This window comes from Podarcis cretensis (assembly GCF_951804945.1).
Source record: "Podarcis cretensis genome assembly, chromosome: 7".
Taxonomy (NCBI): Eukaryota; Metazoa; Chordata; class Lepidosauria; order Squamata; family Lacertidae; genus Podarcis; species Podarcis cretensis.
The window spans coordinates 39,033,138-39,105,226 of NC_137176.1; positions in this window are offsets into that span (position 1 = coordinate 39,033,138).

Consider the following 72,089-nt stretch of genomic DNA (forward strand, 5'->3'; position numbering starts at 1 on the left):
ATTGTAGGTTGCTGTTGTTGTTTTAAAATTAAATCTCACACAAAGACTTACACCTTAGGTGGAATCCAGTGTAGCACTAAGGAAAATGCTCCTTCGGGGCAAGGATTTCTGCTTGTGAAATAGAACATTCTCTCTGTGACTCCTCATAAATCTGTTCTAGAGGTTCCCCCAACTTCCTGGAGCAGATCGGAGGTGGGCACGGTATGCAAACAGGAGGAAGAGAATGGGGAAAGTCCCATTATTCTGATAGATGTGTTAGTAGAATATCCATTGGTAATAATTGACCCTCTTTCATTGGTTGAATCTACGTTCAGCACCACTGGCCAGGTAACAGTATACTGTATCTTTCTTCTGATTCTGCTAATCTAATTTTCGATTTATCCTTTGCCATGAGCCTCAGCAGTGTGGCAGGACAATGCGGTGAAGAGATGAGATGGTACTACTGTTCCTCCACTTTCAATTCTGAGTGAGTGAGGAAGGTGCAGAATCACACCTGGGTTTTATTTGATTTCTTGGAGGAAATAGCAACCAAGACATGATATCCAAGCAGCCCTTTTGCAATCTAAGGAATGGTTCAGCTCTGTGTTTCTGGCTTGAAGGTGTCTTTCACTGCATTTTTAGAGGATAGCCTAGTTTACTTTGACAACCCTTTCTATTTTGTCTCTCTTTGCACAGGAGTTTGAGGCACTCGCTGTGAAAAGTGACTTATTCCCTGCCTCAAAAAAAGAACAATCCCATTTCCTGGCCTTTAGTCAATCATCTTCCATTCAAGGGAGTAACAGCTATTAAGTACCACTCTGATGCCTTGCGATTTGTCTTCAGATGATGGTTATTTTCTTCTCTGATTTGTTATCCTTGAACTTACTTTTGATACCATGCTTTAGCATCAGTGCTAAAAAAAAAGGAGCTCAACACAGTATAAAGTATTCACAGCAGGATTTGAAACTTACCATCAAAATATGCCATCATCAGTGGCAGCTAATACCCCTCCAAATATGGAGGTTCTCAAAGCTCCACCCAAGCACCATCTGCTCCAACTCTTCTTCAGCTTTCACCAATATCATCCCACTCCATCAAGATTGTGGGGAAAATTAATAGTCTGAGAGCAGATAGTAGCTCATTATGAGAAAACCCGATGTCTATTTTGAAGTACGTGAGTCCTATTGAGTTAAGTGAAACTCGCTTCCAAGTAAGTTAAATTGGACTGCAGCCTCCATCAGTTTCTGGCTTACTTTTCATTCCTACTCTGAACCTAGCAAATAAATAGTAAGTGAAAAGTATTTAGGAGGGACCCAGCAACATGTCGATTCCATTGCAGCCCAGTGCAGAGCCTCAAAGGGCTGTGCATCATAATTATGTAGAAGGGTGCATTTTGGCATTATATTGCCTGAGGCTCCATTCTGAAATTCAGCAATGAATGTCTCTGGGTATGTACATAGGGGAGACTCACAGTGATTCAGAGCTTCCTGCCATGCCACTACCCCCCTCCCCTTTATGTCTAAGGACATTTAACCTCCATTGTGATAGAAGCCTCCATAGCTTGTCAGGCAATTCAGTTTAAAAAGAAGAAGGGGTGGGGAGTCATCCCATTCAAACCCTTGATCCAGAACCCACATTAAAGTTCCCTAGGCATCCCTCTTTCTATTTTTGTTTCCCAGCCTGCAGGAGTCAGCAGCTGCATCAGTCGTTTGCAGAGAATCATTATAGCTGTAATACCATTCCACAATCTCATGGGCATATTTTGCTTAGAACATTTACTTGTAACTGCATGTGCAGAAGCAGAACAATAAAGTCTCATTGGGCATATGAAAAAAAGATTCCAGAGATACAATTGTTGCTTTCAGTATAAGGTAGCATCACTAAAAAATGTGAAGAGGTATAATATGATGCTTTTCTGCCTTCTCTCAACTTTATTTCAGAATATATTAGCTTTCTGAATTGCTCTTAGGGTAATGCAGCACCATTGCAAAGTTCAAAGGGGTGGAGTGCTCATGTTTTCATATTAGGAGAATCTGATCTGATCTATGGTGTGATGGGCAGCTTGGCTAAGGGGCAAGGTATAAATTTGAAAACAACAACCCTGACTATATTAGAAATAGGATGTTTGGGGGCTAGACCATAGATTGAGCCTACAATACTGTATCTTTGCAGACCAAAAAACAACAATGAATGCCAATAATATTCACTGGATTGACTTCTCTTTCAGATAGTAGATATATAAGCAAACACCATAAATTTCCATTTCCATTTCCATCAGAATTTGTCAGTATCCCTAAAAAAGCAAGTGAAAATATGTATGTTTTGGTTGATTGTTGCTTTTGCCCCCCCCCCCCCCGAATTGTGAGTGTGTTTTATTGGATTGGTGCCTGTTAATGCTCTTGTCTTGAAAGCTGTTTGTCATTCAGCAGGAAAATAGCCTATGCAGATCAGTTTCACATGGGAAACGGCATATACTTTCCATTATTAAATTGTACAAATGTTTTCTACAGTCCCATGGACTTTATAATCATTTCAGCATGCTAACCCAATTCATCATGATTCATTTAGTCAGGCAATTGTCTCCATAATAAGTCCATGTTTATGCATTTTCAGTAAACATATGAGCCATCATCTCATCATATTTATGTAAAGTGTTTCAAAAACCCAGAAACTCTAACAGTTTAGTGATTTGGGTCACTTTGTTTTACTGGACTACAGTGCATCAAATTATTGTGCAGAAAAACTACATATATAGCAGTTTCCAACTGATGGTTTAGGATTTGCTAGGGGGCTACAAGATTTTTGTAGGATGGGCATCAAACAGCCAACATTGGAGAGAAAATGTCCAAGTCTATAAGGATCTGAGGCTGGGAAATATTTGGATCTCTCTAATTAATATTAAACAAAGCAATAGTTCTCTTGAAATTTTGCTTTGGGGGGAAAAGCACAAATGCAGCACAACTGACTTGTTCACAGCTGCTTCTTAAAAAAAAAAAAATCAGAATAAAACCAAGTGTAAATAGAGACAGTTAGGTAAGCATTTCAGTGGCTCCAGGTTTTCCTGGCTACGTCCCTAACTCAGTAACTTGTTCCGCACCCAACAGATTTGCTTCTACTCTATGATGACAGCAGCAAATTCAGTATATGCTTCTGTGGATTAGGAAGCCTCACTGCATTATGAACCAGTTCCAGACCTAACAAAGTTTTGCCATGATCCACCCACCTGTGGGCCTGCCAGGGTAGGTGGAGATAGGGATCTGTCTGATCCCACCTCTGAGCTCTAGCAATGCTGGCTGCAATTTTCATAACATTCCCACTTGCCATTTTTGGCATCCTATCTATCCTAAGGCCCCAATTGTTGCATGCAGTAAGCATGTACATCTTTGTACATCTTCCACTGAATAGATTGTTCCACTGAATAGATTGAATGACACTTCTGCTGGTTCAAAGTGCACAGTTATTTCTCTTCAGCAAATATAGTTTTGGTTCATGACCTATTTCAGTGCGTGGATAGTGTTTGCTGGTTCAGGGCATATAATTTTATTTCCTTGCCACAAATAGCTGTCACATTACATGCTCCATATGGCCTTTTTATTTCTTATTTATACATTAGATTTCTCACTTTCAACTATTTTCTCTGGTTTATTTTATTCATTTTAGAATTCCAACAAGATTTAACATCATTTGGTTCTAAGGTTTTATTCCGCAGCTTTTAATAATATACTATTTCCAGTTTATTGCCAGATACTTAAAATCTAAAGCTAATTCTACTTCACACGCACACAGAATAACTTCAAAAAGTGGACCAGGCTTCTTCAAACCAAAAGAGAGACAACATCAACTTGAGGGAGATGGGAACTGTAGCAGGGTAAAAAGTGACATGATGTTCATTGGATAGAGACAGCCAAATATAGCTGCCATTTATAATACAGAATTCTAAGTAAATAATAACATTTCCCTTCCCCCTTCCATTCCATTAGACCCGGCAGGAATAATACAATGTTGGCAAAGCAGTGACCTCTAGTCATACCAAGGATGATGCAACTTCAAGGTTTGTATTTCTTATCTGACATTTTCATGTCTTTCTTTGGGGCACAGACAAAACACATTAGAGATGAAGACAGATAAGAAAAGACTGAGATTTGCTTATGCTCTCGGAGGTTAGAAAGAAAATATAGACAGAAGATAGATTCCCTGACTTAGTAAACATTTAGAAAATGGGGAAAAGAGAATAAGTGATATCAAATTTAGGTTAGGTTAGGTTTGTTGAATTTAAAAATCACTTCCCACAACAAAAAGTCCCAAAGTGATTTATAAGAAGGATAAAGTACGGTTAGAAAAAAGGTATAGAAATATTAAAAACTAAGGGCTACTACCCCTCCTCACATTGCTTGCCCACCCTTCCTACCCTCCACCCCCCTCCAGCCCTCACACCCTTGCCAACACATTTCCCTTTACAACTCACCCAAACTTCCCAACCACTCATAGCTCCTTCAGTCCCCATCCCTTCCCATTGTGAATCCTCATCCCCTTACAGTTCACCCCAAACACAATATGCCCTTGTCGCTGTCACCACTTGTAGGGGAAATGGAATTGAAGAGGAACAAATGCTTTTATTCCCTTCATGAACTGCTGCTGCTACTGATAAAGGTGGCAACTACAGATGGATCATGAGAAGGTCTGCATGGGCCACCCATCTTACTCAGTTGAGCCTTCCAAAAGAGTGTGGGAAGCCTGAGCCAAAGGCCTTCCTGCAATCCCTGCTACTACTGTTGCCACTATCATTGCTGTGGGTTGGAGTCTTGTTTCCCTTCATCCTCTGCCACCATGCCACTGTCAACAGAAGGAAGCTTCCTGGCTGTTCCTCTGCAGCTCATCTGGGCCACCTGCAGCCAACATCACTTGCCTTCCTGTGCAACCTTCTCACCCTGAGAATGGGCTAGCTGCCTGTTGATGGCCATATGAACTGCAGCATGATTTTGTTTTTCTTATAGTATTTTCTTATACTTAGACATAGAGAAAAAATATCCAATTGTTGCTGCTGCCCCAAGGCTCAGGAAAACAAAAATGGCTTTGCCTGGTACCAAAATGAAGGCAAAGTTGGCAACTGGCAGGCCTCCCCGCAGAGAGCATTTGTAACTTATAAGAGATCTATAGGGCATAAAAAGGGAGTGATATATACCAGTTTGCTAATTCAAAGGGATGCACAGCCAATTCACAGGACTGTAATAATAATCATGTGATTCTTTCATGACTGGAGATCCTTTGTATGCTTTATTCCTGGAGATGTAAGACTAAATACATAAATAGGGATGGCAACATAAAAGTTTCCCTCTTATGCTGAGATAGACATAAAGCAAAAATGCACTGTCTAGACTACTTATTTATTTATTTTGTTTTGACTATGGCAGACCAACATGCCTACCTACGTGTAACTCAAATACAGAAACAGATGAAATTAAAGAATAATAAGGAAAATGAAAGTTGGGAAATCGCCAGGTCTGGATGGGATTTTGATAAAATATTATTAAAAAATAGAAGAAATAGTTATCCCTAAGCTTAAATAAATCATGAATGATATATTTAAGAAAGGGAAAACCCCAGAATCCTGGCATGAAGCACTAATAACACTCTTACCAAAACAAGGTATGGATCTGAAACTTATCAAGAACTATAGACCAATTTCACTACTAAACACGGATTATAAAATATTTGCAGGTATTCTGGCTAACAGGCTTAAAAATTTCTTAAATAGGGCAATAGGAAATGATCAAGCCAGCTTTTTGCCGGGGAGCAAATAAGAAATAATACAAAGATAATTCTTGACTTACTGGAATATACAGAAATGAAACCAAGCAAAAAGGTAGCAATGCTATTGGTAGATGCGGAGAAGGCTTTTGACAGCATGTCGTGGAACTTCTTAATTTAAACTTTTGAGAGCTTGAGACTAGGAAACAACATCATGAATGGAATTAAGGCAATTTATGACAACCAGAAAGCCAAAATAATTATAAATAATGAAATCACTGAAGATTTAATATAGAAAGAGGGACTAGACAAGGTTGTCCATCGTCCCCACTCTTATTTATTACAACGTTGGAGACTCTGTTAATAGCAATAAGGAAAGACCAGGAAATAAGGGACATTAATTTAGGTAGCCGATATTACAAGGTGAAGGCATTCGCTGATGATGTAATTATTACCACCAAAAACCCAATTGAAGGCACTCAAAAAGCACTAGCAAAAATTAATGAATTTGGCAAGGTCTCAGGATTTAAACGGAATAAAGATAAATCTAAATTACAGTGGTACCTCGGGTTACAGACGCTTCAGGTTACAGACTCCGCTAACCCAGAAATAGTACCTCAGGTTAAGAACTTTGCTTCAGGATGAGACCAGAAATCATGTGGCAGTGGCATGGCAGCAGCGGGAGGCCCCATTAGCTAAAGTGGTACCTCAGGTTAAGAACAGTTTCAGGTTAAGAACGGACCTCCAGAATGAATTAAGTTCTTAACCCAAGGTAAGGTAAAGGTAAAGGGACCCCTGATCATTAGGTCCACTCATGACCAACTCTGGGGTTGCGGCGCTCATCTCACTTTATTGGCCGAGGGAGCCGGCGTACAGCTTCCGGGTCATGTGGACAGCATGACTAAGCCACTTCTGGCGAACCAGAGCAGCACATGTAAACGCCGTTTACCTTCCCGCCAGAGTGGTACCTATCTACTTGCACTTTGACGTGCTTTTGAACTGCTAGGTTGGCAGGAGCAAGGACCGAGGAACAGGAGCTCACCCCGTCACAGGGATTCGAACCGCCGACCTTCTGATCGGAAAGTCCTAGGCTCTGTGGTTTAACCCACAGCGCCACCCGCATCCCCTCGACCCAAGGTACCACTGTATTAACAAAAAATATGGGAGAGAAGGAACAAGAAGACCTAGAAAAAATAACGGGTCTAAAGACCACAAACAAACTAAACTATCTGGGGGTCAGGATTACAAACAAGAACACCAATTATTTAAAGATAATTACATCAAAAATGGAAAGAAATTAAAGGAAATTTTAAAAATTGGGGTAAATTGAAGCTGTCATTATGGGGCAGAATATCAATGATTAAAATGACAGTACTTCCCCAAATCCTCTTTATCTTTCAGCCAATTTCAATAATTATTGGGACAGAATGTTTTAAAGATTGGCAAAGGGACCTGGCCAATTTTATTTGGCAGGGCAAAAAAGCAAGAATGAAATTTAAATTGTTGATGGAACCCAGAGAAAGAGTAGGGTTCGCGGTCCTGAACCTCAGAGTGTATTTTGAGGCCGCATGCTGGACTGTGGGGGCCAATTCTGGACCCACACGTCCTTCCACAGTGGGGACATTGGTTCCCGGGCGGGAGTTGATCACGGTGTGTATTTTCCAAGCGTGCCTTCCTCAGCACGTTTCTCCCTTGTGTTCTGAGTTCGAGTGTCTTCAAAGTCCATGACACCTTTGGTAAAGGCTGTTCTCCAACTGGAGTGCTCGCAGGCCAGTGTTCCCCAGTTGTTGGTGTTTATGCTACTTTTTTTTAGATTTGCCTTGAGACAGTCTTTAAACCTCTTTTGTTGATCACCAGCATTACACTTTCCATTTTAAAGTTCGGAATAGAATAGTTGCTTTGGAAGACGATAATCAGGCATCCGCACAACATGACCAGTCCAGCAAAGTTGATGTTGAAGAATCATTGCTTCAACACTAGAGATCTTTGCTTCATCCAGTACATTAATATTAGTTTGCCTGTCTTCCCAAGTGATGTGCAAGATTTTTCGGAGACACTGTTGATGGAATCTTTCGAGAAGTTGGAGATGGTGGTTGTAACATACCTTTTGTTATCATCCGCCTGTTCTGCTGTTGAGGACTTCTTGGATCATTCTTTGTCTAGCTCCTTCCCTTTGACCTTCCCAGCAGGGTCACCCAAGGCAGTAAGGTCGAAGGGAAGGAGCTAGAAAAAGAAAGATCCAAGAAGTCCGCAAAAGCAGAACAGGCGGATGATAACAAGCAGTATGTTACAATGGCTGTGGAGACCTAGAGGGCTGGGACAAGGTTTTTGGGTGGCATGGCTACTTATGCCACGATAAAATAAAAGCACATAAAGGCTTCACAAATCTTCTAGTGAGGAAGGCCTTATTCAAAGTTTGGGAAAGGAATAAATCCAAAGTTATAACAAATACCCCTTGGTGGATATCACCTATAGAGTCAATTGCCATTCATAGGAATAACATGAACAATAACTGGCCAACTTACAGAGACTTGGTGGATGAGATAAACCACTGTCCCAAACTGAAAAGGTTTGAAGAACTCAAACAGCTAGGGATAAGTTGGCTAGAATACTACCAGCTTAGGGCGACCTTTGAAAAAGCTAAGACGTTAAAAGGGTTTGATAATAAAGCACCGACTTTAGAGAAGGAGGTTTTACAGAACAACCAAAAGACTCTCTCCAAAATGTACAAGCTGTTACAGAATGCTCAAATAGAAAAAGAGGGAAAGGGAAAGGCCATAATAAGATAGGAGCAGGACTCAGGTTATGTAATTGAATATAAAGAGCGGAAAAAAACTGTCAACAGTGTGTTATTTAATAAGAGAAAACTACCTGAAAATGCATCATAGGTGGTATTTAACACCAGAGAGATTGGCTAAAATGAACAAGTGGGTTAGTAATAAGTGTTGGAGATGCACAAAGCAGATTGGAAACTTTTACCATATGTGGTGGACATGTCCAGAGATGAGAAAGTTCTGGGACATGATCCATGAAGAAATAAAAAAAGTTACTAAGAACTTCACATAGCAAAAGACCAGAAACATATCTTTAGGGAATATTTAATAGTGATATTTCAAAAGAAAATGCTAATTTTTTTCGGTACGCAAGATCAGCGGCAAGGATCTTGGTGGCTAAGTACTGGAAGGGTAACCAGGTACCGACCAAAGAGGAATGGTTATGTAAATTATGTCAATATTTGGAACTGGCCAAATTGACGGATATAATAAGACTAAAGCCAATGGATACAGTCAAGAAGGAATGGAATTGCTTGAATGACTATTTAGAAAGACAAGGTTCTAATGTAAAAATTTGGCTGTCTAGAATGACCTCGTGAATGGAAAAGGGAAAATATACATACAGTATATATTAAGATGAAAATAATACTGAAATACAAATAAAATGTAAAATGTGAAAGGAAATGTTATGAGAGTGATGGAAGTCTATTATTATTATTATTATTATTATTATTATTATTATTATTATTATTATGTAAAATAGTGTTTATTGTATTGAAATATTATACCTTTCTTTATTCTTTTACTGTCTACTTTTTGCATTTTTTCTTTTTCTTCTTCACTTTTTCTTTCTTTATATTATTCTTTATGTATGGTCTTGTATTGATGCATTTACTTTGCAATAAATAAAATATAAATAAATAATAATCTAGTTTGGTTGGCTACCTTGTGAATACTGGAGACAAGGAGAAAAGTCTGCAAGCTTAAACTGGATCATTCTCTGCGAACAAGACTGATTTTATCACTGGCCAAAAGATTAAAGTGCAAGCATTGACTCCCAAGTTTCCCAGCATGCATCTTGGCTAAATGTTCTCCTTCGGCATGGTTATTTGACATCTTTAAGAGATCAATTGATTTTAAGATCGTAAACCATTTAGTTGCTTCATTGGGCCCCATGACATTACAGGAGCACATTTCAATATGGGTTATGATATTAACTCAGTATATCAATACGTGCTGCTGCTGCATTAGGAAAGGAGGGCCTTGGAGAATGTCATGAATCAGATTAAGAGGAAAGAAAAATGGGAGATGAGCATCCCTAAACCAAATACATAAATAGGGATGGCAACATAAAAGTTTCCCTCTTATGCTGAGGGAGACATAAAGCAAAAATGCACTGTCTAGACATTATTCAGCTTCTGTATATTGATACGACAAATTAAAACTGCTTTTTTGGCTAGAATTTGAAAATAGAAACAAATTATACGCCTGCAGGAAACATTATAAGAATGACCACTGAGATGTCATAGAACAAGCCTGCACAACAGTGACCCACCAGTTGACCACTAGTCAAGAATTGTAAGTTACCTGAGTTTTAACAAAATAAAAAAATATCCCACCTGTCTCAATGTTTTGGGCCTAAGTAGGCTTAAGTCCAGAATGCCTATGTCTCCCTGAAGAGCAGGCGGCTAGGTAAATATTGGTTGTTGATATTCTCTCTCTGGCCATGCCCAGCTTGTCCTACGCAGAGCTGACCAATTGAAAATAATTAACCCAAGTCAGTCATGTTCATCAACTACAATGGTTCTACTCTGAGTAGGACTATTGTTGACTACAACTCATCAGCGGGCAACCAAAATGGCACCAAGAAGTAGTCTAACTTGCTATGTTCCTTAGGTCCTTAAATTCCTTAGATTTACAGTGGTACCTCGGGTTACATACACTTCAGGTTACAGACTCCGCTAACCCATAAATATTGCTTCAGGTTAAGAACTTAGCTTCAGGATGAGAACACAAATTGTGCTCCTGTGCCGCAGCAGCAGCAGGAGGCCCCATTAGCTAAAGTGGTGCTTCAGGTTAAGAACAGTTTCAGGTTAAGTACGGGCCTCCGGAACAAATTAAGTACTTAACCTGAGGTACCACTTTATATGGGAACTAAATATGTGGGTTGTGCCCTTCAGTTCCTGAACCACTGCAGTGTATTATAATTCTGATGCTTAATTTCAACCAGGATTCAGCCATGTTCTGCCTGCCAACCAGTTTAAGATAACAAGGGCTCAGATAAGTGAAACGAAGCCATGATAACAAGGACAGTGTCTCACAGCATGTGCATAATGAATTTCTATCACTGTGGAGTATGTTTTACTATTAACTTCAACTGCCTGTTTCTGAGTCCTAATACTTGAGAGTAGGGAGCATAACAACTATGTCAGAAATCATACTTTATAAATTAAGCACAGTTCTGTTCCAGTGTCCATTCTCAACATTTATTGAAGCCAAGGTAATAAATCTGTACCCACATGGAGGGGATAATTTTAAAACGCTTTATAGATAATCCAAAAGCAAGTGAAAAAATATATATTCTATTTACATAGAGTATATTGAGATAAAAAGTTATTCTGCATAAAATGAGAAGAGGCCAGCTCTCAGGCTGTGGTGGCCTCAAGCTTGATCATTGTCCTCTTCTTAATTAGCCCAGATTATTTCTTCTACTTCCATCTCCCCTCTGCCACACAATCCACACCTTCTGTAAAATATATCCCATGTCTCCATAGAGTCACTCTACATCCTGTTAAGTGTGCTCCTATTTTTCTTACTATTTCACTAGGCCTATTTATTTCCTTTCACAGACATCTTACTCATGCTCCTTATTCCACATAACTAAAATACTGAAAGGGAGGGTTGTGGGAGAGCACCTGTTTTGCATACAAAGGCCCCAGGTTCAATCCCAGTTAAAAGGATAATATAATAGATCCTGTTAATGATCACTGGGACTCCAGAAAGTCACTTCCAGTCAAAATAGGCAACACTGAACTATGGAGAAGTAGTCTGACTTGGTAGAAGACAATTTCCTATGATATCTTGCTGTGACATCTGAAATATGAGGCAGGGGGTGTGGGGCCTGTGGCTTGACCAGGGCTCCTTCAGCTGAGGCAAGGGGTCCAGCTTCTGCAAAGCAGAACAAAGAGGAGCTACGTGGAGAGGTGGTTCATTGTGGTGGCCTCTGCTGTCACCTGTGTCTATGTGGGTATGACTCTCCCACCTGGATCACATTCACTTGCCTGGATTTGCTGCCCTTATATATGGAGAAGGGTGGGTAGGTGGGAATTATAACTGATTGTGGGCTTTGAAATCATCATTGTTTCTTTTTTTTTTATCATTCTTTTTATTAATTGATTCCATAAAAGAAAGTGAAAACTAACACATGTATAGAAAAGTCAGAATACAGAAAATAAAGAAAAAGAAGAATTACAGAAAAAAGTAAATAAGAAATACATAAACTTATGATTTACCCATTGACATTATTACATATCCATCCCTTTCAAGACTTCCTTCAGCTTGTCCATAAATCATTCGAAGCAGTAATCAAATTCACACGTTTCTCTGCTTATATTGTCGTTGAACCTATCTCTGTCTCCTATTTACTTTAAACAATAACTCATAGTCTTTCACAGTGCGTCTCTGAATCCCTTTAGCTTTGTTTGTCCCTCACTAATACATTCCAGATAATCCACGTACTTTCCCCAATCCTTGATGAACACTTGGTCTCTTACATACCTAATTTTTCCTGTTAATTTATCCAGCTCTGCGTAGTCCAACAGCTTAGATCTCCACTCCTCCACCGTTGGTATTTCCTGCTGTTTCCACTTTTGGGCTAGTACCACCCTTGCTGCTGCCACTGCATAGTATACTATTCTACGGTCTTCTTTTTTAATCTCTTGCCCTAATATCCCTAGCAGGAAAATTTCTGATTTCTTTCTGAACGTATATTTTAAAATCTTCTTTAATTCAATGTATATTTTCTCCCAGAACTGTTTCACTCTTCCACACTCCCACCACATGTGGTAGAAGGAGCCCTCCTCGTCTTTACACTTCCAACACTTCTTATCCGTCTTATACATTTTTGATAATTTTATCGGTGTTAGATACCACCTATAAAACATCTTCATGACATTTTCCTTTATCGTTATACACGCTGTAAAATTTAGCCCCTCCTTCCAAAGCTCTTCCCAGTCTTCAAATTGTATGCTATGACCTACATCCCTTGCCCAGCGGATCATCACTGCTTTGACTTCCTCATCACCTAAGTTCCAGTCTAGCAGCATCCTATACATCTTAGATATAATTTTCACTTCATTATTTATTATCTCCGTTTGGAATTTGGAATCTTTTTCTGCATAGCCTCTTTCTTTAATATCTTTACTGCACATCTGATTTACCTGGATATGATGTAGCCAGTCATAGACATACTCCTTTACTTGTTCATACGGCTTTATCTTCCATTTCCCATCAACCTTGGTTAGCAACTGGCTATATGTTGCCCAGTTGCTTCTCATATTAATAGCCTTTATACTCATTACTTCAAGAGGTGATAGCCAATGTGGTGTTTTCGGCTCTAACAGATTTTTGTGTTTTTCCCATACTTCAATTAACGGGCCTCTAAAAATATGATTTTCAAATCCCTTATGTACTTTCCTTTTGTTCTTCCATAAATAGGCATGCCAGCCGAACCTATTGTCGAAGCCCTCCAAATCGAGTAGCTCCGTGTTCACCAACTTTACCCAGTCCTTTATCCAGCAAAGGCATGAAGCCTCGTAGTACAGCTTCAAATCTGGCAGGGCAAAGCCCCCCCTTTCCTTTATGTCTGTCAATAATTTGAACTGAATTCTAGGTTTTTTGCCCTGCCATATGTATCTTGAGAGTATTCTTTGCCAGTCTCTAAAGATTCGGCTCCCCTTAATTATAGGGATGGTTTGGAATAAGAACATGAGTCTTGGTAAGACAGGATGCATATTTCAGATTTGAAAGTGTCTTACCAAGAAATCATCATTGTTTCTGACACTTTCAAATCTGAAATATGCATCCTGCTCCAGAGTCCTGACTATTTGATGGTGGCTTAGTAGAGTTATTAGCTGCCAGTATTAGATGGTGGGGAGCTATTCTTTCTATTGCAATGGGGGTGGGTGGGTAAATACATACAGCAGAAATGGGATGATAAGGGTAGAGGGAGAGGGATGGTTATGTACCCAAACTTTCCTATGTGATATTAAAATGAGCCAGTGCAGTATAGTGAGGCTAGGATCAATGTGAGCCTTTTCATATCCAGGAAACACATTGGGCCAGACACAACTTCTTCAGTCTAACTATCTTGTGAAGATGAAACAGGGGATCTTGTATCCTGCTCTGAGCTCCTTGGGGGAAACATGACATAAAAACATCATGAGTAAGTGCTGAAGCTGTGCATGGGATGGATCTACCTTCTGGAAACAGAAAGAATCCTTCCCCTTGAGACAATGCTCTTGAATCAGTGATGGGATCCCAGTGGTGTTTGGAAGAAATAAAAAATTGCCCTCTGCCAGGAGGAGTGTCCTCTGAACTCCATTCAGAGGATGCTCCCACTGGCAGGAACAAAGTCTCGAGCCAGCTCTACAAGTTCCCTTTCAATGGTATCTTCATATGATGCCGTATATCTATAGAATTGTCTCTCTTTTTAGTATTCTCTACCTATGTGACTCTCCCCAAGATCCCCAAAAAATGAGATTTAAAAAGCTGCTTTAAAAGACGACTCAGCTCATTTTACTGTTTCATGGTACAAGGGCTAAATCATGGCTATTGTGCTGGCAAGTCAGGTTGAAGACAGAGATTGCTCATCTGCAGACTGTGATGATACAGAACAGAATATAGAAGGACTGCAATCCTTAAAAAGAAAAAGAAAAAGAAAAAGATGAATGCTGGATTCTCCAGCTTGTCCTCATTGGCAGGGCTAGATGGTTTGGTCTCCTTTCCCACTTAGTTGGTGCATATTTTTAGTTTATTAATATTTACTATCACCTCTTATTGCATCTATGTTCGCTTAATTGTTTTAATATGGAAAGCAATGGTATTTGTTCACTTAATCACCTTTACATTTTTCCTTTTTCCACAGTATTAGCAGTAGCCACTTCAGAGATTATGGACTGACGTTCCTTCCCCCTAAAACACTGCATGAAATTACCTGAGTCCTTAATAGCATTTAATCAACACATGTAATATTACGGGTGCTATTGTGCTCTGCCCAATAATGTATTCTCTTTCTTTTAGAAACACTGTCTAATACAACCCCTGCCCCAAGTTTTGTCACTGCTGAGGTCTCAGTAACCAGTAGGCCTTGTAAATTATTTCAGATGCTGAATGTTTTCTAAGAACAGTTCCCAAAAACCAAAGGAGTATAAAACTGCATAACTAGCTCCATCTCTATTTCATTGTGGTTAATTTGTGAGGTGGAATTATTCAAGCATGTACTGTGGGATTCACAGTAGCTATGACAAGAAGGGTCTTGAAGTGCTACATTTAATCCTATACTTGGCAGTTAGGGAAGAACATCCAGCTATGACCTGTGTGGAAACAACTTCTTCTTCTTCTTCAACAACTATTCCTGGAACCATCAGCAACCCAGCTTGCTTCCTATCCCAGTATTATGCAAGTTTCTTTGCCTCACCCATGACTGACCTGGGGCCATAGTAAAATGGATGTTGGGGAAGATGGAGGGCACAAGCAGAAGGTGACAACAGAGGATGAGATGGTTGGACAGTGTTTTCAAAGCTACCAACATGAGTTTGATGAAATTGCGGGAGGCAGTGGAAGACAGGAGTGCCTGGCATGCTCTGGTCCATGGGGTTACAAAGAGTCGGACACGACTAAACGACTAAACAACAACAACAAATGTGCAGTGTTTGGTGTCAGAGTCAGGTGGATTGTTTTTGTTTGCAGTGTGAGAGGTTGGAGAGCACAGAGTACGGTTGGTTGTATTCAGTTGATTGCAGTGACTTTGTTTGTGTGTGAGAGGGGGAGGGAGTTGTCGGGTCAAATTAGCCATATCAATTCATGTGTTGTCAGGAGTGGGGCTTAGGGTGTTGTCTTCTTGGGCTATATATGTAATAAAGGGGAGCCACATCGGGCTGAAGTCATCCTGTTTTGTTTGTCCCCATGCTAGTTTCAGTTTGTTGTTTACCTTTTCTAGTAGGGCTGTTTCCCATACAGTTTGCTAACCGTGGTCCATGTTCACTCCCCATTTATGGAATTTAACCTTGTAGCTGCTCTACTATGTTGAGATTTAAATTATCACTCGAAAAGTTGTTCAGGACCCTGGACAGCTTCAGCTATGCACCTGTACCATCACAAAACCATCTCTACAGGAATGCTAATAAAAGTAATAAAAGAAATGAAGCAATAAAATATATGTTTGTGTTCTTTAAATAATCAGCATAGAATTAGTTTCAGGAGCTCCCCAGTGTTTTTTGATTTTTAAAAAACAGTGTGTAGCTCCTAAATGAGATGATAAATAACATGATCTCTTACGGCATACAAGAAATCCCTAGATTCATGTTTTCAGTGCAGTGGCAGTGTATGAAATGGTGTTACCTAAATGATCAAAAGTTGTTGGGGGATTTTGCCTTCTGAGGGTTTATCAATATGGTGCTCTAGAGTGAATTGCAGGCGCTTAGTGCTCTATTATTTAATGCAATATTTATAGCTGATAATAGCTTGTGTCATTAGCATTACTGTCCTCAGATATTTGCTTCTAATGGACTTTTTTTATAATTGCAAGGCATATTGGAATTCACAAGATGGAGATGAGTATTATGACATTCCCCCAAAGTTGGGCTCTTCCCTGTCATTTTACATTGTAAAGTGAGAAGATTTTGCTGACTTTCTGGAGAATTTCCTTCTTTGCTAATTGCCCCCTCAGGAGCAATGTGTCAGCAGCATTCCCCACCAAATCTTGTGTAATGATTAAAAATGGGGAAACCGAGATAGCTGAAGAAAAGGTCACTGTATAATTTCCACTTATTGTAACAAATAGAGCTAATGGAAGTGCTCCATCTTTTGTACATATCTTAGAAACTTTTTTTTTTTTTTGCACAGACCTAAATATATATATATATTTAAAAACCTCTCTTGGAGACTTTCTATTATGGTTGCATTGTGCTTAATGTTCTGTTTATGAGCTATCAGCCACTGATGGTAATGAGGTGTGAGTCTCTGGCTTATGCCCTTTTCTGCCAAGAAATTAACTTTTAAGCAAAGTTTAATTATCCTTTTATTTATAAATGACAGGGGGATATTATTCACTGCCAGTGGGAAAGTGTCTGAAGAGTTCATTGTTACTCTAATGTAAGGCTTATGAAATTTAGCATGTCACACTGTTTGCATTTTCCTGCAAGAGCGAAACACATTTGTATCCATCTAGTTAAAACTAAAATGTACAATTTGCCACCTCCCCATTTCATAATGCAGCCTTATGCAAGAACACGACCCAGGCACTATCTGTTTCAGCAGAGCTACTTGGGAAGAACAACAACATATTGCCATTTTACAATTTCTTTATTATAGCTTGTGTAATTAAGTCGTGTTAAATGCATACATTCCCAGTGTTGTAGAAAATGCACAGCTGCTTGTCAAGATAAATCAATAAATCATTTACAGAAAACAACAGCATCCGATAATATTGTAATGCCACAGAACAGGTGTCTCTGGCACCCCAGCAGCAATTAATCTTGGCTTGGGGGACACTTGATAAAGACATGGAGAATTTTAGCTTCTCTCTTTGAACAAGAAATTCAAACTTTTTTTTTTTTTTTTGCAGCCGCCATTGAAGCCTATCAGCAGCTCCAGCCTTGAGTTTCATTTCATGCTATAGAATAGCTTGCACAAACTGATGTTTACTCAAAGGCACTGCTTATAACAAGTACAGGACATTTAGGGCGGTGTTCTTCAATTTGCAAATGCATATAGTAATAAGAGAGTCTGGATTCCTGACTAGATCAGAGATGGAAATACTCACTGGAGTCATGGAGACATGGTTTAAATTTCTATTTAAAGCATAGCCCCTGCAGATTTGTCCCTGAATGGTAATTGCTCGGAAACTCCACACAGTTAGGCTTGAAAGTAAACAGACTAGCAGCTGGTTTGTAAATCTGGATACAGGGAAAGTCCGCATGAACATGCATATAAATTGTGAATGAACACCTTCCCTGTGTTGTCCTGATTTCCAAATTTTGGCCAACTTGACACTAGTGGATTTTAGCTTATAAAGGACCAAACTGCTTTTTGTTTGGTTCAAATATCTTCAGATCAGTGGTAGTGACTGGTGTAGTGGACTCACAAAACCACCTTTCTGACACCAGTAAAACAATTAAAAATGTAATGGGAGATTAAGTACAAGACAAACTGCCATACAAACAGAGACATTAACTTTTTTCAAATGTGGGGAGAACTGATGCCACCTTTCCAGTCTTGCTTGCATCTTACTTTCCTAGGACACACAATATGAACTCTGTTGCCCAATGGCTAAGGAAAGGAGAGGAGGTGACTGGATTTACTCCTTCAATGATATCCCATCCAAATAATCATCAATGCCACCAAAAAGAATATTGTAAACCACCTTAGTACATTCCTAATGCCTGCTTGGTGGTGGTGGGATTTGGAAATTAATATAGGAGATAAAGTGCAATTGTGAGATTCCCTTTACTGACATCATTGTTGGGTTATCCAAGGGGTATTAATCTTTTCCTTAAAAATGGGTGTTGTTGCAGTAAGTAAGATGACTAATACTTTATTCTCCACAGCTTTGATCCACTGAGTGTAAAGACTTGGATGCTTGTGATCTATAATGAAATTAAGAAGGTCCTTAAGTGGACTTTTCCTAAGAAACCAGAGGCTTTCCTCTTGGGCATGGTGGGCCAAATGGTGCCAAGGAAGGATAGGATTTTCTTTATGTATGCCACCACAGCAGCAAGAATTCTACTGGCAAAGTATTGGAAGACGCAAGAACTACCTACTCTGGAAGAATGGCAAACAAAGGTGATCGACTTTATGGGACTGGCCGAGATGACGGGCAGAATCCGGGACCAGGGGAAAGAGACAATGGAAGAGGACTGGAAGAAATTCAAAATATATCTTAAAAATAATTGTAAAATTGAGGAATGTTAAGATGTCAGGGGGTAAGAAGTAAAGAATTGCAGCAGTAAATAAAAAACTTAAGAAATTTTTGATGAAAGGGAATTAAGACAATGGACCTAAGGGTTGCTAAAGAATTATTAAATAAGGATGCAGGGTTGGGGAGGTATGGGGAAGTCAAAGAAAAAAGGGCAAGAACCGATGAGCTTGAAGTTATACTGTTTTATATTGTTCTTTTTTATTTGTGTGGAAAATTAATAAAAATTATTATAAAAAAAAAAAAGACTTGGATGCTTGAGGGTTTTGTTCTTTGAAAATATGCACTGACCTAATATATGTATCCTGACATCGTGTGGGGATCATAATGTACATATCCATCATGTCTTGAAATGCTACAGTGCCATTTTCACCTCAAAATATACATTGAAATACATTTTAAAATGGTCTATTTTGAGATTAAAATGTGTTTAGAAATGTATGTCTTGAGATAAATGATGTTTAGAAATGCACATTTAAAAAGACATGATGTAAAGTATTTAAATGCAGAGTTTCATGCAGATTTATTATTATTATTCCACACATTAAGGCAAAAATGGTAAGGAGTAGACTTGTGTGTCAATGCATGAAAAAGTGACAGAAAAGTTTTGTATGGGCGTTGCTGCCTGAGAATAGTATCTAGAGAAGGACATCTGCTAGCTGAAGAACTTGCACAAGAGAACTTCGTCTCCCTGCATGCTTTCACCTCCTCCCAATATTCTAAGGAGGATCAGAACAGGTTTAGAAGGACATGGTAGGCAAGCAGGGAGAGGAAAAATAGGGAAAGTTCCATTGCCAAGTCAAAAGCCTTATGCCAGCAGAAAGACTCTCCTCCCTGCAAGAGAGAGGAGTGGTTGTGGCTGGGAGCCGGACTCCGCCTCAAGCAGGGGGGCATTTGCCCCTGCCTCCCACTCACCTGGCTGGCGCCCTCGCCCTCGGCCAGGCACCCAACCAGGTGCCTTCAAGGGGGCATGTACAGCAGCCTGAATTGCTGCGGCACCAGCCTCCAGCCCTCACTTTTTGTCGTCCCGTCGCGAGTCACCCACCCTCTACTCCCTTAGAGCAGGGTTTCCAGTTTTCTTTTGGCCTTGCTATGGACCTTAGGTTGGTCACCCTGGTTGTCCAGGGGGCCTGGTAGGAATTTTTCCATTTGGCATTAGGCTTTTTGGGTTTTTTGCCTACCTCGTAGCAATCGTCACAACTTTCGTGGTATTGGTGGGTAGGTTAGGCATTGGAATAATGTGTTGTGGTGTCGAAGGGCTAGGTGTGGCCATCGCCTGCGCCTTCAATTTTTGGGTATTCCGTTAAAGGAATCCGGCGGTCGTGTATTCTGTCCGATGCCTGCTTGGCGGGAGGCCATGGCACGACCCTCGGTGACATCAGGAGAGAGCCTATAGTTGGATTAGCATCAACAGGCTCCACCTACTGGTGAATAAACCCCCCTTTGTTTTTTAGACTCACCCCTCTCCAAGTGGGTGGAGTCAGCTGACGTAATCCAGTGCCTAAGCCAATACCTTTTCACTTGCTGTAATCAATAAAGTTGTGGCCTTTTCTTGCCCATTAACCTTATATCACGTGTCCTTGTGTTTCATTCCACTGCGCGGGGTTCGGGTCCTCGAACCACAACGACTTTGTTGGATACCACCCTAAATATTTTCTTCCTTTTAACTTCTTGGTAAGAGCTTGAATAAGGGAAGAGCCATGGCTCAGTGGTATAGCAGCTGCTTTTCATGCAGAAGGTTCTAAATTTAATCCCTAGCATCTCCAGGTAGGGGTGACAAGGACTTCTGCCTAAAACCCTGGAAAGTCATTGAAGACATCACAGAGCTACATGGACCAACATTCTGATACAGAATAAAGCCACCTTCTATGTTCTTTCCTAGTAATGAATATCTTGGAATGTTAAGTTCCTTATGGCAATGCTTTAAGTCCAGCTTAAAGTCCAGATATTATATGTCCAGATATTATATGTGTGAAAAATAAAGTTATTTTCTGATCACAGAGAAAGTTTCTTAGAAATGCTTGTGAGTGGCAACTCCACCCCCCCCCCCCATAAAACAACCTCTGGCTTTTAAAAAAATGTATTAAGGAACTATGAAAGAAGACAGTAACAAATATAGACAACATCTTTCTTTTCTTTTTTATTATACCTGTAGCAAAACAGAAAGACATATTTTGGTATGGAGGTGACTGGCGTGGGTCCTTTTCCAATTCATTGTGACTTTAAAAAATATTCTGTACTCTGTGTGTCTAAGAACTGCATTACTTTCAGAAATAAGATATCGTTCAACTGTGATTGACTTCCTTTTATTATTTGAAATGATTTTCTTTTTATATAGAGAGCTTTTATAATGCCATTTAATACACACTAAAATGTTGGATTATATAAGGGAGCACCAGCAGGTTAAAACTAATGCAGTGCTAAAATCCACCTTTCCTCCTTTAAAATTATTTGCAATGAACTGTTTTCAACAACAGCAACACTGATTTCTCCACCCAAATGTGACCCTTTATGTGATTAGAGGCCTTCTGGGTATTGTGTGGTGTGACAAAAGGCTCAAATTAGCATTGGTCTCACACGTGAGAATTTCTGGATCAAAGCCACTGTAGTCTTCGGTTTCAGGTCTCCACAACCCAAAGATATGTCAAACAAAGTTGGATTGGATCTTGTATTCTTTGTTCATAGCTTAGCGTCTGTCAGCTAATCTCTTGCTGCTGAAGTCATGGAGGCAATTGGATCATGTTAGCTAATGAAACCTTTCAGTTTCCCATGGTGTTACTCTTTGAACCATAACAGTGACAAGCAACTGTTTAGAAAGTGCTCTGATACAACACCTATGGCAGCTGATAGAACACATTGTGATGGTGTTGCAACATGGATGTGCAATAGTCTGCAGCAGCAAACTTGTCAGCTAAGTGCCTCTTTGAAATTGAAACACACATCTACCTTCAAATTACAATGATGTGAATGTAACACTTCTCCAGGAAGATCTTCAAAATGCATACATAGAAAACATAGAATGTGAAGTGCCTCAAATACTACCATTTAAAATATATTGAGAACCTAGCCTTCCTTCAGAAAGAGCAAGTGACATGCATGATTTTATTTCTTTCTCACATGCTCAGCTTAATGTATTGTCTGATGTGGACAAACACCAGCTCCCTCGGCCTGAAAGCGAGATGAGCACTGCAACCCCATAGTCAACTTTGACTGGACCTAATCAGCCAGGGGTCCTTTACCTTACCTCTACCTATTGTCTGACCACAAATCCCAAAGAGAATGAGGCAAAGCTGGTTAGCCAGTTCCACATGAACAACATGCTCCAGCAAAGGTTAGGAGGAGACTGAGGCCTTTGAAGCCTCTGTCACAAGGCTAACTCTTCCAGGCTAAACCCCCTTGTGGAAAATTTCAGAGCCCAAAAGTTCCAAATCTCTAAAAGGAAGATGGACACTACTTTGTTCCATAGCCTTCTCTTGGCACTCTCCCTGCACCAGTGATGCGTGGTGGAAGACATCTAGCTTCTGAGGCTCTGAGTGACTATTTGGAAGGCTCCAGTCTGACATCCTCAGGTGCATGTGTCACCTGATCCCCAGCAGTCAATTCAGAGTCCTGAACCTGATCTAGCTCCTTAGGTGGTGCCTTCGGAACCTCTGATTCTATGTCTCAATTTCTTCTGGATTCAGGGACCACAAGAACTACCACTGTTGACCCAAGCCTACCAATAAATTTCATTGATAAGCGCCGATTTGTTCCAGGATCTGCTGTAGTCTAGCAGAGCCTAAAACTCTAGTCTAGCTGCAATACCACTCTGAATCATTTAAAAAACAAAGAAAGATGTTGCCACAAATTGTAATTACTTGGTTCAGACTATCAATTTGGTTAACAGATTCCAAAGCACCTACAAAAGAAGTTTTTCTGTTGTCTCAGGAAAAAATAAATAAAAAGTTAAGAGAAACATAGGCTGCAGGGGGATAGCTTGCAGATCCTGTAATAAAAAGCTTCTTCTGAATTGTTTTGGTTGCAAAGACTGTCAAGAGCTTGGATAGACAAGTTCAGGGGCTATGAAGCTTCTATTTCCCAAGGGGGTAATAATCACTGGGCTTGTCCACTAGTCCCTAGAGGCCCAGTTGGGGGATGTTTGAGCTATCTTTGAACTTGGTTCCCTGGCCTTAGAAGCACAAACTGGGTGATCTTAAAACCATTTCTAACAGTGCAATCAAGATTGCAAGTCAATTTAGAATTCTAAGGGCAAAAGTGGCTGTTTCTGGAGTCCTCGGAAAATATTTGCAATTAAGAACATAAGAGGAGTTCTATCTAATCTGGCATTCTGTTTTTTGCAAAGAGCCAAGCAGTAGCACGAATGCAATAAGCTTCTTTGAATGTTAAATCCTCGTTCTTAACATGACTATCAGCCCTTGATAGAATAATCAACTATGAATTTTTCTAGCCCTTTTTAAAGCCAAATAATGACCAAGTTCCAAACTGAACTGAGTAGACTTCACCTATCAGCAATTTGATAGGTCAAAATTTTAACTAACTACCAATTCTTTGGTCTTGTTTCAGTAAACTGACTCTATTTTTGTGTTTGTATCAGTAGCAGTTTCAAGGACCAGCAATATCCATGAATTTCATGGTTTCCATTCCCTTTAAAGCTCAAGCAGGTTATAAAGATTGGCAATCTGGCTCCATAATTTGCTGCACTAGAACACGACAGGTGTCAGAAATGCTGAATATTTATGTGTGGTTTAATTGAAGAAGAATCTATGATTCCTATTTAATGCAGTCCTTAGCATTCCATTCACCTAAGTAATCCAAGCTGTTCTGCATACGTTTCTTTTTTTGGTGAATAATCAAGCAATGCAGAAAGTTTGAGGCATCACAGCTGCAAAGCACACACACGTTTTGCTATGTTTTTGTGTGCAAATACAAATGTAAAACTGAATGTTAGCCATTAATTATACTCAGTCAGTTATCAGAACTCATTTAGCTAATGCCTCTATTGAAAAAGTTGGCATCTTTGACTGAAATAATTGATTATAATTCTCTGGTAATTAGCTTATTGCCTGATAATGTGTGCACAATGCAAATGGCTTCCTATTCATGCTCATTCCACCAAAGACGCTAAATATTTATAAATACAAGCTGTCTCTCTTAGAGAAATATTGATAAACAATTTCCAAGTCATGCCTTTGTTCGCTCTGTCAGTTAATCATACAAGAAAAGCAAAATATTTTTAGATACAAGCTGTCTCTGTCAGAGAAATGACTTTCATCTGGTGTTCTGACTGTTGCATTCATCAGGGAATCAGAGAAGTGGAGAAGACTCTGAAGAGGCTTTAACAGTCAACACAAGCCCAGAATTCCCCTCACAGAATTTGATTTTTGTAGCTAGGCAACCAGGTGCCTGCTCCACCACACCTTAAAGCATCTTTTGAGTTCAAAGGAAAGAGAGGCATCCTGAAGAGAACAATGGTTGCTCCCTGGCCTGTAGCGGCTCTCTAATTCCTCTGTTTTGTTCAATTTGAGCTGGCATAAGTTCGGAATGCTTCCATGAGGCTTTAGGACCAGATTTAATTGACATCATATTTGTTTGTTTGTTTTGTAATTTGAAATAACTGCTCAGATGGCTACTCAGTCAGCTGATAATGTCATACCATTGTTATTTTAACAGAGTGTTCATTTCCTCCAACCCCAGATTCCTGAACAATATCCTGGAATGCATTCTGCTTTCTGAGGGTGGAAAGGGAAAGAAGTAGAAGCAGTAACACATTGTAGGAATTCCATCTTGTGTGAGGAGACTGAGAATAAACAGAGAAGACACAAAATGTATTTTTAAACTAAGGCCACTTTTTAATTACAGCTTATGAAGTGCATATGGGGGAAAATCAATGTGAGGAAAATATTCAAAAATGCTATTAGATTCCTAAGTCTGTCATAATTGGGTGTAATTATCCTTCAGGGAGGAATGGTGGTCTTAATTCCACCTCTCCCCCACATGCCACACCCCTTCAGTGCAGAGGGCAGCTTCCTAACTCCCATCCCCAGAAAGGCCCACAACTCTGAGTGACCCAAGTTAGCCTCAGAAGTCAACCACACATTGCCCCATGAGTCCCACAGGCCTGTGTACAAGTGTCCGGAATCATTGTTGACCTGAAAAGTGCTTTATGGTAATCCCATTCCCTTTCCCACACATATCTGCCAAGTGACCACAGCAAGTAACCTATTTATTACAGTTCAATCACAGTTGATCAGAAAAATATCCTGCTCAGCCCTGTAATGGTGTCTGGCTAGTGCTACACGATATACCATTGCGACAATGCAGGCAGCATGCTCTGCATGAGCCCTTGTAGAGATGACAGAGTGCTGGGCTTCAGGCCCTTTTAAGCTCTGTACTCATCAGCAATGGGGTGGATTCTGAGAAGTGCAGTCAGGTTCAGGGAGCATAAAATGTTTGAACAAGAGCTCTTTGAACAAGAGTAGCTTCCTGATCCCTGTCCAGGGTTCTGAAATACCTACTATTGACCATGCATGTCATTCTGAAATCTCGTCTGTCTACTTCCTGCCTGTCCTTTCCTTCTGCTGCACCCAGTTTGCTGGATTAGTGTTTTCCTGATCTGCATTTGTTTGTTTGTTTGTTTGTTTGTTTCTATACTGCCCTATACCCGAAGGTCTCTGGGTGTTCACATAAAGGATCACATACATAAAATCAAAATACAAACAACAACCCAATAAAAAAAAACCTAAAAAGACCCAGCATTTTAAAAATCAGGTCAGGCAAAGGCCTGGTTATTAAGAAGGTGGAGTTCAAATGAAAAATGGCAGTACACAGGGCTTTAGGAAACACTTTTTTCCCTCTTGTCATAATGAAAATATTCAGTTGATCAGTTAGTTTCTATACTGCTTAATATATTTTTAAAATACCTCAAAACATGTACAAGCAACAGCAGACAACTTAAGCAAAATGTTACAAAAACACGCAGTTACATATAAAAATGCTCCATTAATACAAAGTTATTAATATATAAAATCAATATCAATAAATTTTCCTTCAGCCACACCCTCCCTCTCAGCCTCTGGGGAGCAACCAGGGTCCAATCAAACTCAGCTTGCCCACAAAAAAGTTTCACAATGAGAAGAGTTTTGAGTCTTTCACTCTAGATTTGCTTTTTATAGGATGGTATTTCCTCAGGCTGCCCACAGTTGTGTCCCATGCAGCTTCACTCTCCACACCCAGTTCCAGGTACAGCTTATTTGTTGAGCTTCCCGGGGGATTCAGAGGATGGGAAAATGTCTCCCCTCCACTCAACCTAAGTGTTGTCAATCATCCTTTTTCTGTTTTTCATGCTGAAACACTTATCACATATAATTCACATTAGAACTGAGAGCTCATCTTATATACTTAACCCTTGGAGTCACCCCGTGGCTAGCGGGTAAGTGGGATAGAAAGAGCATACCTGGCCTTATAAAGTCACCTGAGTGGGCCTTGACCAGCAAGCAGGGCAGAGAGTCCATGGGTTATCCAGCTCAGAAAGAACTGTTAAGCTCTCCGCCTTTTTTGCTGGGCAAGACTATGTGCTGCACCAGCTCTGGAAGGCTATAGATGCTTGTGTGAGATCTCATGGGAACTTGGATTGTCCCTTGAGATGTCACAAGAAGCTTCCAGAGCTGGAATGCTAAGTAGGCCTTCCCCAGAAACCAAGGTGGAGAGCTTCAAAGCTCTTTTTGTGCCAGGTAACCCCAAGCTGACCCAGTGCAAAATGAGCTTTTAAGCTTTCTGCCTTGCTTGGGACTTGACTGGCACAATTTCAATCATAAATTGTTGGAAATGCATGCAGGATTAAGGATTACAATACTGTATGTGCTGCTTAGCACTGCAGTCTCCAAGGGGTGTACATGTCAAAAATATATAATATAGATAAAATAATTAAAATTAACCATAAAATTACTTAAAATGCCTCTAAATAAAAATAAAAAATGTGTTCATCAGGTGCTGGAAGTTAGCAGGGAAGAGGCCTGTCTGATCTCAGCTGAGAGGCAGTCCTACAGAACTGAGCCTACAATATTTTTATAAACAAAAGAGGCCTTCAATTTGGTGATCATTGCAGAGGGTGCAAGAAATGTTTTGAGTCCTGGAGTGACTTCTGATTAGTTGGATCAATTTTGTGGCAAGGGGAGATTAAAATTATTGTGTTACTTAATATTCTTTATTTTCCGCTAGGGATACCCACATTTCATTTATTTATTTTAGTAAGTTATAAACCACTTCACGTCCTATAGACATTAAAGACGAAAGACGCATACAAGAAGATAAAAAACAAAATGAAATAAAAGGTTCTACAAACAATTAAAACCATTTCTACAAACTTTCAAAACATAACCATTCCAACAAGTTCTAAAATCAATAAAACTGTTTCTACACTGTTTCTTAAATGACTGGGCCACAGCTCAGGGAAAGCCTTCTTAAACAGAAATGTCTTCAGTGGGTACCTAAGCACTGTGATTCTAAATGCCTGTCTAATTTCAGCTAGTAATTGATTTGAGAAGGCTGGAGCAGCAGTACTAAAAGCCTGGTTTCTTGTACAAATGAAGCACATCTCTGGGACATCTGGTACTCTCAGCAGTGAGAGCACTGTTGAGCACAGTTGACAGGCAGGGATATATAAGGCAAGGTGTTCGCTTCAGTAACCTGGTCCAAAGTTGTTTGGGGATCTGTCTAAATCTGATTGGCTACATAGCATTGTTTTCCCTCCTTGGGTGACATCATTCTGGAAGAGAAGAAACACTGGCGAAGGGGGAGGACCTGAAGCAGAAAGGAGAATGTGAGCGAACAGTGGCTGTGAACAGTCAATGAATGTGAGTTAAGGGCTTCAGAGTGGGTGGGAGGGGAGATAATTTCCACCACAATCACTACTTTTGAGGTGGTTAATATTCAGTGTATTACCACCAACATTGCTTCCTTCAGGGGATGCTAACCTGAGTGACTAATTCATTTTATTATTCATTGGAGTGATGTTCTATTTATTCTTCCTATTCTTTTATTTTTTGGGGTGGGGAGCCTACTACATCCACAGGTGCAGGTGTTTGAATTCTTATTGCTTTTTTTGAATACCATTTGTTTCATTTTGGAATCTAATTCCATGCAGTAATAATATAAGACTGGGTGGGTGGTTCCCCTCCCCCATTCCTCTGTTTTATTGCACTTAAACAAATGATCGCAGAAATCATTTCTAATGGATTCAAAAGCAGCAGTGCCATTTTAATATTAGTCGCTTGAAGAAAAGCAATGAAAAGAAAGCCAGCTCGATAACATGAAATAGGGTTATAGAAAATTGCTCAAATTGTTGTATGAAATATTCAGCACATTTCCAAAATTTGCAGTGGCAAAGTGTTTAGTATCAATTCTTCAGTTGTTAACTTATTTTTGTCATCTTTGGCAGATTTCAATTTATAAAATGTTAGGATTAGAATCTGGTTGATTGCTAGCTGCTAAACATTGGCTCCTAAAACTTGGATGTATGATTTGTGTATCAAATTTAATGAGTTTAGGACTATCAATAAGTTTGATTTGCTCATGTCTGCATAATAAACCTAAGTAACAGGGTTAATTTGCCCTTTGAGGGAAAAGGTATATTCATTATATTTATTCATTTGATATCTCACCCTTCTTTCCAACGAAGCTCAGAATGTATGATCCTCTGTATTGTATTGGAATGCAAAGATCCATGCAAAAGCACAAGAGGTGCTGATACAGAATATCTCTGGTTGACTTCTTTAATGTCCATTCTGCAGCGATTTCCATGTCTCAGTGACCCAATTTCCTATAGCACATTCTAAACTTTTCTATAACTTAGTAAGCTTTATTTCCAGTTCATTTTTTCACCTGCGGGCAGAATTGGTCATGATTGTAGTGCTACTTGGGGCTGAATATTCAAGCCAGGACCTACTATATTTTTCTGTGTATAACATGCCCCCGTGTACAAGATGCTCCCTATTTTGGGGGACTCAAAATTAAGAAAATTCACTATGCACTATCTGTGTACAAGATGACCCCTTATTTTAAACTTCAGAAATTTAGGAAAAAATATAGTCTTATACATGGAAAAATATGGTAGTTTTGTTGCCTGTTTGTGATGTGTTACAAAATACAAGCACTTCCCTCCATCTGTCAGGCACTATATCAGTTTTCCATGTGGTTTTACCCCGAGTGCTTATTTTGAGGTATTTGCTCAAGAAGGTAAGAGGAGGTACTATAGGATGATTAATCCCATGACAGCTGAATATAGTTGCACACATAGTTGTAAACTACTTTGGGGTTTTTTATTTTAAAAACTCTCAAGCAGAGTAAAAAATTATGAAATAAAAAAATGAATAAACATGCAGGACAATGACCACAGAAATATTATTGGTTACATCTAATGTTGGTCTTGCTCAGAGCACTCCCATTAAAAATAATGAACACATCTACCTTAGGTCCAGCATTTTTAATGGAACTACCCTGCATGTAACTCAGTTGAATAAAACTCTTTCATGCCTAATTGGTCCAAACAGATGAACAATGAAGAAACAGGTGGCAATCCACATTGATACACACACACACTGCTAGAGGGATTCCAAATTATAGTCAAAAAGCTTTCCCCCCTGTTTTTGTATCACATTTAAATAAAAAAAATCATCAAAAGTTTTTTTTAATTAAAATGGCAATGTAAACAAACAAACAAAAAATGAACAAAGCATGCCACATATAGTGGAATCCAACAAATCAACAGTTAAATTAAATTACACTGTATACCTGCATAGTCAGAATAGAATACCAGATTAGGTTCCTGATTTTCATATTGAAAATTATTTGTTCTGCATCTTAACTGTCCCCTATTTTAGAGCAGCTTGCACATGGATACGCATGATGTTTCATCAAAGGAGTGAGTCAACTGAGCACTTTTGTATTAAAAGTCTGCTTTAGATGAGAGCTATCAATACATAAAGTAATTGCAGGCTCCAGAGAAAATCAAAATGCAAAGTAATGAGCTTAGTTAAGAAGGAGAACTGAAAAGATGAAGAACAGATCACAGGCACAGCAGTCTTCGGTCAGCTCAGTTTGGGTCCCTTGTCCTGATGTTATCTATCAAATCAGCAGTAATGGGACATAAATTGTCCTGACCTGAAAAAACACATGCCTACATTGTTACTACAGAGATGAACTCACCAGTCCCATCTATTTTCTTTTGAAAGTGGTGTGCATAACTGTTGCCACCTGGAGAAAATATTGCCCTATTTTGGTGTATAAAGAAAACTAAAACTGTTACTGAAATGCAAAGTAATGCTAAGTAACCAAAGTGGCCTTCCAAGTGTTTTACTTGACATTTCCTTTGTATTGCAGAATAACACATTTCCCATGCCAGCTCAGTCTTTCCTTGCCCCTGAAATGCCCTGTTTTGGGACTTTTTTTGGGAGGGGGTACCATTGGTGGAGGTTCCCATGGATGGTACTTCAGCTTGCTCACCCATTCAGCAGGTGGAACTGGGAACTCCTCTCTAGCAAAGTAATGAAGGTGGCACCAGAGGAAGACTTGGGTTTTTCAAATTTCAGCAGTGCCCTATACAAGGCCAAAAATTGGTGCCTGTCCATCCCCCGTCCCTCCACCTCATCTTGCCTTCCATCCTGCTCAATTCACTACATCATAGTTGCAATATCCTGCAGTGTCCCTTAGGCTCAGTGCCCAGTGTGGCAGAACCAGTCTCACTGCCCCAAATGTTCTGGTGTCACGCCATAGGCAGAGGTCAACTGGGTGGAAGAACACCTCTACACACAATACTCTCCAAGTGCAAAGGGGATTTGGAATGCAACCTAAAATAACTTATCACTATCAAAGTTTGTTTCTTCCGTGGTACCCGAAAGATTCTTTGCTGTATTGTAGCATGATGATGATGATGATGATGATAGAAAACAGATATGAGTTTGTTAAGTAACCTAGCAGGGATAGTAGGCTAGTAAGAGTGGCTGCTGGCTAACACAATAACGTATATTCAGCTACTAAATCCCTCAGGCTGCAAAGGAAGAAACTGGTGGCTTAGGCAGGCATAGGCAAACTCGGCCCTCCAGATGTTTTGGGACTACAACTCCCATCATCCCTGACCACTGGTCCTTTTAGCTAGGGATGATGGGAGTTGTAGTCCCAAAACATCTGGAGGGCCAAGTTTTCCTATGCCTGGCTTAGAACTTTGGAAAAGAGCACTTAGCTGCTTATTTTTTTCAGAATACCTTCAAGGTAGGTCATGTCATAGGTAATCAGAACTTGGAAGCTCAGCAGTAGTACACCCAAAGATTCCCAGCCATATTTATAATTTATATTTACAAATTTATATGCCACTTAGATCTATTCTATTTCAATTTGTAATAGATCTTTGAACCAGAAATGGTATATCCACCAAACAAAGCACATAAAGCTCACATTAAAATCACAAACATCAAAACAATAGGTTTATTATGGTCACAGCCAGGCTAATAAAAGAATGATCCACACAGAGCAATTCATGTAAGAAGAAAACTTAAGATTCGCTAATAATAATAATAATAATAATAATAATAATAATAATAATTTATTATTTATTATTTATACCCCGCCCATCTGGCTGGGCCTCCCCAGCCACTCTGGGCGGCTTCCATAGAAACCAAAAATACAGTAAAATATCACACGTTAAAAACTTCCTGGAACAAGGCTGCCTTAAGATGTCTTCTGAATGTCAGGTAGTTGTTTATCGCTTTGACATCTGCTGGAAGGGTGTTCCACAGGGCGGGCGCCACTACCGAGAAGGCCCTCTGCCTGGTTCCCTGTAGCTTTGCTTCTTGCAATGAGGGAACCGCCAGAAGACCCTCGGCACTGGACCTCAGCGTCCGGGCAGAACGATGGGGGTGGAGACGCTCCTTCAGGTATACTGGACCGAGGCCGTTTAGGGCTTTAAAGGTCAGCACCAACACTTTGAATTGTGCTCAGAAACATACTGGGAGCCAATGTAGGTCTTTCAAGACCGGTGTTATATGGTCTCGGCGGCCGCCCCCAGTCACCAGTCTAGCTGCCGCATTCTGGATTAGTTGTAGTTTCCGAGTCACCTTCAAAGGTAGCCCCACGCAGAGTGCATTGCAGTAGTCCAAGCGGGAGATAACCAGAGCATGCACCACTCTGGCGAGACAGTCCACAGGCAGATAGGGTCTCAGCCTACGTACCAGATGAAGCTGGTAAACAGCTGCCCTGGACACAGATTTGACCTGTGCCTCCATGGACAGCTGTGAGTCCAAATTGACTCCCAGGCTGTGCACCTGGTCCTTCAGGGGCACAGTTACCCCATTCAGGACCAGGGAATCCTCCACACCTGCCCGCCTCCTGTCCCCCCAAAACAGTACTTCTGTCTTGTCAGGATTCAACCTCAATCTGTTAGCCGCCATCCATCCTCCAACCGCCTCCAGACACTCACACAGGACCTTCACCGCCTTCACTGGTTCTGATTTAAAAGAGAGGTAGAGCTGGGTATCATCCACATACAGATGAACACCCAGCCCAAACCTCCTGATGATCTCTCCCAGCAGCTGCATGTAAATGTTGAAAAGCATGGGGGAGAGGACAGAACCCTGAGGCACCCCACAAGTGAGGGCCCAGGGGTCTGAACACTCATTCCCCACCACCACTTTCTGAACACAGCCCAGGAGGAAGGAGTGGAACCACTGTATGACAGTGCCCCCAGCTCCCAGCCCCTCAAGACGGTCCAGAAGGATGTTATGGTCGATGGTATCAAACGCCGCTGAGAGATCCAGCAGAACTAGGAAACAGCTCTCACCTTTGTCCCTAGCCCGCCGGAGATCATCAACCAGTGCGACCAAGGCAGTTTCAGTCCCATGATGAGGCCTGAATCCCGACTGGAAGGGATCCAAATGGTCCGCTTCTTCCAGGCATGCCTGGAGTTGTTCAGCTTGGGAGGCAACTGAAGAATTACATTATTAATGAATGCTGCATTGCCTTTTAAGGCTTACAAGTTACTTACAAAATCCTGCCTTATGTAAAACTTGAAGAAGCATCACTCACATCCTGATACAGGCTGGTGGGGGAGAACAGCAATCCTGCTCTGGGTATAGAAAGGACTTGTTTCACCACTGTTCCCATATTTGGGCTTTCATGCAAGTGGTTGGACAATCAGGGCAAGCTGTGCATACTTAAATTGTAAGCCCAAATAATCAACATGGTACCCTCCAGATGTTAGTGGACTACAATTCCCATCAGTCCCCCCAAAGGCAAAGTGTGATGGGAGTTGCAGTCCAGCTACATCTCCTTGTAGACACCTCTTTGGCTTACTGTGATATAAACCATTTATAAATCAAAACATATCTCTTCCAGCAATTAGGATTAGGGGTTGAGAGGATATTTCAAAATGTACAATCCAAATATGAAGAAGACAATAAGAATTCATTTTCAATTTGGTTGACGACTCAGGAATTGAATATAGCTTCTCTTTCCCTGGAAGCAATATTGGCAGTAATAAAGATTTGTTACTCAGTTTCTACACAAAGAAGAGACACTTGCACTAACAATGTGCTATTTTTAGAATCATTTTCCAAAGCCATCCTTTACCTGACCCCATTTTAATTGGTACTTTTGTGATACAGTTCAATAATCCCCTCCCCTCCCCATGCTGCTGTACTTCGAGGGTAATATGTGGAAACTGTCAGCCCTCTTTGTGTGATTTCCTTTCTCTCTTTATGCAAAGAGGGGGTTTTATTTTAAAAGATTTCCTTTCTTCATATGCAAACTTACTCTGCCCTGCTATGACTGTGTGAAAAGCACTCTCATTGTGAGAGGAGGGGCATGATTTTGTTTGGGGGGGGGAAGACTCTTCTGTCAAACTTTATGAGAAAATGGGAAATAAAAATGTTTTAAGCAGGTAAAAAGTTTAATTAAGACATGATTCCACTGCACAAATAATCAAATTTTCTGTGAAAGTGAAGCTGCAAGCAACTAGTCTAAATGTGTGAATTTATTCTAGTGGAAATGCTTGCCTAGATGTAGAAAAGAAGATGAGAATATACTTATCTGTCTCAAAATAAATTTATGCCTTGTTTGCATCCAGAATTATAGTGGTTATGCAGACATTTTAGTTCTTCTCTCTCCCCCCTCCCACTTCCAGGCAATTCATTTGTGTGTGTGTGTACCATAACAATAAATGCAATTAAGAGAAAACTGAAGTAAAACTAGTCGTTATTATTATCAGGATAATTGTACAATTTATGATAAATTCACACATGCAAGATTCTTTTCTAAGACTGACACTTTCAAGACAAGAAATCTATCTAGAACAATGCTTGGTCAGCTGAAAGTCTAGAATAATTAGAATAATTCTAATGACTCTCCCTGCATTCCTAGCCCACTTCAACCTCAGATGTTGTTCTGGATTTGGTTGTTGAGTTAACTGTTACTTTGGGAGTATGATTCCAGGACTGTCTTGATGATTGTCTTGATGATTCCCCCCTCCCCCCTTGCCATCCCTGGAGGAACAATCATGGAAGAAAACAGAGGAGACAGAATTTGGGGAAATATCTAAGTATCTTATATAGCTTTTCTGTGGTTAAAATGAACTCCAGTGGTACCTCGGGTTAAGAACTTAATTCGCTCTGGAGGTCCATTCTTAACCTGAAACTGTTCTTAACCTCAAGCACCACTTTAGCTAATGGGGCCTCCCACTGCCACCACGCTGCCGGAGCACAATTTCTCTTCTCATCCTGAAGCAAAGTTCTTAACCTGAGGTACTAAGGTAAAGGTAAAGGACCCCTGACAGTTAAGTCCAGTCGCGAACGACTCTCGCTTTACTGGCCGAGGGAGCCGATGTTTGTCTGCAAACAGTTTTTCTGGGTCATGTGGCCAGCATGACTAAGCCGCTTCTGGTGAAACCAGAGCAACGCACATAAACACTGTTTACCTTCCTGCTGGAGAGGTACCTATTTATCTACTTGCACTTTGATGTGCTTTTGAACTGCTAGGTTGGCAGGAGCTGGGACCGAGCAACGGGAGCTCACGCCATTGCAGGGATTCGAACCACTGACCTTCCGATCAGCAAGCCCTAGGCTCAGTGGTTTAGACCATAGCGCCACCCGCGTCCCTAATGGAGGGTTATACTGTGCTAATTGGTAGTCCATCTCTATCTACCACCTGTGTTTTACATGTATTTTGACGTAGTTTAATCAATAAAATTCAGAATATAAAGAAAGGAAGAATATTGCCCTGCTATGAAAAAGTCCATGCAGATTATGACTTTGAAATAATAATAATAATAATAATTTATTATTTGTACCCCGCCCATCTGGCTGGGTTTCCCCAGCCACTCTGGGCGGCTTCCAACAGAGATGAAAAATACACTAAAATATCACATATTAAAAACTTCCCTGAACAGGGCTGCCTTCAGATGTTTTCTGAATGTCAGGTAGTTGTCCATCACCTTGACATCCGATGGGAGGGCATTCCACAGGGCGGGCGCCACCACCGAGAAGGCCCTCTGCCTGGTTCCCTGTAGCTTTGCTTCTCGCAATGAGGGAACCGCCAGAAGGCCCTCGGAGCTGGACCTCAGTGTCCGGGCAGACCGATGGGGGAGGAGACGCTCCTTCAGATATACTGGACCGAGGCCATTTAGGGCTTTAAAGGTCAGCACCAACACTTTGAATTGTGCTCGGAAACGTACTGGGAGCCAATGTAGGTCTTTCAAGACCGGTGTTATATGGTCTCGGCGGCCGCTCCCAGTCACCAGTCTAGCTGCCGCATTCTGGATTAGTTGTAGTTTCCGGGTCACCTTCAAAGGTAGCCCCACGTAGAGCGCATTGCAGTAGTCCAAGCGGGAGATAACCAGAGCATGTACCACTCTGGCGAGACAGTCTGCAGGCAGATAAGGTCTCAGCCTACGTACCAGATGGAGCTGGTAAACAGCTGCCCTGGATACAGATTTGACCTGTGCCTCCATGGACAGCTGTGAGTCCAAAATGACCCCCAGGCTGCGCACCTGGTCCTTCAGGGGCACAGTTACCCCATTCAGGACCAGGGAATCCTCCACACCTGCCCGCCTCCTGTCCCCCAAAAACAGTACTTCTGTCTTATCAGGATTCATCCTCAATCTGTTAGCCGCCATCCATCCTCCAACCGCCTCCAGGCACTCACACAGGACCTTCACCGCCTTCACTGGTTCTGATTTGAAAGAGAGGTAGAGCTGGGTATCATCTGCATACTGATGAACACCCAGCCCAAACCTCCTGATGATCCCTCCCAGCGGCTGCATGTAGATGTTGAAAAGCATGGGGGAGAGGACAGAACCCTGAGGCACCCCACAAGTGAGAGCCCAGGGGTCTGAACACTCATCCCCCACCACCACTTTCTGAACACGGCCCAGGAGGAAGGAGCGGAACCACTGTATGACAGTGCCCCCAGCTCCCAGCCTCTCAAGACGGTCCAGAAGGATGTCATGGTCGATAGTATCAAACGCCGCTGAGAGATCCAGCAGAACTAGGAAACAGCTCTCACCTTTGTCCCTAGCCCGCCGGAGGTCATCAACCAGTGCGACCAAGGCAGTTTCAGTCCCATGATGAGGCCTGAATCCCGACTGGAAGGGATCCAAATGGTCCGCTTCTTCCAGGCGTGCCTGGAGTTGTTCAGCAACCACTCGCTCAATCACCTTGCCCAAGAATGGAAGGTTTGAGACTGGGCGATAATTGGCCATCGTGGCCGCATCTAGAGATGGTTTTTTAAGAAGCGGTTTAATAACCGCCTCTTTCAGCGGGTCTGGGAAGGCTCCCTCACGGAGGGAAGCATTCACCACCCCACGAAGCCCATCGCCCAGTCCTTCCCGGCTAGCTTTTATAAGCCAGGATGGGCAAGGATCCAGGAGACAGGTAGTTGACTTCACTCGTCCGAGCAGCCTGTCCACATCCTCGGAGGTAACAGCTTGGAATTGATCCCACACAACTTGACCAGACAGGACTCTAGCACTCTCCCGCCCCAGCCCTGCTCCCACGGTGGAGTCTACTTCTTCCCGAATCTGAGCGATTTTATCTGCAAAAAAATTTGCAAAATCATTGCAGGAGAACATGTGGCCCGTACTGGGCCCCGATGTTACAGGTGGTTCCGCTAAATTGTGAACCACCTGAAAGAGTCTCCTGCTGCTGTTTTCTGCAGATGCAATAGAGGCGGTGAAGAAAGTCTTCTTCGCCGTCGCTATCGCCACTTGGTAGGCTCGACGTTGAGCTCTAACCTGTGTCCGGTCAGATTCAGAATGGGTTATCCGCCACCGGCGCTCTAGCCGTCTCAACGATTGTTTCATTGCCCTCAGATCCGTGGAAAACCACGGGGCTCTCCGGGCTCCATGCAATCGGAGAGGGCGCTTCGGAGCCAAACAGTCAATAGCCCTGGTTAACTCCGCATTCCAGCGGGCCACCAGGGAATCGGCTGAAAGGCCATCAACATGGGATAAAGCATCCCCTACCACTCTCTGGAAACCATTTGGATCCATTAAGTGGCGGGGGCGGACCATCCGAATCGGTCCCACCTCCCTGCAGAGGGGATGGGTCGCAGAGAAGTCCAGTTGCACCAGGAAGTGATCTGACCATGGCACTTCTTTCGTTTCACTTTTACTTAGTGTCAGATCACCAACATCCGTAGAGGTAAACACCAGGTCCAAGGCATGTCCGCGGCTATGGGTTGGGCCAGACTTATTCAGGGACAGCCCCATGGAGGCCATGCTTTCCACGAAGTCCCAAGCGGCCCCTTGTAAGGTCGTGTCGGCATGGATGTTAAAATCCCCTAGGACGACCAAGCTAGGTGTCTCCAGGAGAACATCCGCCACGACCTGAAGCAGCTCGGGCAGGGAATCCTTGGTGCAGCGGGGAGGTCGGTACACCAAAAGGAATCCTGTACTGCCCCTATTGCCCAACTTCCAGAACATGCACTCAGAAAACTGGGTCTTCCCAATAGGACGCCTGGTGCAAACTAATGACTTCCTAAAAATCACTGCAACCCCCCCTCCCCGCCCACATGACCTGGGTTGCTGTGCGTAAGAGAAACCTGGTGGACAAGCAGCGGCAAGGACAGGCCCATCTGCTTCATCCAACCAAGTCTCTGTCACACATGCCAGGTCAAGTCCTCCATCCATGATCAAGTCATGGATGGCAGTGGTCTTATGAATCATTGACCTGGCATTGCACAGCAACACTTTCAGGTCATGTGGGTATCCCTTGCTGATTCTAGTATTCATCCGGTCAGGACCAGACCCGGAGGCAGGGATAGTCCTCAGACAACGACTAAACCTGCCTCCTCTGTAATGACATGGTCTGGTCTTAGCGTAACTCCTCCTCCTACCCGTGATCACTGAGATCGGTTGTCCCAGTGCATCCCCCCCTGTGGAACATGCCGCAGCCATTTTGTGGGCTGGGGCCCACTCCCCGGCAGCCCTGACCCCTCCCCTTAAGAACAAAATAACCCCTTTAAAAAACAACAGCAAAAAAGCAACAACACAAATAAAACAATACAAACAAAAAACAATAAAAATTATAAAAATTACAAAAACATAAAATCAAACAAATTCCCAGTGAGACAGGGAGTGGTAGTATTTGCAGTCAGTGGTTTCTCCTCTGTAGCACTTAAAATGTTAATGCAAATATGTATTTGTGTGTGTATATACACACACACACACACACGAAATGTCTGGGTTAGAACTGGCTGGATTTATAGGACATAGATATATGGGGATGTAGAATTAAAACTAAAGTCGTTCATTATGAGACATGGAGGAGACAAGTTGTACCATTAGTTTTATTTATCACCAGTGTTCCTGACATTGTCTGTCATTCACACTTAAGATAAGGAACACCCCATTACTCCTTTCTCTCTGAACAGGCATATTTCATCAATTCTGCCAGGTCTAAGAAGTTGCTTGCCAAGTTGCGCTTCTCATTGTTTCTTTAAACATAAGCATTGCCAGGGTGAATTAGTTTACTGTTATGTCTTGGTCTGCTCTCCTGGCCCCAACCCAATGTCCCTGCCCATACATATAAAAGAAAAATTCCAGGCATGCTTGCGGATTTCAGTATTGTTGAAGCAAGAAAAGGATTTGGCCCCTACTCTTTCTCACAGTGATGTCCTGTTTGATATTTCAATAAATAAATAAATGACTTGCTCAAGACAGAAACAGGCTGGAACAAAATTAATTGTCTTGCAAGCTCTTCTTAAGAATGAGAATTTTTAAAGGGAGGGGGGTGTTTGGGAATTTTTCTGTTACAGTGAGTAAGGACATATTTATATTGATGTATTTTGTACAAGACCATTAAGTCATGTAACAAAGTCATTCTATACAGCCTTCTGGAATATTGTCTATAAAGTCTATATGTCACAGGAGGCATAGTTTTCCTATGATGCACATCTGTTTATTATTTAGCCAGATGCCCATGGAAATGGAACGCATAGCTGTGGGCAGGTGGTGGGCATCATGGCATGCAAACAAACATCTCTACCAGGCATTTAAAATAAACACAGAAGAATTCTGCCTTGAATTTATGTTCATCATTTATCTCTATTTGTTTGGGACATGTGTGGTGTAAAATGCAATACTTATATGTTCATAACATAGTTTTCCCTGATGTGAGTTTCAAACTTTCATTATAAATGTTAGCCAATGCAGTGTCAGAAGCTTCCTTGAATATGATCATTTTCATGAATGCTGAAGTTTCACTCTTTTAGTAGGTTTTGTTTTGTTTTGTTGTTTTGCTACTTTAGACTGCAGCTCTATATACCCATTTAGCTGATAGTAAGTCCTATTGAACTTACTTTTGAGTAGACATGTATAGGATTGTATTGTTAGTATATGTTAACTTTCTTGCTTCAGTGTGATAATGTCACACTGGTGTACATTATGTTACTTCCAACATTAACATCTTATCCTTGTAAGTGACATGTCTACCTTGTTCTAGACTCCAAAAAGGATGGCCACCCATTTTAGAGAACAAGGCTATGTGCACAGGCTTAGAGAAGTGGATCCTCACTTTCACAGTAAAGTATCACTGATCATTAGAAGGGACATCATAGATGTTGACTTCAGTAATTTGAATATCTCCTGAAGCACATTTCTCTTCCTCAGTGATCATAACATTTGTTTTTGCCAAAACTGCAAGACCCTGATGCATGTGCTGTATTTGCTCATGCAAAAGAGTGAACACTAAGGACTGACAAGGATAAATTGCTTGAGGGACAAATGAACTCACCACGAAGAGTGGCATTATGAGTTAGTGACCACCATCTCTGACAAACAGAAATGCAGCATCTGGACTTAGCAGATTCACAGCCCAATCCAACACTTGGATTCAATCCAACCCATATGATCTGAGGCTGACTCAATCCAGATTTGGCCCCCAAACTGAATCAGAGGCATTGCACAGTGTTTAATTAGAGGTTTAAACTCTAATTAAGCACACAGTCAGGAGGTAGGGGGAAAGGAATCACAGGCAACAAGACTGGAAAATAGCTCTGCCTGCATACTTAAGCCCTCCAGCAAGAGCAATTAAGACAACTTTTCTTTCTTTTTTTCATTTGAAAGAAAAGAAGAATGTTGTCATGTGCGCTTGTCTATTTTTTCCTCCACTGAAAAGTCACACACTCCTTAGTTAATTGGAATTTATGTCCAATTGAGCAAGTTCTGTGCATTTCAATAGGAAACCATGCACAATCAAAATTCTTCTACAGCAGGGGCAGAGGAAGGGTGGCGCAGTAGGTGCGGGTCGCCCCGGGTGTCACCACTGGGAGAGATGCAGTAGCTGTAGGGCGGCTGAGTGGGAGGAGGCAGGCAGACTCCAGAGGCCCCGTGGTGCACCCCACCCTCGCCCCACCCCAGATGCCTGAGCTGCTTCCTCCGCCGCTGTTCTACAGCAAATATGAGAAACAAGATAAAGCCTCCATCTTTAAATGGAGGGCAAGACTAGAATACAAATAATATGTGAAAAGAATGGGAAATTCCTGTTTTTAAAAATATGAATATTGCATATTTCATTTTGTAGATAAGTACCAGAAGAAAATGCAGCAACGTGTTTTGTCAAGGTGCAAATATATGCAGAAATATTTAGCAAGGTGCAACATATCCCTAGGTAGAATATCTACTATGCATACGAAGCTTGCTATTGTTCCTTTGGGATCAGAGCCTTCATCTATACCATTTTAACATATCTTTCAGTTGTAGACTTAACATTTTAAAGACATATAATTTCTATGTACCATGCATTGTACAGAGAGGAAATGTGTTGTTTATATGTCCCATTTAAATAATTAGAACAGGTTAGTCAAGACTCATGTAAGTCCTATTGATTCAAATGAGACTAAATTCTAACTTCCTCTAAACCCAACCACTCATATGATTCAAAGAAAATGCTGCTTCTTACATTTTGTCCAGTAAATAAATCTTCTCATGCCCATGTTCATGGAAAGTTGAAATCATTTCTAAATCACTGGTTTTGCTCTAACCTAAAAACTAACAATGCAGTCCCATTTTCAAGTTATACCATGAAAACATGGTGGCAACTAAATCTCCCATTCCAGCATAAATCTATACTGCAATGATGTGCTGAATTTATGCTCACATAGTGAATTTTAACAGTGTAGTGGCACTGTCACATTATCGGAACCTTAAATCAATGTAATTGCTATGTCATCATAAATACGTCTGGGGAAGAAATGGAAAGGTAGTGTTGGAGAGGATCAGATGAGTGTTCAGTTTAGTCTCAGTACTGGGACACCAGCAAGGGTGATTTCAAGTTCCAACTTCTTGATTACTTCTTATATGGAATGGTGGAATGTGAGGATGGATATGAATTTGGTATTTGTGAATTCTTGTATAAAATGACCTGATACACACCTGCCAGACCAACCTGTGCATTGAAATTTAGCTATGTGTGATATTCCCGAATCTTTCAATTCAATTCTTGATTTTTAAAAAATGTATCAATATACATTTTAAATTGTATGTTTTAAGAAAAAAAGATGAAATACCTATATAATAGATTATGAAAAACAAATCTCAGTGCAGATATTCTTTAAAATAAAATAGCATGGCTGCTTCATGCAGAAATGGGTGATCTCATGAAAAGCTGACTTGGCCCAGAAATACTGCAAACTAATTTGTCCAGGTCTAGGAAAAAATAGCCAGAAGATGTTGTCAGCCAAAGTAAGTACTATGAAGGAGGCAAGCTGGAAAGGGTTGAAGGGCTTTAGTTTCCTGTAACTAGTTGAGAAAGTCTGCACTCTGGAAGGTGTTTAAAGCATACTTGCAAAACCATATTGAAAAATCAGAACTCCTATTAGAATAAACAAGTTCCATTTTAAATACTGAAATACTAAATAAGATGGATAACAATGTGTAATAGAAAAAGAAGCATGAAATTAGGTTAAAGGTGTGTGAAAGAAAGCAATAGAAATGGAAAGAAATTGCAATTGAGTAGATTGGAAGTCTAACACAATGGTGGGGTGAGGGGTGGTGGATGGTGATGGGAAAAGGAATTATCTGTGGGATTGAGTGTAGGTATGTTTGAACATTTTTAAGGATTGTATGAAATGTATGTTTGTAAGATTGTATATTTGCAATATGTGTGTATTAATGCTAAATTATTTTAATAATAATAAAAAATAAAAAATAAAATGAGAAAATAAAAAAGAGAAAGTCTGCACTCCTATACCCACTCACCAAAGTGTTGGCCCCATTAAATTCATGGGAAGTACTGAGGAATTCCGGGTTGGCACCTCCAGCAATGGCTGAATTCCTCTGATTGGGAGGAATTTGCTTCGTGGAAATTAGGGTCTGGCCGCCACAGCGAAGGCGGAGACCCACCAAAAATCACAGGCGGGAGAAGCCTGTGAACGTGGGATTCGGCTGGCACCTTTTGCACCTCCCCTACTCGCGGGGAAACCTGGTTTCGGAGATCTGGAGCAACATGGGGTGAGTGGCGCGGTGCTTCGAATTGACTGCTTCTTTCACGGAGTGAAGCCGCATAGCTGTTGTCGGATAGCGCTGACTTTTTCCTGTGGACAATTTGATCTTAAAACAACTACCCATGAGTAGAATGGAAAATTGGATTTTTAAACGTCTTAATTTGGCACCGAAATGGGGAGGTTTAAAACAGGAAGTCTGCCTTCCTCTTTTGTAAATAGACTGAAGCAAAGAGGCTGCAAGCTAAAGTCTTGGAAAGTCTTCTGTAAAGGATTAAACCTCCATTGGTTAAAATCATTAAACCCCCCCCCCCTTGGAAGCAGGAGAAGAGGGGGGAAATTTTGGATCGTGTAAGCCTGCAGGAGAGAGAGCGAAGAAAGATAAATTACCACCGCTTCAAACCTGGAAAAGGGCTGCTAGTAAGACTGATGTTTTGGGAAAGTTCATTGACTGTGAATAAAACGTATGTGGACAGATAGCTAAATAAGAGAAATATATTGTTTCCATTGTTTCCTTCTGCGTTTAAAAAGGAGAAAAAGTAACCGAAAACTGAAACTAATTTTGTTGCTTGAACTGTGTTTAAAAGGATTGATACAAATAAAAATTGTTTCCCTCTAGAGGGAGCCTTTGAAACTGTTACAGGAGTGGAGCTGGGGGGATTACCAGCTGCAGAGATAAAAAACTGTGAGAACCAGGGATTGACCTTGAATTGGTAAGAATGTCGACAGAAGAAGCCTTGGTGATTGCATTATGCAAGATAAGTGCCTCATTGGAACAGTTTCATAAGAAGACGGATGTGATGACTATCAAAATTGACAAATTGGGACAAAAAGTGACTGATTTGGGACAAAAAGTGAACATCTATACAGAAACTATTCAGGAATTGTTTCAGGAATCTACTTTGACATGGCAAATTGTTGAGAAGGCAAGGGAGAAAGTTGTTGTTGAACCTAAAGTAATACAAGTGGAAAGAGTCCCAGTCTTACAGAGGCAATTTGATGAATATAAGTTGTTGCCTTCTATGACTGAATTTAGAGAAAGTCAGATTTTGAGGATTGGAACCCTGCTTGGATTTGAGAAGGAAAGTTGGATAGATTCCCTCATGCAGGGATGTACTGACCTTTGGGATTTGGACTTGGGCCAGGAGGAGATTGGAGTTGTGGGGACTTTCAGTTTTGGAGGGATTTTGAAACACGTCCTGAAAAGTTTTGGACTTTAGTGCTAACTACGGAGATTTGGCTGACCTGTCGAGAAAGAATAAAAATATTGCTAGGTTGGAGCCTCCCCGAGATCTACTCCTCAGCATCAAAGGAAGGAAATTAAGAACAAGATCAACAGAAGACAAAGTAAAGTGCATGTATAAATATGAAGAAGATCTGCAGAAGGGACTTGGAAAAGAGTTAAGAGCCTCGGACAGAAGATCACCAGGTTGATGGACCATATGGAATAGACGGAAAGGACTAGCAGAATCCGTGACCAGGGAGAAGAGACGGTGGAAGAAGATTGGAAAAAGTTTAAAGTTTATTTATAGAAATATTGTAAAATTAATGAGTGTTAGAAAAATGTTGGAATGAAATTATATGGCTTTAGTAGAAATGTTATAAGGAGTTAAGTATAAATAAGTATTATGGTATTAATGGAAGATAAGGTTAAAATAAGTTAAGTTAATTATATGACAGAAAATAGAGAAAGAGGGAAAGGAATTGCTGAAATAATTAATAGAAGTGGAATACAAAAAGGGAGGTGAGAGGAGGTCGATGAAACAAGGGAATGAAAGATAGGGCATTGAAACGGTATGATGTATGTTTTTTAATTATTTTATGTTTAGTTTAATGTGTTAATGTTGTGTTGTGTGTTGTATATTGTATTGTATTGTATTTCTTTTGCCTTTTTTCTTTTTTCTTTTCTTCTTTTCTTCTTTTTTTTTGGTAAGATTTAAAAGTAATAAATATTATTTAAAAAAATAAATTCATGGGAAGTACTTCTGAGTCAACATGTATAAGATTATGTAGTAAATGAGGTGATCTCTGATGATATGAGTCACTACAGAAACACCATATCTTAGGAGTGCCATATTTCTCCCTTCACAGTCCTGCCTCCTGGACTGAACTTAGGGCTTTTCTTCTGCTGTGCTGTGGTGTTATTGCTAAAGTTGCACCAAGATTTCTCACAACACATTCCCCCGCCCAACCCCAACCCCTTTGAAAAGGCAGATCACTTGTTAGAAATTCCCCCAATATTATTCACTGTTTTTCTGTGGTGGCTGCCATTCTTTCCTCTCTGCTTGGTCCAGGACTTTGTGGAAGATGCAAATTGGTGTCCAAGTTGCCAACTCTTTCACTGCTGCCAAGCACTGTGGTGACAGCAAAATAATTACTGGGAAGGGAGAAGTGATTCTGGTGCCACTGCTAATGGCTTCCATGAAAGGGTTCACACAGTTTCTCTGCCCACAAATATGATGGACAATTTTGAGAAGCCATTTGTCTACAGTTCAGTGCTATACTGAGTTTCAGATCCGCAGAGAGCTCCTTTAGCACCAAACTATATGATAGGGATTATAATGCATGAGTGTGGATAGGCAGGAAGCAGTGTTGCGACTTGGGCCTTCCTTCTCCTGGGAAAATTAATCCACTAGTCAAATAGGTCTCAAATTTTGCACATTGCCTGCCTCTCATTTCTACCTGATGCCCTGCGCCAACAGTCATAGATTGCTCTGGGCCAGTCTAACCCAAATTTCAGTGATCCATGAGCATGTGTACCCAACACATCTGGGATCCTTCAAATATACCCAGTTTGGCTTGGGCTTTGGCCATATCTGGTGCACAACTTAGTAGATACATGCTTTTACTCTCTTTATCACACATGCATTAACTTTGTAGTTGTAAATCAATATACTCCTATTCTAGTCAAAGGGAAACAAAGGGGAAAGCCTTATAATCAGACCAGATTGGTTCTAAATGTCTCTCACTCCCTCATGAGCACACATACACCACAGTTTGGCCTCTCTGTCCTGCTGAGTACCTCAGCATGTGGTGAGTGCATTTGTTTCCATGACGACCATTGGATTGATTGTTAAGAGCAAAGTTGTCCAGTTGAGCCCTCCAGACAAGCAAGGCCTGAATGATTCGAGGTCATGCCCTTCTTCTTGATAACAGGGGGTTTAAAATGCTAAAAAAAAAATTATCTGTGCTTTACATTGAATCATGCTGCGAGAAATGTGAATCAATGTTTGGCTCCTCACATTCCTTCAAATAACAGGTGGGCATAAATACAGATAGCTAGACTAGATCTTCTTCTCTTTCTATTCCCAGTCGAAGACACAGCTGCATCATTCTAATGTTATTCTTCAAGTATGAAGACTGCAATTGTAGCTAACTCCTGGAATTTAGTCTTCTATAATTAATATAGATACAACCCATTTATCTGAATAAATCTCAGAAGGGTTTTTGTTGGCTTGAATTTTCTTTTTAAATCTGCAATGAAAACTGTTTCAGGGAACAGATGTTGTCCATTAACCCCCCCCCAATAAAAGTAGCTCAGTTGCTCAAACTATTAGAAAAATGCTCAGTTAAACTTCCTTTTGAAATTTTGTTGTTATAAGTATAAGGGGAACAAAGAGATAGATGAGCAGGTTCATTGAACTACAACAGGGATGAGGAATTGCTGGCCTGTTGGCCGAATTTGGCCCACAAAACCTTTCTTCAAAAAAATGGCCTACCAGCTACCTACAGCGGTATGTATCCCTAGGATAGCTTGTTGGAGCCAGGTAAGAAAACTGCTCATACCAGAGCAATTATGATCACAGGATTTCTTCTTTTTTTCCAGCAGCTACAGGAATGTCCTGTGCACTTCCAGAGTGATCTCAACAGGAAGGAAGAAGAACCTGCCTCCTCCTAGTCCCACTGCTGCACCAGCATCTTCATCAGTCATCATCATCATCATCATCCTCATGATGGATCTGGGCTAGGTGGGGAGACTTGAACCTCAGTCCTGCTATGGGCATGAAAACCATCCCCTCCTGTCTCTTCAAATGATCATCTTGTTCTTTTTCTCAATTAACTTTGGGTAGTATCCAAACTAATACAAGGATTAGCACAAGGATTTCTGCTTGCACAATAACATTTCCCCCTCCCCCCCAAATATGATATGGAGGGGTGGGGGAACTCTGAAAACAAGTTTAGGGGGTGCAAGTGGAAGAGGTGTGGGGCCCCATTGTGCAAGCAAAACTCATTCTAGTGACCGGATGCTTTACTCAGCACTATTTTGGATGCAACCTTCTGAGAGTTATTTGAATTCACTCTGCACACCTATTGTTCTCCGTTCCCAGCTAGATATTTCACACAACGGGAAAGGCAGAAAGGTGGAAAGAGAAACAGGGCCAGGCAGGCAAGAGTAGGAATTTCTTCCCTCTTCCCTTTGTGCCCTTGCTTGTGCACCATGGCACTTTCCCTCCTCCCCATATAGAAGGGGCGGGCAAGCATGGAACATCCTTCTTGGCCAACCCTTTGGTGATCACAATGCTGTTCAGCTGAGAAGGGTGATTATGACCCCCACTCCACTCTTCAGAGGATTGATCAGATTACTAGGGAGGGGCGATTTGCATTCCCATCCACTTACTCCCATGCTGGGTCTGATTGATTGATTGATTGATTGATTGATTGCCACTGTTGCCCAAATTGGTCAGGTATTTGGGAGGGAAGATTAGAAAAAATTGCTTTGGGGTCTAGAACAGGACCCCAAAACTGAGGGGGAGTATTGAAGGGTCATGAGTAAAAGAGTGAAAGAGAGATTAGAGTCCCACTAGGGAAGAAGAAGAAGAGTTTGGATTTGATATCCCGCTTTATCACTACCCTAAGGAGTCTCAAAGCGGCTAACATTCTCCTTTCCCTTCCTCCCCCACAACAAACACTCTGTGAGGGGAGTGGGGCTGAGAGACTTCAAAGAAGTGTGACTGGCCCAAGGTCACCCAGCAGCTGCATGTGGAGGAACGGAGACGCGAACCCAGTTCACCAGATTATGAGTCTACCACTCTTAACCACTACACTACACTGGGCGAACTCAAAGAAAAGTTTTATATGGAACAAAGTGTATGGCTTTTTTTCAGTGGCCTCATGGATATTCAGCAAATTGTAGGAAGCTGTTTAGTTTCTCTGCTTAAATGAATCTGCCTCCACTTCACACTGAATTATTGACAGAAAGAGGCATCTCCGCCAGCCTTACAGTTGTCACTATGGAGCTTTTATGTGTCTGATAAGGTTGAAGTCATGTACCTGATTAGGGAGGGGAGGAAAACTGAACAGCTCACCCAGGTGGGAAGCAAGGCTCTGAAAAGGACATACTGTCATTTCATGTGGTCATCAAATAGGAGCATGTGGAATCAACCCTCTGAGCCAACACAAAAAATTGATCATTTGCACAGCAAGAATTTCTGAAGGCCTCTTTGCTTAACAGGAAGGTGCAATCCTTTTGCAGTTAGTAGCACCAAGTGGCAGTACCTGTGGCGTCCCCTAATATGGTCCATTTAGAGGATCAGGCTGTTCACCTCCTTGTCTTGGACTAACAAGAAGAGGGGGTGGAAATCTCTTTATCGTGCCAAGTTTAATGCACACTATTTAATCCATTGTGCCACCTTTTTAGGATAAACACAAGCTAAAGAATATGGACATTGTGCACGTTTATAATCTAAATGAGTTATTTGAATTCATTGCAAATGGAGTGGAAATATTTAAATGGAAAAGTGTTTAAGAAAGTCCCCAAACACTGTTTTAAATGTCAGGCTTCAAAACAATTGCCTTTCCATTTATGTCAGTGGTCTAATTTATTTTTAACTTGATTCAGGTGATTCATTCTTCTGCATGCCTTTAAATGTGTAAACTGGGGAATAAATATAATGGAGTGACTGGAATAGAGCATACATTTGAAGGAGCGTTACTTTTCACTTTATTATTTGTTTATTTGCAGTCATCTTGTACATTCTCTATCATGTACACTTCTTACTATGTACACTTCCCTAATCCCCATCCTGCTTTATCACCACTCGAAGGAGCCTCAAAGCAGCTAACAATCTCTTTTCCCTTCCTCCCCCACAACAAACACTCTGTGAGGTGAGTGAGGGTGAGAGACTTCAGAGAAGTGTGACTAGCCCACTTCTTACTATGTACACTTCCCTAATCCCCACTACCAAATGATTATGTACCCCTCAACTATGCCATATTTGGGCATCGTTTTCTTTCACAGGTCATGTGACTCATGTGGGAGGAGGAGGAGGAGAAGAAGGAGGAGGAGAAGAGGAGGAGGAGGAGGAGGAGGAGGAGGAGTTTGGACTTGATATCCCGCTTTATCACTACTCGAAGGAGTCTCAAAGCAGCTAACAATCTCTTTTCCCTTCCTCCCCCACAACAAACACTCTGTGAGGTGAGTGAGGGTGAGAGACTTCAGAGAAGTGTGACTAGCCCAAGGTCACCCAGCAGCTGCATGTGGAGGAGCGGGGAAGTGAACCCAGTTCACCAGATTACAAGTCCACCACTCTTAATCACTACACCACACAAGGCTCCAAGGAGTCCTGGTTTTCCACTGCAACATGTCAGAGGGGTGTGATTAGAGAAGTGCACATGGTGCCCCCACACCATTTCCCCCCTCAAAACAACCCTGTATTTATGAGGATGATAGAAACTGCCTTAGTACCACCCAAAGAGCTTCACATCTATTGAGCTTGGAGCTTCTTTGCATTGTGCTCGACAAGAATGCATAAATACATAACAAATATACCTTAGTCCAGGGGCTCCCAAGTACACATGGAGTTCCTTAAAGAACAAGTGCTTCTTCACTGATATGAGCAGATCCGGGAATTAATTGTCCTTAATGTCAATGGGGATATCTACTCAAGTGCTCATTGACTTCTGTTTGCATTTAAACATATATGCTCACTTGACTGCTTCAATCTGTGGCACTGGCACTGTTACAGCTGCTGCATCTTAGTCATTCTGTGCTTGTGAGAAATTGTTCTTTTCGTGCTGCAACACCTATGCTGTGAAACTCCCTGCCTATTGACATCAGCCAGAGTACATAGCCTATCTAGCTATATAGAAATTACATGTGTTTTGTTTCTTTTTTCTTTTTTCTTTTTTGCTACTGTCTATTCTCTCTCTCTTTCGCAGTGTATTTCCTATGTTGCACTTCTTTATAAAGTCTAGAAAGGAAGACTGGGAAAGGAAATAAATGAATCTCCATTACAAACTGCTTCCAGAACTTGTGTATATCCATATGATTATATGCCTGCTTTTATTGCGAATTGTAATGTTTACTACTGCAAGGTTTCCTTACGATCAAGTGGTATATGAATAAATAAACCACCTAGTTTGTACTTACTGAAACAAAACATGATCATGGTGCTTACTGATTTTATTTTATTTTATTTTATTGAAGCTCTTCTTTTTATGTTTCTTTAAAAAAATCCACTTTCTTTAAAGGACATCACTGAAAGAAAAATAAAGAACAGCTGTTGGGCACAAGGTAGGAAGTCTCCCCACCTTCTGATGCTTACAAGAAAGCCCAGCTGCTGCTGCTGTTGCTGAATTTTCAGGGAAGGCGAGCACCTAGGAAGGCTTCAGAGTACAGGCAACTGGGTGGATGATTTGCAGGATGAATGGAAGGACACTCACAAATACCACTTTGCCATAATGAAAACAAGATAGTGCATATATAAAATATAATGCACCCCATTCATCAGTTTTTCTCCTCCTTGGATCACTGGGCAACAATTGTTTACATTTTGAATGTTGTCTAGATTTCTACAACTGATTTAGGGTATTTTTGCACTGCTGAATCAGGAAATGGCATCCGTTTCTCTCCATCAGGTCAGGTTTTTGTGCTATGTTGATTTGAAAAAAATCAGATCTTGTGACAAAATCGATTACATTTTTGTGGCATTATCAGCTGATTTTTTCAACACATATCATCCTAAATATGTTTTTAAGAGAATAAAATGTTTTTCCAACAACATATATTATTGATTACCTGATAGAAACATCGATTAGTGTAAACTGAATGGTGGGCATTGATAAAGGTAAGTAAACATAAATTGCATGTTGCGTCACCATTTTTCAAACTTCAGGGCTTGAACTTCCATTTCTTGGAACTCCTGGAATGCTCCGCGGCAGGGAGGTCTCTCTTCAGAGTCCAACAGTAGTCAGCCATCATGACTGCATCCCAGCGACCCTGATACCTGGTCTCCATCTCTTTCATGTCCTGATGAAATCTCTCCCCCTGCTCGTCACTCATTGAACCCAGGTTCTCAGGAAACCGGTCCATATGTGAAAATAGGTAGTGCATCTTGACGCTCATGTTGCAGCCCAGGTTTCTGAAAGCAGTCAGCATGTTGTTGACAAGTTCTGCGTAGTTTCTGGCCTTATTGTTACCAAGAAAATTCTTCATGCCTTCCACGCTTCCAGTTCCACTTCATTCATTGAGTTTCTGAACTCTGGATCTCTGATGAGCTGACGGATCTGAGGACCGTCAAAGATGCCAGCTTTCTACTTCTCCATGGTCAATCTTGGAAAAGCCTGGCACAAGTAAGTGAAACAGTCACCATCCTTGTCCAGAGCCTTGGTGAACTGCTTGATTAAGCTGAGCTTGATGTGCAGTGGTGGGAAGAGTATTCCGTCTCTGTCCACCAGAGGGTCGTTGATGACGTTCCTTTCTTTGCAAGGCACCAATTCCTCCCACACAGGCCAGTCCTTCTTCGTGTAATGCTGAGCACGGTCCCTACTATCCCACATGCACAGAAAACATGGGTACTTGGTGAAGCCAGACTGTTGTCCCAACAAAAAGTTCACCATCTTCAGGTCAACACAAATAAACCACTTATGCTGATCATAACCAATTTTCTCCAGCACATACTTCACTGCTTCATAGTTCTCCTTCAGTGTAGTTGAGTGAGCCAGGGGTATAGAGGCAAACTGGTTGCCGTTGTGTAGCAGAACACATTTCAGTGATCACTTGCTGCTGTCAATGAACAGTCTCCAATCTTTGCGTTTGTTGTATGGCACTCCAAGCTTGAGCAGAAGCTGCGCAATATCTGCACAGTACACCAAGTCCTTCTCTTCCGAGAAAAAATGGAGGTACTCTTGATGCCTGTTGCGGAAGAAGCTGATGCAAGCACTGTCAGAGAGGAGGTTTTTTCCTTCAATCTGGATGCCAACAGTTCGGCAGAGTCCATTGACAAGCTGAGGTCATGAACTAGATCATTCAACTCCTTTTGGGAAAATGGATGTGGAGCATCATCTTCAAGAACCACTTCTTCTTCTTCATGTCCTTCAACACTGGAGGCATCTTCGTCACTAATGTCAGGAAGTTCTCCGAAGATAGGCACTGGAATTTCATCACAATGAGCTACAGGACGACGTGCTGATTAAATAACAGGATACTTGAGGCTGCTCCGGTTCTTCCTTTGATCCCGGTCCATCAACAGCGCAGAAGTAGCAGTCAGTGACATGGTTTGTCGGCTCCCTCCAAACCATGGGAATTCCAGAGTTCAGACTCCTCTTGCCATTGGTCCACCCACGTAGAGTCTCGGTGCATGCCTTGTACACCATGTGTGGCGCCCAAGCTTTATCCTGGTCACCAAGTTTAATACCAAAATAACTTTATGCTTTGCCGCACCAATTTATGGAAGATTTTGAGGTTTTATGACTTCAAATTGATCCCTTTTCGACATAATCACCCAGAACTATCGGACCTGAATACTTCTTGTCATTAAAAGAATCATTTCCAATCAAAACAATTATTAGACGTGGCATTTTACCCCCACCAACTTCTTCTAAAATGCTCCACACAAGTGTACACGTGAACAAAAACGTAAAAAAATGACATGTGGCCATAGCTCAAAAACTTGACCTGGTTGAGCAAAACCAATGTGATTTTTGGATTCAGCGCATCAGATTCGTCCTAAATCATCTGAAAAAACACAGACAACAAATTTGTTGTTGACCAGTGATTTGCATGTAATTTCCTATGAATTGTTGAAGGCAGTTGGGAAGGGCAGAACCCAGAAAAAAAAAAATTGGCACAGCACTAGTTGTGCTTGTGGACCTCTTCTCCACCAGCGGACTGGCACTGATACCACTTCCAATGGGACCTCAGCTGGCCTACAGGATTACCTCCTTACTCTGACAATGAAATGAAATGAAATAAAATGAAAAAGCTGGTGAAGCAAATATAAGTTTTACCCAGGTAAGGGTTTATCTTGCTAGCTACATCTCTCTGTAGAAGGTCATCCTTGTTTTGCAGCTCTGCCATTCAAAGAGACAGCTAATGGGAGAAATAAAAAAAACCAGAAGCCTTTGATATTGCTTCATCTACAATGAAAGCCTGAACTTTCATTTCTATTTCCATAAAACTCTCATGTATGGGCAGAATTCAGGCTTCCCATTACGCGTATACAGTAGTTAATTAAAAAGAAAGTTCATAGTACTCAAACAGCCTTGCTTTGGAGTATTACCTTTCAAACTACTGATAAAGCATGAAAAGCTGTATTGGCCTTTTCACCTTTAGCTTATTCACACTATCATAAATGCAATTTGTTGCTTGTTCACTGCAGGGAGATTGATTTCAGTCTCAGTATGCAGTCAAGCCTGTTCTCAGGGTGCATGTGCATATATATATATATATATATATATATATATATATGCAAGATGATTTGTAATGTGTGTTTTTTGTCTAATGCGCATCAGGCAGGCATCAAAGAGATTACTACATATTTCAATTAAATGAAATGCATCTATTAATAGCTCAGTATTTGATGAAAGGTAAACTGGATGCTTCCCATAATTTTGGCTTTAGCTGGAGAAAGAGCATTCTTTTTCTCTAGTTATTTATAACTTTATGCCATACCAAATCCAGTTACATCTTCAACGGGTGAGAAATATTGGAATAAAATAATCTGGCTAAACCACACTCAGAGTAAACCCACTGATATCAGTTGTCTTAAATTAGACTTCCTTTCTAACCCCATTTACCTGGGAGCAAACCCCATTGAATTAAATAGGACTGACTTCTGAGCAGCCATGGCTAGGATTGCACTGAGATATGGTTTACTTAAGCCCACTGCTTTCAATAGGTCTACTCTGAGTATGAATTGGCTGGATATCACCCACAAGTTTTGGTATCATGCTAAGAGTTCCTCTCATAGCTCTTCATCATGATGAATTTGTGAGCAGGATTTGAATTATGAGCAACAGAAGGAATTAGATATTATTGTATTATTGTTAGGATATAAGAGAGGGGAGATAGGGTCACCTTGAGCTCCAGTTGGGCTATAAATGCAATGAATGAATCAATCAATCAATCAATCAATCAATGTTCCGTCCCTGGGCCTGGGGTTCCACCCCCTCCCCCCAATTAACACCTATGGCAAATTTTCAAAACTATTCATACTAATCCATTAGTTTAGTCTATAAAAGTCTCACTGTTGTTGTTTTAAGATATGTAGTTCTCTTCTTTTGGGGATTTTATTTGAAGAGAGGTTCTTCTAGTAGTTCCAGTACTGTGAAAAGGGTTCATGATATATTTTCAGCTACAGTATTTCTTGGAATAAAATACAGCATGCCTTATTGTCCTTTAAAGATAATTTGTCTGGCTTCATTATCCTGTATATCCAACTTATCAAACCTGTCTTGTAAATCGCAGTGCACTTCATCAACAGAAGCAGAGCTTGCATAAATAACAGAGTTATGGGTCGAAAATGATAATTACCAGAATCTAATGAATCACATAAATCATTTATAATGAAAGGAAATAAACAGGGATGCTGAGATGAGCACATTAATAACTTAAATTTCTCAAAAGCAATGAGTAGTTTAATTTATACGTTATGTCCGTGGACGGTAACAACTTAAGTTCTATCAGGGAAATAATTAGGAGCTAATCTAAAGGGATAAGTATAGGCATTCTAAATTGGAAAAAATGAATATTAAAGTTACTGCTAAATTACATTCACTATCATGAACCTGCAGTATATGACCTATAATGGTACATGGAGATATGGGAACATCACAGAGGTATTAAGGTTTGAGAAGCATGAAATCTTGTTTCAGCTAAACCAGAAAAAGAAGCAAACAGATTAACACATTTACCTATATTTTAAGCAGGGTCTGCCCCCCCACCCCCCGGTCCAAATCGTGTTCCTCTCAGGGAGTTGTCAGGATTCCTGAAAGGGGGTGTCTGAACTCATCTTCCATCTACACTGGCCTTTTTTTTTTAAGGGGGAAAAAAACAGTTATGAAAGGCCAAACTACCTGAATGATGTAGTTCTGCCCTTTAATCCACAGTGAATTGTCCTCACACCAAATACTAGAGAAAAGAGACTTCCATGCCATGTAACTGTGGTTTGGATTTTTCTGGTAACTTTGTCAGGGTTGGGCCTGGGTTGTGGTTAGCCAAATTGACACCTGGGGGTGCACTCTACAGCTCAGATCCCAGAGGTTGGTAGTCATTGCCAATTTATTTATATACCACATTTCTCAGAAATACATCTGTGCTCAAAGAGGTTCACATCAAAAACAAAACAGTATCAATATAGCAGTAAAATACATAATACAAAAGCATAATCACTGCCACATGAACATGTTGCTTAACATCCATCAATATTTGTGAGCTGATCAACAGGTAAAGCAAAAATATCCAACAATTTCACATCCAAAAATACCCCCAAAGCTGATATTAGTACTTAGCACATACATCCCAGTCCATGGCCATTCCTGGAAAGGAATAGCCTGACTGGTGTGATTCATGTGTTGGTAACCTCGTGAATGGATTATTGAACATGTGATATGTGAGTCTGGAAGTTGCAGCTAGTGCTAGATGCCACAGCTAAACTGGTAACTGGAACAGACTCCCCACCACCACATGAACTGCACTGTCTTCGCATCTACTACTAGGCCAGGTACCAGGTTTTTGTACTAGTGTACAAAGCCCTGAATAATTTAGGACCAGGATACCCAGGATGATTTATCCTGTACACCCCAAGTCGATCACTGAGATAATCAGGGGGAGAATTATTAGTGGTTCCCTATGGCCCAGAAGCATGACTCGTGTCAATGAGAAGTTGGTACTTCAGTGATGTGGGTCCTCCCAGGAGAAGTTGGACAGGCTGAGTTTCAGACTCCTGGTCAAAAAAAGTTTTATTTCAGGAGGTCTTGCATTCTGAATGCTTCTCAGATGTTTTACTTTCTTTTTTCTTTTTGGAAATTGTAAACTCTTGAGTTTTACATGTTGGAGGTTTAATTTATCTTTTCAATTTTGTATATTTCATATTTCATTTTTGTAAGCTACTTTGAGGACTACGTGGTAAAAAATGTACACACACACACATATATACATACATATATACATATATACATATACATATATATAAACACACACAAATTAGTAAATCTATCTATCATCTATCTATCTACAATCTACCTATCTATCATCTATCAAAGGCCAGAAAGCCTGCCAAGAAAGGTCTTCTGGAAGAGCAACTATCTTATGAAAGCTCTCTGAAGAATGGGACAAGACAAAACCCTTCCTCTGCTGAAAAAACAGAGTCCCTGTCCCCTCATAGCCCTTCATTCGGAAGCAGCTACCTTATGAAGGATCTTAGGTGGAACCTGCCATTCCATGAAGGAAAACACAGAGGCTCTATCCCGTCACCTTCTGTTGATCAGGCAAAAGCAGAATGAAGCAAAATAAAGCAATCAATTCAAGCAAAAAAGGGAACTGACCCAGTTAGAGTGACCATGGGTCCAACTTTACAGTGAATAGTCCTCTATCTCAATGTCTGTCAGAGGGCAGTCCTCTCTTTGGAATGATGTCTGATGCAAGTGCAGTTTAAGGATAAAAAGTTATAACATCAAGATGCCCCTGAAGTTTGTTTTTCATAATTTTCTCCTGGACAGCAGATAGAGCAGGCACACAGGGCACAGTCTCCCTTGATAGGGGAAGATCTGCACTGTATTTTTATTTGTCATTTTATTGCTTTTTATTATTTTTTTAATTTGCTGCTAATTTTATGCAAATCTGTGACTTCTTTTGTCTTAATTTTGGGTGATGCCTAATTGGTCATTTTAGAGCCTTGGACTTCGGTATTAAGCTTTAACCTTTTTGATCTCTGTGTAACTTCAGTCCACTTTAAGATACCATGTGAGTCAGAGCAGGGTTTTTTTCCCCAATTGAGCAGGAAGAATCTGGATTAATTCTGCTAAAAGTCAATTGAGGCTTTTCTCTTCTTTTCTAGGCCGACAACTTGAATCAAAATTGGCATTGCATTGTGACTTTCACCATGATGATTGCCTTATCATCTCTAGTTTCAGATTCCGAACACCTACTGATTGGCTTTTGTTTGGTCCTCTGGACAACTTCAATTTGCTGAGAGATCTATTTGACAATGTGTTCTTCAGTTCTTTTGTTTCTTCTTCAGCAATTCATCCCTCTTCTAATTGACACTAAGCTATCTATCTATCTATTGTGCTGTTAACATGGGTGGTTTTTCTTATTATTGTCAGTGAGATCACTTTGGAACAAATAGGTCCAGGATGAAACATGAAACATTTCATATCGTAACCCTTAGGATGCTATCTGAGGACTGATACAAAATTTTATGCCTACTCAGAGCAAGACCAAAGAATAACAATCATAATGTAAATCTAGTAGTGTTTGAAGGCTGACTGCAGATTTCAGATTAGAATATAGTCTGAAAATGATAATGAGATTTGAGTTTGCCTTTGAACATGAAACAATGAATGGTTTTATGAATATCTACACCAACTTTCATCCACTTTCATTCAGTTATTAAATATTTGATAGCCAAATGCTATCCTACAGGCACCCCACAGGCTCATTAAGACACCTCTTTTTAGGCAAGCATTCCCCTGATTCTAATTCCCCAAGCAATCTTATTACTTATAAGCCAACAAGTTAGCTGAAAATATACATAGCAAGGATCTATGTAATTTGGAAATGACTATTCAACCACACGCTATATTTCATATCTTCACCCAATTTGTGATAAAATATCCTCATTTGTCAGGACGATACAGAATACATGCATCTTCACCTAATGTGTGGTAAAAACCTTCTGGCTACTTGGTAGGATGAGATGACCAAGCTACTAGGTTACCATTATGATTGGTTATCATTATGATTGGCTCAGATGTAGGACAGTTTGCCCATCTCAGTGAAAACAGATTGTTTTTTTCTTTAGATTTTGTTTAAAACAAAATATTTTTGTAGCTAAAAGCGCCTGTCTATTCTGTGGGCTTCACTTCTCATTTCTGCTTGCTTGGCACCATTCATGGGTAATAAATTACTTTAGCAAAACAGAAAAAGAACAACAAAAAACACCCCTCTTTATGTCATCCCTGGATATTACTGCTCAATGGTCCTGTCACTTTTCCAGCAGCTTAATCCATTTATGGCTAGCGGCACCACACGTTAAGGGCTTGATCCTCTACTTGGATGCATGGGCACACATTATCCCTGCCCGATCAATGCCTAAATGTGAACTAATATCCCACCTAGACAGTCTGGATTAACAGACGGCAGAACGGAAATTGTAGATACATACATTGAAGTGATCCATCCATGGACAGACAATCCAGGTGAGACATTTTTGTGCATGCATGTATATCGCTAGTGTAAAAGTCATTTCCAGTGTCCCACGCAATCAGAATCATTCATCTTTCAGCTGCTTTCTTGCCTTCTGTTAGCCAATTTCAACTAGTAATCTAGTTCACATACATCAACAGCATTTAGATAAAACACACTGACACAGACACAGACACAGGCACACACACACAAAGAGAGAGAGAGAGAGAGAGAGAGAGAGATCCCCCATTCTATAAGCATAATTAGATAATTATGATTTTTGCATTCAGTGACATTTGAAGAAATATCGAATTTTCACCAAGCCCATCAGAGCTAAGATAGTTGTAGGGCGATCTGGATTTGAACAAGGTTTATCCATTTTTTCTTTATTTGCTTTATTTAAATAGTATCTGTGGAAGAAACATTCTGGATCCAGCTCAGAGACGTTGATCAGCCTTCCCTACCCTGTTATCTTCCAGATGTTGTTTTTTTTTTTAAAAAAAAAAAATACTAAAATTCCCCTCAGCCCCATTAGCATGGCTAGTGGTCAGAGATGATTGGAACAACAGCACCATGGTGCAAAACATTTGGATGGCACCATCTAGTTATGTCCGATATTTAATAGTCTACACTAACTGGCAGTGGCTCTCCAGCATTTTAAATAGATATTTCCAGCCCAACCTAGATTTGCCTGGAATTGAACCTGTGACCACCTGATGCCATGGGCTGGCTGGATGCAGAGGAGTGGAAGGAGGCACCAGTTGGGGAACCTGCGAGGGAAGAAGGCTCAGAGCCAGGGGATTGGTGGTGGGACAATGATGAGTGGACTGGGAGGAAGCTGAAGAGGTAACTGGGTTTAGTGAGCAGGAAGCAGCTTTTGTAGAGAGTAGTCCATAGGCAAAAGCAGAGGGTGGAGAGGAGGAGGGCCAAGAGGCAGCAATAAGTCAGGCTGGTGAGGAAGTCAGGAATCTCCCCCTCCTGCAGTGTCTAGCTCCCCTCCCTTCCGGTCTCCCAGAACACAGAGAGGAATGAGGAGGGCAGAGCAATGAGAGACAAAATGAAGGAGCCTCAGACTGCTCCAGAGAAGGAGGAGCCTTAGAGAGCTGTGGGAAGATGGGGACCTTCAGTCTTTGCAAGTGCCTTATTGGGGCAAGACCAGCTGGGAGGAAGTACTGTGATCACTAGGTAGGCCTAAGCCATTTTGCTTCTTTGAATATAGAGGTCATTTCAATGGCACTTTGTGAGTAAGTGCTGACCTGCTCCTGATTCCCATCTTGACACTTAAATACAAAGTAGGTGTTCTGCTGCTGAGCCATGGTCATTTTATGGTCCGGAAATCAGACCTGAGTGCTCACTGGAAGGACAGATTGTGAAGCTGAGGCTCCAATACTTTGGCCACCTCATGGGAAGAGAAGACTCCCTGGAAAAGACCCTGATGTTGGGAAAGATTGAGGGCACAAGGAGAAGGGGACGGCAGAGGACAAGATGGCTGGACAGTGTTCTCGAAGCTACTAACATGAGTTTGATGAAATTGCGGGAGGTAGTGGAAGACAGGAGTGCCTGGCATGCTCTGGTCCATGGCGTCACGAAGAATCAGACACGACTAAATGACTAAACAACAACAAAATCCGAGTGCTGAATTAGGGATTGTGATTCTTACATTCAAGCATCCCCTTGCCTAGCACACTAGGAGAGAGCTGTTTTGGGGGCTCTATTATTTAGCTGGTAGCAGAAATATGTTTAATTAAAAATGTATTGGTCTATTGGTGATTCACCCACAAAGCTGTGTTGCAAATCCAATTCAGCAAACAGTATTGGCTTGACAGTTAATATAGCAAATGGCTCTTAAAAAGCAAAAATGGACTACGCCATGGTTGTTTCCTCCATATTAAGTATTCTGCAATTACCCATTCCGACTGAAATCAATAGGAGTAATTCTGAGTAAGTAGCTTGGAGATTGCAGCCTTCATGTGTGCTGTATTTATACACTTCTACACTCACCCTTTCTCAGTGTGAAGTAATTTACATTTTATTTCTGCCACATGTACATACACCAAGGTAAATATCCAAGTATTGATCTTTCCCCAACTTTGTTTTTCTTTATGACAGTTTTATATTTAGTTTGTTTTTCTATCTCCACATTTCTAAGGCCAAAGTGCTGATTCCAATTAAACACTTTATACTGGAATTCTTGACATCCTGAAGAATGACTCAACACTGCAATCCTTCTTCTTCTTCTTCTTCTTCTCCTTATTATTATTATTATTATTATTATTATTATTATTTTATTGCAGAGATCGAGGCTACTAGGCAAGCATATGAAATCTGTAGAGATTTGGATCCTTCTGAAAAGAATATGCATAATACAATTTTGACCTGTGGCAAGGAGCAGCTCAGCAGGAAAACTCAAACTCCATTTAAGAATATTAAACTGGTTATGAATTGCACCTATGAATTGCACTCTGACAGAATGCTGTAACCCTTCAGGGTAAGTGATGTCTCTGGTCAGTAAACAGTGCAGGTTACCTGTTCCTTTTGATGTGTGAGTAATATATACTGTAGTGCCAGAGAAAGCTTCTCTCATCCATTCATTGGCTTTTCCTGCATAAGCCTGTAATTGAAGCCCATAGATTCCACAGAGATCTATGCAGAGTGGAGACATAATGGCAGAGGGATAGCTTTTTTATATATAGCTCTATTGTCCATTGAAGCATGCCAGTTTTCTAATCCAACGGGATGCAAACAATCATGTCAGTAAATGGGAATTGATCAGTGGAATCGCAGCTGGGGACGAGCTGTGTGCAAAACGGTGTCAGTCAGTGTGCAAACCTTGGGAAGACTTGCCATAAGTAAGAAAGCAGAAGGCAAACTGGCTTGGGGAGAGCTAAATTGCATTGTATTGGGGCAGTTGCACTGTCAGTATATGAGATTAAAGCAATTCCTACTGTATAGATCTGTCCAGAGCCATAATCGAGGAGAAAATTCTCCAGTGAAAACAATAAAAATGGCTGTTAAACTGTAAATCTAATCAGCATCGATTGAGTGCAGCTTTGGAATTCATTTGTGCACTAAAAAATATCTGTTTTCTACTTTTTAATAGGTCTTACAATAGGACTAGGAGGGAGTAAAAATGCAATCTGCATTGATTTTTTTAAAATTAGAATCCACAGTCTCAGGTACTTCTAAAACTATGAGTCCTTTGTTTTAGGTCTTTAATTGCTTCCTATGAGAATGGTTTATAAAGATAGTGGTACCCATGTAAGTTACATGCTATTGTTTTAGAGTACCAGGACTCTCTCACAGAAGAGTCAGATGGACAATATGTCTCAATGAACATTGCAAAATGGATCAAGCAAGTGATCTCAAGCCATTGACAAGAGGAAAATACTCTGTATTCAACATCCAAACTTACTTTCCCCTAACCAAAACAGAGTGCAGGTCTCTCTAATCTGCCTGGATGCTTTAATGCAGCCCTCATGAAGATGAATAGAATCCTGATGCTCTGCTATCGTAACAGTAGAATTTACACACTATGACTGAAAACACCCATAAGTGTATTGTCATGGCAAGACTGTAAGGGCAAGTTTGACTATCAACAAGCAGGCATGGCTTGATTTGTTAAAGGGGCAAGTAAAGATAAACAGTCTTGTGTCCAAAATATATCACAGAACTGACTTTAGTGGGTCCAGATATACAGCCACTAAAAATGTCCCCTTAGTTCTTTGGTAAAGCAGCAGATTACTGTAAAGTCTAAAGTGCGTCTCCATAGTTACAAAGTGAAAATGATTGTTTAAACCACTGGAAAAAAAGAGATAGTTCAGTAAGATTGATAAACCTTTCTAACTTAGAAAGGAATCTGATTTATCTTCTAACTGAGGTTGATTTTCATGACTATAGTTGTTTTGAAGAAGCTTAGGTGCAATATCATGTTGACATTAATAGGATGGATAGTATACAAGTCTAATCAGAAATAAGCCCTACTAAGTTTAATGGGATTGTAGTATTTGTGCTTGTGGCCCATTGGTGCCAATTCAAGATAAGAACACATAATTTTCTTTGGGCAGTGGCCTTGGGTTCTTGGCTAAACACAATTAAAACTGGATGACAAATTTATTGTCTAAATATTCAGCTAATAAGTAACTAATTATGGTTTGAGATTGTGAAGCTATAAAAGGCATTTTCTTTATTTCAATAATTCTCCTTTAGCCTTGTTGTTATTTCACCTGGGAAAAGCTGCTACTTACCAGAAAATCTTGAGCATTTGTATTAAATTGCAGAGAGGCTCTGGGAATCCTTAAACACAATTCATTAGAAGTAACTTGGAAGAGAGGTTTAGCCATGGATTTATTTAATTTATCTGAATGGGGAGGGGTTTGGGAGGGAGTCATCCTGACACTCCTCAGTCTTGTGCATTTGGTTGCAGGGATCACCAAACTGGCTTTTTCAGCCTGAAGGCAGGATTACTTGTGTTCTGCTCTGCTATGGGCTCCCCTTGATGTCTGCTGGGAAGTTTCATCTGTTACATAATACGGTGGCTGTAATCACTTAGAAGTTATGGCGCTTTTAGTTCTCCACTTCAGCATGAAAGTGAAATGCAGGATACATACTGGGATAAGGGAGACATGTCAGAGGCAGTTTTAGATTCAGACGCCTGGCCGAAACAATGCTGTAGAGCACAGCATGAGAGGCGAAAAGGGCCAATTTGAGTGTTGCACAGGGCACTACTGAAATTTGAGAACACAAAGCCCATCACTAGACATATCCTTTCCTGCTCTAACAACCCAGGAGCAGTGGTTCCCCATTTGCGTGTTGAGTCCCACAGTGCCACCCCCCAAAATAATTCACACTTCACACATCAATTTTTGTTTATGGTTTTTTGGCATAATTTTGGCCACAACTTTATTCAAATACAAAAAATGTGAGTGGTTGCTTAGGCATTGGTTATGACTATCTGTCCATGCCCTCAGGGACAGAGCTGGCCTTCCGGACACCAACGGAAGCCAGAGTGGGAAACAAGTATTGGGTGAGAAATGAGGCTGGGAATCAGACCCACACTTCTCACCCTCATGTTCCGGTGGGGCTTGCACGGCCCAAGTCCGGCTCCACGGACAAGGACGAAAAGAATGGCAAGCCCCTGGATTCCTTTAACGGAATTCCCTTTCCGCATCATTTGGAGGGATAGGCACTTACCCCTCCAAGCACCAATTAACCAATGCCTAACCGCCAACCTTACAAGTTGTGACGATTTGCTACGCAGTAGGCAAAAACCAAATGGCACCAGCCAATCAGCCAAGTGGCAAAATTCCTACCAGGCCCCCGCTCCAAGGCGAACGACCCCATGACAGGCATAGCAAGGTCAAGCGATCAAGAAAAAACCACCCTATTAAAGGGAGGGAGGGCGGGTGATCCGGTGCAAAATGGCCAAGAGGACGTCCCCATGTCTGGCCCCTATATTTAAAGCCTCTGACCCCTCCTCCGAATTGGCAACAATCAAAATTCCCCAGCAACCCAATTAACCCCTTAAAGGCTAGGGTTGCTGACCAAATTTGCCTAGTCATGGCAGGGTGGCCTGTTCCCCCAACCGCAACACGTGCTCTCTGTTAGGGAGAACACGCTTTGTGGAATGCCCTCTCTATTAAAATCTGTCAGTCTCCCTTGTTATTAACTTTTCAGATAGATATTAAATTATTCCTATTTATCCAGGCATTTGATGACTGAAATTCCTATCCCTGGCAACACTGAAATTATTAGTTTTGAGAGTAGGCAATGGTTTCTAGGGACTTAGCTATATTGGTAAAGAAAAAAACATTTTATATGTGTTGTATATTCAGTATAGCACTGTGGCACCCGATGGCCCTCTGGAGTACCATGCATGATTTCTCATACAAAGTTTACAACATGTTTAACTGAAATGCTGCTTTGATGTGTTTACATCCAACCTAGGAGTTTTTAACTTCCATCGTACTGTTTTTGTATTGATGTACGTGCCTTCCCTGGGCTCCTTTAGAAGAACATGTGGGATATAAATGTAGTAAATGAATACAATATTCTGCCTGCCATATGTACTGATGGCATTTAATCTCTGGTATCAGGATTGAGGAGTCAGGAAGACACTGGTTGCAGTCTTGAGGCCACCCACCGCAAGTTGTCAACATTTTTTTAAAGTACAAAAACATCAATGAAAATATGCTACAGAACATTTCCCAAAATGCAGCCAAATTTCTTAGTGGTTCATCCCTTCATTTAAACCTCTTTGTGCAAATAATAGCTAGAGACACAACCAGCTTCTGCTGCCGACACAAAGAAAAAAAGTCAATCTCATGTAGAGGTGTGTGTTTTTTTCCCTTCAGATTTCTGAAAGCACAAAAGATCCAGGGTCACTGCGATGCAGTTTTTTCTTCTTCCAAGAAAGGGTCCCCCCCCTAAAAAAGAAGCCATAGAAATGAAAGTCACAGTGGGAACAAGCTAACGAATGCATATTTACTTACACTGTAATGAGAAAGCTCCAAGTCTGGTGGACTTGACTGCCCTTTTGTGGGATTCTGGGAATGTGATGTTGCTCTCCCCTGCCAGTATCTCCTCAGATACTTCTTTTAACAACACAAAATGCATTAGGCAAACAAAGCAGACAATGCATCCACCCCAGTTTTTCCTAGCACAAACCTTCATTTAAAATATAATACATGGTGGTATGACTACATGCATTACATGATCAACACACATCAAGTGAAATCTTATATGGAAAATAACAAATAAAAGCACACTTCTATAAATCAGAACTTTCAAGATCTGTCATAGTCTTGTGTTGTTGAAATAATTTGTTTGGGGGAGCGAGAAGAATAGCAGGAACAGCAGCCATATATAATGAAAGGAATGATATTGTTTGCCTACTAATCATGAAGCCATTGCAATGTGCTTGATACAATATGGCCTTAATTTGCTGCTGGACCATAAAATCCTCAAGTTGTCTACCTACCTAGTCTTCATAATGTTTGATATGAGGATGGAAGAGGCACACTGAATACCACACAGTCACATACCCTCCAACATTTCTCAGATAAAAGTAGAGATGTCCCCTGCAACATTTTTCTGATGAAAATAGGGATGCCCTAAGGAAAAGCAGGACATTCTGGGATCAAATCTTAAATCGGGATGGCTTCTGTAAATCTCAGACTGTCCCTGGAAAATGGAGACCCTTGGAGGGTCTGCAGAGGCCATAATTCTTCAAAGCATTACACATGTTTAAGGTTATTGTTTGTAATTAGGCTAAGACTGCAGTCCTACCATTCCATTCCCTACAATACTCACCTGGAATTGAGCATTCTGGATGTGGTATCCCTTATTTCTCTCATTGGAATGAATGGGAGGGGAAATAGGGGGAGCCAATGGATGACCAGTTTAAAAAAGGAAAAAGTCTTGCCCTCCACTCCACATGTGTATCATACCCTACCAATTAGAGCACAACAGGGCCTTAGATTGGATGATTTGTCTGCCTTTGATTATCACTCATCCCCTTTTTTGGATTAACCTGCCCACATGTTTAACTCTGCATTAGTGTAATACAGAGCTTATCTCGAGTCCACTTCTTTCTTTCTTCTCTAAAATGTCACCAACTGTCAGGAGTCCAGGTTCCCTGCTTGATAACACAGTAAATGTAGGTACCGTATTTTTCGCTCTATAAGACGCACCAGACCACAAGACACACCAAGTTTTTGGAGGAGGAAAACAAGGAAAAAAATATTCTGAATCTCAGAAGCCAGAGCAGCAAGAGGGATTGCTGCACAGTGAAAGCAGCAATCTCTCTTACTGTTCTGGCTTCTGGGATAGCTGCGCAGCCTGCATTCGCTCCATAAGATGCACACACATTTCCCCTTACTTTTTAGGAGGGAAAAAGTGAGTCTTATAGAGCAAAAAATACGGTAATTAAAAAGGAGGCTTTATTGCAAAAACAAACAGAAAGCTCCGGACAACTCAAACAAAGCCTCCGGCATCATTACTCAAGATGACCCTTCTGAAGACTGCTTCCGGTGTCTACATAAGATATTGAACTTACAACCTTTATGTCTCTTGTTTTGCTTCCTATCTAGCAGCGCTCCCATTCGCCGACTCTTCTGGCTTAGTGTTCAGAGAGGCTGCCTCTGAGTCTATTCGCTCCTGTTTGTGCTTTCTGAGAGCTTTAGCTGTGTTCTAGCCTGCTCTCGGCTACTGTCTTATCAGCCCACCCGTCAAGGTCAGGAAGCGCCGAAGTCTGCAGCTGCCGGCTCTCCCCTGCCTCACTAACGTCTAAACTTCTCTGTTCCTGGCTGCTTTCTGCAGTTGGCTGCAAACCTTTGCTTGGAGCTGGCTCATTCCTGACACCAACCATACAGGCATGTGTGAACATGAGCACACTCATGTGTAGTGCCACCCTAGATGTGAGGTTATCGCGCCATAACAGTCATTATTAAGTGCTAAACACACTTCCAAGCTTCACTGAAATCAATGTTTTGTTCATGTAAGAACTGGCTACCACATGCTGTACACAGGTTGGCACTTCACAGATTTTGGAAAGCTATCTGAAATTCACTGCCCCTGAAATCTCCTGAGGTGGTGCCTTCCCTTTGCCTTCCCTTTGATCACCCTTGACTTTGATGGGGTTGTGTGTTTGAAAGACTTCTCCATTCCTCACCAGCTGTTTTTTTGTCGTGCTATCAGAGTTTGGCTACAGCTTGTCAATGTACCATAGTGAGGTGGGTGGGTGGGTGTTCCTGTCCTAAAATGCTGAAATGAATTTTCTAATATCACTCCTGTTGATCATCCTTACTGTAGTCAGTTCTAATGCCAACGCTTTCCTTTTCATATAGGCCTATCTTAAAGAAGCAAAATTGACATGAATTCCTACCCATGTACACAAAGAAAAGCCACATGTAAAAATCAATGCTTATAAACCCCATGAACACTTGTTAAACACTTGCACTGGCATATGGCTTATATTTCTGTACATGCATGTTATATACCAATTTAAAATGAATTTGATAGCTTTGATAGCTTTCCAACAAATGGCATGTAACCTCTGTGATCTGAGAACTAGGTAGAGACAGCAGTCTGTCTTTGGCTTCACTCTGGTTGGTCTTGTTATCTCTGCCCAGGGAGTTTCCACCCTTATAAATTAATATTAAGATTTGCATTATCTAATCTGGACAACACTCAAGCTATTCAAAAGAAGAGATAAAAATATACTTCGGAGAGATTTTCAAATATTAAGCAGTTTATAAATGTTTCTAAATATATAAGTGAAAATAAAATATCATGTCATAATATTGTGCAGTTTGAAGTGACTGGATGCATGAAAACTGACTCCATCCCCTTGTTAAACCTTTTCACCAATACACAGGCATTCCCATTTCAGTGTGAATTAAACCAATTATACTTAACAAAATCTCCCATGGACGGGATATAGAACATTATACCCCAAGAGTGTCTCTCAGCCAGCTTGAGTCTAAATCAGCAGTCATGGCTTCCGGTCCCTCAGAGCAACCTTCTCTGGTCACAGCCAAGATGGTTTTGTCCTTGCTCTTCTTTTTTGTTCCCAGCACACCTTGTTCAAGACCCAAGCCTCTGCCAAAGACATTCCTCTTTCACTTCATATACACACTCTGTCACGTTGTCAACCTCTATCTGCTCAGGCCCAAGGATTCCTTTTTGATGTAAAGGGTCACCAACACCTTTTGTCATGTTAATGCCTTGCCTTATCGCTGGCTAGCTATGTGAAGCTGCTTGGCCTTGTGATCCTAAACTGAATGCAACAGCGCTTGGCTGAGTTTTAATTAACCAAACTTTGCTTATGAGTTTTCTCACATTCTAGCTTGTTACTGAATCTAGAGATTATGGAGAGTCTGCCCCTCTCCCAAACTCCTAATAAGATATTAAAAGCTCTGATCATTTGTCACTCGCATGTAGGATGTTCACACATCGAGGCAGGAACTCTATATATGTGAGCAGATGGTAACAAAAGTCAGGGGTTCCTTTTTAGATACCCACACTCGGGAAACAAGTGTCTGGTGTATGGCTAGCTTAGCGGTGTGACATTGTGGCTGGGACCAGCAGTTCCTGCTTCAGTGCTTAAGTGCCCTCCACACAAATAATGCATGAATATTGCTTTTCCTTTGGATAATCTCAGATATGCTCCTAGTTGGCAAGGCTGGTGTCTTTAACTAGTTAAGAAGGCTGCAAATCAGACATGTCAATAAAGTTGGTCCATAGTTCAACTAATTTACAGTCTTGTGTCTTCGTTCCAGTGGTGTGGGGCAAATCATCTTTGCACTCATTAGGACAGGATATGAATACAAATGGAAGCAAGTAGAATACTTTGAGCATTCCTTTGAAGCAAGCTGGCTGCCTTGGCTTTCCAAAGTCAACATTGTGCTGTTATAAAACTATGAAGGAATTAATTGGCGAGGAAAGGTTTGTGCTGGTATAGTGGGAATCAGTTGGTTGGCTAATTATTTCTCTGACAAGGAAACACACTTGCTATTAAATGATCCACTATGCAGAAATGTGGGTGAAAGAGAAGAGTTCATTGAAGCTAATCAACCAGATGATTCCAAGTGAGAATGGCAAATGTTTTTCTGGGTGGAATTCAATGCTGTGCTCTTCCAGTCATTCCATCTACATCTACATCTACATTCCTGTTTGGCTGGTGGATAAATACCCCTCCCTTCCCCCCGTGCACTATTCTGGTGTTGTTGTTGTTTTTTTTTTTTTTTTACAACCCCCTAGGCCATTTTATTTTATTTTTTTATATGGAGGGAAGAAAGCCCCATTGTGCAAGCAGGAGTCCTTGTACTGGGATTCTGTTGGGTTAATCCTTTGTAGTTTATAGTTATTCTCAGTGCTTTTAAGGGTACTCTTATTCCATCTGAGGCTCAAGAAACACCATGACAGGAAATGAAGCCGCCGTTGGGGGTAGCAATGGAACTGATGATTCACCGTGCTAGAGAAGAAACTAATATTTTTTTTAAAAAAACTTTTAGTTTCTTCTCCCATTAAATACACAAAATGTTTAGGTATATGTGTACCCCTGCGTCCCTCCAGAAAAAAGAAGCAGCACTGGTTATTCTAGTTTCACCATACTTACGGAGGAACAGCTCAGCTGCACAAGCAGAAGATAAGGTCCCCCTCCCCCCAGACACAAATGTGAATCACACATTGGTAGCCTTATACCAAGCCAGGCTGTTGTCTCTCTAGCCCATTATAGTCTGTATGATAGTGTCTTTGCTGACAGGAAGTGGCTCTCCAGAGTCTTCCATCATCCACTATCTGGTCCTTTTCACTAGACATGGAATCTGTGCTCTACAACTGTTCCATCACTAAAAGTGAGCTTTGCCCTAATTCCACAAATCTCTCTGCAGGATTTGAAGCCACCTTGCCTGTTTCCTATCTCAGTGCTAATACTTGATGAACAAACAGGAAATTGTGTTGTCCCACGTATGTATGCTAATATTTCAACTTCGTGAGTGGGATTCTTTACTTTGGTCTTTAACACCACATTAGGGATGGGGGAAGAAATTCCATTCAGTCTGCATTTAAATGTCAATCTACCAGTGTCCAATACATCCTACTAAATATGCACTTCTCTGAATTTTGCAATACAGTTAGTTCTCCAGACAAGTAAGCCAAGTAATGTGAACATAAATTCATAGACTAGGAAAATAATTGCATAAATCACATATATTCATGAGAAGAACACACACAAAATGCATACAGAAATGTATATATAAGGAGAAATTCACACTAAGATCTGGTAAATTTTCATGAGGCCTATTTTTAAAAATTACAAACTGATGTGGAAATAACTGAACTTTAGGCTGCACAAATGAGGAACTAAGAGAGACTGCAGCAAGCAGATTCACCCATCCCATTGACATCTCCTTTCCCAGTGCCACATAAAGAGCGGCTTGCTCTGCATGTGAAAAGTAGCCACATGCAGTGACACAAATGTGTAAGTGGTGCCTGCTAACAGAAATGACACACAATTCTGGGCTTTCGTGCTATATTTGGCAAAGGTAGCTCCTTCCCATGCCATCTGAGAACGCCGCTTCATAATATTGCAGGGATCTCCGGACAGCCTTTCTGCATATCAACCTGTCCAGAGCCTGAGATCATAATCTGAGGCCCTTTTCTGCACAGCACCTCCAAGGGAGGTCTGGAAGGTGGCAGCAAGATGATGAACTGTAGTAGTTCCCTGTCTATGGAACACTCTCTTGAATTTTGTCATCTTTCAGCACCAAGTGAACATTTTTGTGATTTTATTAAATTTGTGCATAATTATTACTGGATTTTATTCCTCCAAATCACTTCCAGACTTTGGTTGTGGGAAGCAATTTATAAATTAAATAAACTGAACCGAACCAAACCATGGGATGCAGGTGGCGCTGTGGGTTAAACCACAGCGCCTAGGGCTTGCCAGTCAGAAGGTCGGTGGTTCGAATCCCCACAGCGGGGTGAGCTCCCATTGCTTGGTCCCTGCTCCTGCCAACCTAGCAGTTTGAAAGTACGTCAAAGTGTAAGATAAATATGTACTGCTCCAGTGGGAAGGTAAACAGTGTTTCCGAGCACTGCTCTGGTTCGCCAGAAGTGGCTTAGTCATGCTGGCCACATGATCAGGAAACTGTACGCTGGCTTCCTCGGTTAGTAAAGCGAGATGAGTGCCGCAACCCCAGAGTTGTCTGCGACTGGACCTAACAGTCAGGGGTTCCTTTACCTTTACCTTTACCTTAACCTAACCATATGGCCTTTGGGACTTTGGCCATCATGTCCTCAGGGACAAAAGTCCCTGATATCAAACTATTGTTTGATTTCCATGCTTGTTTCCAGAAGTTTTCAAGTCCAAACCTGCTGCATGTCTTATCAAAGTTCTTTCCGTGCACACACTGACTGTCTCTTCCTGTAACTAGCATCTCGCCCTGCTTGTCTTTTCCCTTATTGTCACCCATCTCTGCCATTCTCTCTGTACAACCTTCAGAGTTCTCCCCATTGATAAAACAAAAACTTCCTCTGAAAGGGGTTTGCACAAGCACACTTTAAGGATCAGAAAATCTTGGTCACTTTCATATTCCCCCAACCCCCACTCAGCGCATCTCCCTTGACGGTCTCCGTTTTAATTTTCTCACCCGGTTATGTCTCATCTCATCCCTCTAATTCTTCTTTTCCTCCATTCAGGAAAACAGTGAGATGCTGTCAATATGCAAATGAAAAATGAAGAACCATGGAAGGGAGGGGGAGAGAGTTGCTTTGTGTAGCTGTGCAACTCACAGAAGAGGGAGAAACAGCCAATTATTCCTGGGAGGGAACTACTTCACTATCTCTATCTCTCTCTAATCCAAAAGAGGCCATGCTACACATTCAAGGGTGGGGGGAGAGAGGCCAGTTGCCTGCCGAGAGAAGAAAATAACATGATATGGAAGTGGGAGCATTCATTGTACTTTTTGCAGTTGTATTAAGTGAATGTGACTTTGCATCAGCAAGTGCCTTGCAGCATTTGCAGAACCCCCAGTCTCTTCAGAACACAACAAATAATATAAGAAGTAGTGACGTCTCTGGACAAAGAAGAAGGAAACCAATCCCAAGTACGTTTGATACTAAAAATGTCTAAATTCTAGCACGTTTTAATGTAATGACTATGAGGCACTGTGGCATTGTCCGGCATTCTGTCTGAGGGCACCAAAGGCTTAAATTAGCCTTACAGTCCCTTACTTTCCCCAGGAAACCCTCTCCCCAACTGTATGTTTAACATGTTTAATCAGGGTTT